The sequence below is a fragment of the Arachis hypogaea genome, chromosome 2, assembly GCF_003086295.3.
Source record: "Arachis hypogaea cultivar Tifrunner chromosome 2, arahy.Tifrunner.gnm2.J5K5, whole genome shotgun sequence".
Classification (NCBI taxonomy): Eukaryota; Viridiplantae; Streptophyta; class Magnoliopsida; order Fabales; family Fabaceae; genus Arachis; species Arachis hypogaea.
The window spans coordinates 88,379,429-88,451,517 of record NC_092037.1 but is presented as its reverse complement, the minus strand read 5'-3'; the positions used below and the strand labels follow the sequence as shown (position 1 = coordinate 88,451,517).

General features: G+C 31.6%; 5 protein-coding genes across 8 annotated transcripts in view; 2 read left to right on the top strand and 3 right to left on the bottom strand.

The window, feature by feature from the left end:
• Nucleotides 1-31,186: 31,186 nt before the first annotated feature.
• Nucleotides 31,187-32,895, bottom strand: LOC112727542 (protein MAIN-LIKE 1-like). Its single transcript, XM_025777338.1, has 3 exons — nt 32,824-32,895; nt 31,383-31,906; nt 31,187-31,265 (listed from the first exon to the last, which is right to left on the bottom strand). Exons 1-3 carry the CDS (start codon nt 32,893-32,895, stop codon nt 31,187-31,189), a joined length of 675 nt encoding a protein of 224 aa, XP_025633123.1.
• A 3,272-nt stretch (nt 32,896-36,167) lies between these two features.
• Nucleotides 36,168-41,265, bottom strand: LOC112749829 (laccase-4). The gene is made up of 6 exons (XM_025798247.3): nt 41,085-41,265; nt 39,930-40,081; nt 38,657-38,901; nt 38,416-38,544; nt 37,251-38,177; nt 36,168-36,645 (listed from the first exon to the last, which is right to left on the bottom strand). Exons 1-6 carry the CDS (start codon nt 41,256-41,258, stop codon nt 36,515-36,517), a joined length of 1,758 nt encoding a protein of 585 aa, XP_025654032.3. The 5' UTR covers nt 41,259-41,265; the 3' UTR covers nt 36,168-36,514.
• A 1,839-nt stretch (nt 41,266-43,104) lies between these two features.
• Nucleotides 43,105-45,706, top strand: LOC112727537 (uncharacterized). The gene is made up of 2 exons (XM_025777330.1): nt 43,105-43,266; nt 45,125-45,706. Exons 1-2 carry the CDS (start codon nt 43,105-43,107, stop codon nt 45,704-45,706), a joined length of 744 nt encoding a protein of 247 aa, XP_025633115.1.
• A 10,089-nt stretch (nt 45,707-55,795) lies between these two features.
• On the bottom strand, nt 55,796-56,305 carry LOC112727531 (uncharacterized). Its single transcript, XM_025777318.1, has 2 exons — nt 56,056-56,305; nt 55,796-55,974 (listed from the first exon to the last, which is right to left on the bottom strand). The coding sequence occupies exons 1-2, from the start codon at nt 56,303-56,305 to the stop codon at nt 55,796-55,798; spliced, it is 429 nt and encodes a 142-aa protein (XP_025633103.1).
• Nucleotides 56,306-67,055: 10,750 nt separating this feature from the next.
• The window catches only part of LOC112749813 (COP9 signalosome complex subunit 2), a 9,552-nt gene continuing 4,518 nt past the window's right edge, over nt 67,056-72,089 (top strand). The window contains exons 1-5 of one of the 4 annotated variants that reach the window (XM_072219615.1): nt 67,073-67,219; nt 68,610-68,736; nt 70,489-70,776; nt 71,175-71,262; nt 71,899-71,991. In XM_072219615.1, coding sequence (XP_072075716.1) covers nt 71,253-71,262; nt 71,899-71,991 — 103 coding nt within the window. In that variant the 5' untranslated portion in view covers nt 67,073-67,219; nt 68,610-68,736; nt 70,489-70,776; nt 71,175-71,252. Of the gene's footprint in view, nt 67,243-68,609; nt 68,737-70,488; nt 70,777-71,174; nt 71,263-71,898; nt 71,992-72,089 lie in introns of all 4 variants that reach the window. The other 3 variants (XM_025798217.3, XM_025798226.3, XM_029292610.2) reach the window with 3 other exon arrangements.

Here is a 72,089-nt window from a genome sequence, read left to right as displayed (position 1 = left end):
TTATTTTACTATAAGTTTTATTGAAGGACTTCAAAAACCTGAAAAAACTTACTTTTCACATGGAATTTCTAAAAAATGCTACCATGGAAATGATTCCCCACATCTTCATCATACTTTTAACCCACAATTAAATTCTATAGTAGATATGCTTGAAGAAATATTACTATCTATAAAATTTCAAAGAAATAAGGAAAAAGAGAATCCCAAAGAAGAAAAATTTCAAAATATAATCAACATAACAGACTTAAAAGTAAAACCACCATTGAAATTATGAATATTGAAGAAAAATTAGAAGAAGTTACAATGCTTTTTAAACAATTAAAAATGGCTCAAGAAAATAATATTATGGAACATGGTTTTCAAATAGAAGAAGAATTAGTAAATTTTGAAAACATAGAAAATGAAGAACACATTCTAGATTATTCAAGTGACGAAGAACCAGCAATTCCAATACAAGTAAAAAATGAAGCTGGAACATCTAAGGATAATCAATCTCAATTTAAATGGGAAACAGGTTTTGATAATTATGCTTTTAAAAAAGGATTTATAAATAAAGATTCAAAATATACAAAAATACCATCAAAATACGTTCCTAAAATCCAGGAAATGGAAGGAGAAGAATGCTCGATTTAGACTGCAAAAAGAACGAAAAAGAAATTTTTGAAAACTGGTTGAATTCATTCTTATTAGAAGCCTTTACTAATCCAAAACTTAGTGAATTGTCTGGAAGAGACATTTGGAATTATATAGGATTTCATACTAAAGGAACTATAAGAGATTATATGACATCAATAGAAAACCAAGTAATAGAAGAATTAGAAACAAAAACAACAGCTTATGATAAGATATTATATATAATGATGATTCTATATAAAGAATTTTTTGGAAAAAATATTATAGATCATAGACAAGAAGTCTATAATAAAGAATATCAAGAAGCAAAAAACCATTTAACTAATATTCAGATATATGATTTATGTAATGTGGAGTCTTATATATGTGAATATAGAATACACTATTACAAATTAAAAGAAGAAGACAAAAATCATTATCTCAGTATGTATATAACAAAACTGTCATATCCTGCTAATGAATTTATAATGGGAAGATTTATAAGAGAAATAAATAGAGGAACAATTGAAAATAATTTTGGTGGAGCAACCTCTGCAATAAGAGAGGAAATAAAAGAATGTTGTATGCAAGAAGCAACTCAAAAAAGATTTGCAAATATAATTAGAATTTGCTGTCAGGATAATGAAGAAATACCTCAAAAATATGGTCTTAATAAAAATTTTCAAAGAAAAAGAAAATATCAATTTAGAAGAAGAAAATACTATCCAAACTGGAGAAAAAAGAGATATTTTAGGAAAGAAAATAACAATAAAAACAAAAGACAAAGAAATAAATATTGTCCGAATAAAAAAGAAAATTGTAAATGTTGGTATTGCCAAGAAGAAGGACACTACGCAAATGAATGCCCAAAAAAGAAGGATAAAAAGGATCTTACTAAACAAATAGAAATTGCTAAGTCTTGTTTCATGGAACCATTAGAAGAATCTGATGATAACTTAGACTATATTTTTGAATATGTCTCAGAAACAGACTCAGAGACTAAGTAATAATGCTACATTTATTACTATAAAAATAACAGAAAAATTTATAAATGCTTTCATAGATTCTGGAGCAACACAATGCTTTGCTAGTTCAAATATAAAACTTGATTGGAAAAAATTAAAGAAACCATTAAAAGTTAGAATAGCTGACAAATCAATACATAAAATTGACCAAAAAGCAGAGATGGTTGAAAGTTTTATTCAAAATTATAGGTTCATTGTTCCATCTATATATATGTTAGATTCTGGAATGGAATTTATCATAGGAAATAACTTTTTAAAGCTATATCATCCATTCATTCAAGAATTAACATATATAGTTTTAAAAGCTCCACACGATTCTTCAATAAATCAAAAATCAAAACGTATAAAAATACCAACTACTACTATAGATAAGATCTTAAAATTTAAAATATTTTCTATACTAGAAACATGTTATTTAAATCTATACTTTCAGATAAACATTCCAAAAAATAATCTTGAAATAAAGATAGAAGAACTTTTGGATGAAATTTGTGCTGAAAATCCTTTAGATATTAAAAATACAAATAACGAATTAGTAAGCATTAAATTAAAAGATCCCACAAAAGAGATAAATGTTCCAAATAAAATTCCTTATTCCGCAAGAGATAGAGAAGAGTTCTCACTAGAATGTAAAGATCCTTTGGAAAAAGGAATTATAAGATTAAGTAAAAGTCCTCATGCGGCTCCAGCTTTTTACGTTGAAAACAATAATGAAATTAAAAGGGGAAAACGAAGAATGGTAATAAACTATAAGAAGATGAATGAAGCAACTATTGGTGATGCTCATAAACTTCCAAGAAAAGACTCTATTTTAGAAAAAATCAAAGGAGCAACTTGGTTTTCATCTCTTGATGCAAAATCAGGATATTGGCAACTTCGTTTAGACGAAGAAACAAAGAAATTAACTGCTTTTACTTGCCCAACAAAAGAATCAACAAGTGTGTTGCTCTATGAATGGAATGTATTACCATTCGGATTAAAACAAGCCCCAGGTATTTATCAAAGATTTATGGAAGAAAATCTAAAGGAATTAAATGAATTTGTTTTAGTGGACATTGATGATATACTAATTTTTACAAAACAGGATAAAGAAGATCATCTTCAAAAATTATTAATAGTTTTAGAAAGATGTAAAGAAAAAGGATTAGTTCTTAGCAAAAAGAAAGCAAGAATAGCAAAACAAGAAATAGAGTTTCTTGGATTAATTTTATCCGCTCAAGGAAAGCTAAAACTTCAACCAAATATTCTAGAAAAAGTAAACTTATTTCCTAATAAAATAGAAGATAGAAAACAATTACAAAGATTTTTAGGGTGTATAAACTATATTTCTGATCAAGGATTCTTAAAAAATATAACAGAATATACTAAAAGCTTATTTCCAAAAATAAGTACTAAAAAAGAATGGAAATGGGATGAAAAAGATAGTATGCAAATTCAAAGAATTAAAGAATTATGTGAAAAACTTCCAGAACTTTATATTCCAGAAGAAAATGACTACTTAATAGTAGAAACAGATGCCTCAGACATAACCTGGTCAGGATGTCTAAAAGCTAAGAAAGCTATAAAAAGCTTAGAACAAGAAAAAGAATCACTAGATTCTAAATATCCCCCAAAGGAATTACTTTGCAGGTATATTTCAGGAACTTTTACTCCAACAGAACAGAGATATACCACTCATGAAAAGGAAACTCTGGCAGCAATTAAATCTCTTAAGAAATGGAAAATTGATTTACTACCCAAAGAATTTACATTAAGGACAGATTCAAGTTACCTAACAGGTTTTATACGATATAATTTAAAAGTTGATTATAATCATGGACGATTGGTAAGATGGCAATTATTTTTGTTACAATATCCAATAAAAATTGAATATATTAAGGGTGACAAAAATGTTATTGCAGATACATTAACAAGAGAATGGAATTCGTCTACAACGCATTAGATCAAGAAATTCAAAAATACGAACAAGAACTTGAAAAGTGCAAGCATTGTCAGCAAATAAAGATACAGATCCAATCCCTCAAGAAGGCCATCGAAGCAATGAAATTAACACAACAACCCAAACCATCAGAGTTCAGCCAGCTAAGCGTGGTGGACAAATCAGGTGAGGAAAAAATTCCAGAAAATAAAACAATTGCTGAAATTATCAAAAAATCCACCCAAGATAAAAAATATTATGTAATTTATAATGGCCCCATGAAAGGAGTATATGATGCCTGGGAAAAAGCAGCACCATTTACACATCAATCAAGGATAATTCATAAAGGAGGATTTTTAACACTGGAAGAAGCAAAAGAATCCTTCAGGGAATATGAAACTCTTCATCCAGAGCAAACCCTAAAAAGAGCAGATAAAGCTCCAATTCAAACCCAGAGAACAGGGATAATAAGAAACATTCCTACAAGGGTTGAAATCAAGGAAAAGAAAAGGGTCTGTAGATCAAATCTCAGAGAAACCCTTAACATAGTCCTGAATTGGATTGAAGAAAAAAGGGCAATCTTGGGATATTATCCTATTGCGAAAGAACAGCTAACAAAGCTGGTTATATTTCCAGAGGCTTCCCCATCTGACACCTATCAGTTTTTCCAGTATGGATTAATTGATACAATTTTAATTTTTAATGATTTGAAAATTATTAGTGAGTTTCCTGCAGGATTCATTGATGCAGTAAAGAGATTTAAAAATATGATTGACAACGTAAATCCAAGGGATATATCCCTAAAATTTACGAATAGTCAACCTATTTTTAATGAAGAAGAAGAATGCTTGGTTCCAGCACATCAAGTAATCTTCATGTCCGTCTTCCCAGGAAATTTTCAACCAATTGATCAAGTTCAAGATTTAACAATCTACAGTCATGAAGGAAGACTAGCCAGCACACTAGCAAGGGTCTTCGAAAGAACTCAAAAGATAACAAGAGAATCTCACACAAGAATCAATTATAAAAGCATAAATACTTTGCTTGTGTCCAGTAAAAGAAATGAAATTGAAGAAAGAGAGATGAGACTCTTAGTAGAATTTGAATCAGCATTCTACAACTTATCTGGACTCTTAGAAAAGCTCCCCGAAGGGATAAAGAGGAATCTCTGCTATTTGATAAAAGACAGAGAAGACCACAAGTGCCAGCTATGTGTCTCAGAAAGCAATAATGAAACGGAATCAACCCACATGATAAAGGAAGAAGACAACGCATCTGAAGGTCACATGATGAAAGAAGAGGACAGCACATCTGAAGCATCTCTCAACATTATTGCATAGTGACGTAAGCGCTTAGGTCATAGAGCACCAACGATGTAGCTGGTGCAAGATAATAAACAATGACGTAAGCAATGACGTCATAAGAAGGGTAAGGATGGGAATTGTCCATCAAACCCAACCATTATAAATAGGTTGCTTAGGCAATTGTAAAAGGCATCAAACAATAGAAAGCAGGAGGCTAAGAGTACTCATATGCTAGGAGAGCAAGGAGGAAGCGGCCGAGGCGATTCTATAGTTTGAAGAAGAATTCCCTTAGGAAAAACCAATTCTAAACTCCCCTCTGGAGTTAGTATCTACAATCTCCCCTCTGGAGATAAAAACATCTTATGTAAAATATTCTAAATAAAGGAAGTTTTTCTCCAGAAAGGTACGCCTTTATCTTAATCTCATAGTTATGAATTATTTAGAAAGTTTAGAATTAACGGAAGAATCTGATTATTATAGATTATCTGCCTTATTAGATAACGAAAAACAGGCTGTTCTAAAAACAGAATTAAATCTCAAATCAAATGAAAATTTTAATAAACAAAATCTTTTAAAAGAAGTTTTTAATAGAAAAAATATAATATACTATGGAAAAATTCAACTTGAAGCCCCTATAAAGATAAAATCTGCTAATGGAGAACTTGAAATAGCTTTGATAAATGATGAAGAATTGAGTAAACAGATTGAGAAAATTAAGGATCAACAAAAAAGATCTAAAATTGGATGGATTCATATTAGTACTATACAAGTCTTAATCAAATCTACATATATGAAAGGAATTAATTCACCAATAAGCTTAGCAATCTGTGACAAAAGAATTACTGATGACCCAATAGATCAAATAATTGGAATTGTTCATGGAAACTTGGCAAACGTAAATGTTAAATTCAATGCCCATCTTGAATATGCTATACCGTTATCAACTGAAAATCTTGGAAGATCTATAAGTTTGGCTTATAAATTTCACAGAAAGAATCTAATGGAACAAGACGATGAACCATTTTCAATTACATATGCAATAAATTATGCTTTAACAAATAGCCATCATAGTATAATATTTAAAAACAGAGAAAGAATTTATGTCGATGAATTATTTCAGAAAATTGTAAAAACAGAAATACCAAAATATAAAGCTATTGAAAACCCAGTTCTTTTACTAAAAGAACCATCAGGAAAATTAGTTTCATCAAATTTTCAAATAAGAGAATCCAAAATTAATAGCCCTTTAAGTTTATCTAAGTTAAAGATTAAAGAAGAAAATTCTGAAATAAAAGAATTAACAAAAAAGGTCGAAAAATTAAATGACACCTTAAACACTAAGTTATGACAATAAATAAAGAGAAAATATATGTAACCTATCAAGATAAAAAACAAGAACTCTTTGAAAGAGAAAATCGGTTGAATTATTTACAGTTTTCTGAAATAAATCAAAGAGCATTTGAAGCTCTAAAAATAATCTATGACAAATTGAAAGGAGAAGTTGAAGAGTTAGAAAAATTAATAGAATCTCTAGAAAATAGTGATGAATCAATGATAGAATTTGCAGAAATTCTAAGATAAATAATGAAGTATACAAAGATTGAAAGACCAGAAAACAAAATAAAAAGACATAGGGCGAAAAAATTAAAAAGTAAAATAAAGGAGTATAAAAGGGAATTAAATAGTCTTCAGTTCGAAATTAATGACCTTATAATAAAAAGGATAGAAATAAGAACAAATATAAACAAGTTGGAGCTAAACTTAAAAAATTTATAAATGCCTGGAACACCATATTATGACTTAAAAGAATTAAAGCTGTTGAAAGAAAAAATGGAGAATGAAGTTGAAAAATTAAAAAGATATTTAGAAACAACAGAAAGAGTAGAAATAAAAGAAGTTTTGGAGGATTTGAAAAATTATATTAAAGAAAAAGGCAAACAGATAAAAGATTTTATATACAATGATCAATGCAAAAAAGAATATTATAAACTAAAACAAGATTGAAAAAAAATATAAAAATGAAATCAGACTTAGTAATAAATGCTCAATATTTATTCGAAGCAAAATATGAAGAGTTAATAATTTTGAAAAAGAAATTACATCTTAAAAATTGGTATCAGAGCCAAGTTAACGATTAAGGGTAACACTTTCTCTTTAAGCAACACTTTTAGTGACACGCTTTTAAAATCAACAAATAACCATAAAAGACAAAAATCTTTAGAAATGCATCTGTACACTAGATGCCCCCATACTATATAATACACATCATGTAGCCATTGATGCTGTCGTAGAATTAAGGAGACGATAGTAGATTGCAATGGCTGAAAAGTCGGAAATTGATCCTCTCCAGTTTTTTTAATACTTAAAGAAATAAACTATAATTTTTTATTATTAATTTTATAAATAAGATCAAAATTAAATATAAAAAAAATAATAAAATATAAAAAATTATAATTAACACTATCTAATTTTTTTTTTACTAAAAAAAGTTTCACTTTCCTAAAAAATCTGATAATTTTAAAATAAGAGTATATTGTGCAAATATAGTAGCAATAATAAACATATAATTACATTTATTTTTTCGATTTGTTTTACTTTCGAGTTGGACCATCAAGTCCATAAAATACTGTATGTATTATTAAAAAAATAAAAATATTTAAAAAATAAAAAAATTAATTTAACATAAAATTATTTTATTTATATTTTTTAATTATAATTAAAATTATTGTATAATATTAAATATAATTAATATGTAATTAGAAATATTATATATATATATATAATTAAAAATATTAAATTAAATACAATAACTTTGACAGTAAAAAAAGCGGCTCTGTGTTCCATAAATGCTTAGATACCAAAATAATTTAATAATGCTTATTTTAGTATTTTCAATTTTTTTTTACTATATTTTTCATCTGAAAAATTCACTAGGCACCTTACAGAAAAAGTTTGACTATCTAAATATATCAAAGGTTGCAAAAGTAGTATACAAACCTCTCTCAACGATTTTTATCTTTTGATAAACCTCTCTTAATTTGAGATTATTGATGTTTTAACTACTAAACCCTCTTAGGCTTCAAGTTATTACCTAATTAATTGCGTTGCCAAAGTTTATTCAACTTCCTCACAGCATTAATATCACGAATTCAACTATTAACTTAGTCTTAGTAATTCAATGTTGATAGCCTCACTCTAATAAATTAAAAAAAATTAGTTAATATCTTAAAAATATACTATTATTATTATTAATAAAAATTTTAAATTTTTTATATTTTATGAAAAAATTAATTAATAACTTAAATGTTGTTATAAAATAAATAAATAAATATAAAATAAAATATAAATAAAAAATTTTAGTATTAATATTTATTAATATTATTACCTCAATATAACTGAGATAATTCACATATATATATATATATATATATATATATATATATATATATATATATTTGTATGTTGCATTGTACATATATATAGAGAGAAATATTTATATTATTGTTGTGTGTCTATTGTTTAAGACTTAACTCTTTATTTATATGTGTATCAAATTTTTTATTTATAAACTCTATTAATGTAACCTATTTTGAGAATTTGAATATTTTTTTTAATTGAGAAACTGAGCTGTCTAAGTTATTAAAGGATAGACATCCATCCTTATCACAACATTCTCCTTTGAATATCCATTTAGGACCGTACCTCGTTAAAATTTTAATAAAGAAAAATTTAATAAAAAAATTTTAGTAAAGGAAAAAGAGTATAATATTCTTTGTGATGGGGACTGACTCGTTAAAAATCTTGTCAAGAAAAATCCAACAGGGAGAAAACCTGACCAAGAAAAAAAGAGTACAGTCTCTCCTTCTTGTCGACATTATTTAATATCTCAAAATCGGTGCATCCCAATCTGATGTACTAATCTTTTAAATGAGGATTTTGGAAGTGACTTTGTAAATAAATCTGCTAGATTATCGCTTGAACGAATATGTTGGACATCAATTGTTCGTTGATTTTGAAGGTCATGAGTGAAGAAAAATTTGGGAGAAATATGCTTTGTTCTATCACCTTTGATGTATCTACCCTTAAGTTGAGCAATGCATGATGTATTATCTTCAAATAGAAAAGTTGGAGCTATTTTATAATCAATCAGTCCATATGATGACATAATATATTGGATCAAACTCTTGAGCCAAAAACACTCACGACTTGCTTCATGTATCGCTAGTATTTCAGCATGATTAGAGAATGTTGCTGCTATCATTTGTTTTATGGACCTCCATGATATAGCTGTATCACCATATGTGAATAGGTATCCTATTTGAGATCTTCTTTTGTGTGGATCAGACAAGTATCTTGCATCTGCATAGCCAACTAATTATGACTTGGATTCATATGGATAAAACAAACTCATATCAACTGTTCCATGAAGATATCGAAAGATTTATTTGATTCTATTCCAATATTTTTCTGATTGGAGAGGAACTATACCTTGCTAGTAAATTCACAGTAAATGATATGTCAGGTCATGTATTCTTAGCAAAATACATTAGTACTCCAATGGCACTAAGATATGGTACTTCAGGACCAAAAATGTCTTCATTTTCTTTTTTAGGACGGAATTGATCATTTTCCACATCCAAAGACCTTACAGTCATTTGGGTACTTAATGAATGTGACTTATCCATATAAAATTTCTTTAATATCTTTTCTGTGTATGTTGTTTGGTGAATAAAGATCTTATTTTTTATATGCTCGATATGCAAGTTGAGGCAAAATTTAGTTTTTCCAATATATTTCATCTCGAACTCTTCTTTTAGAGCTTTTATAATTATTGAAATCTCTTTAGGAGTCCCAATTATATTTAAATCATTAACATACACAGCAATTATAATGAATCCAAATATAGGTTTCTTTATGAAAACACATGGGCAGATGTCAATATTCTTGAATCCGTTTTTGGTAATTACTCAGTAGACGATTATACCACGTTCGTCCAGATTGCTTTAGACCATATAAAGATCTTTACACTTTGACTGAATATAACCACTGTGAATATTTATTGGATGGTTGAAATATCTTTAGTCCTACAGAAATTTTCACATAGATATCACGATCTAATGATCTGTATAAATAGGTTGTCACCACATCCATTAGATGTATATGTAGTTTATGGTATGCAAATAAACTGACCAAATAATGCAATATTATTGTATTTACTACAAGGGAATATGTTTCTTAATAATCTATACCGAACCTTTGTAAAAAACCTTGTGTCACAAGCCGAGTTTTGTAGCGTACAACTTTATTTTTTCATTTCGTTTTTTCACAAATACTCATCTATATCCAACAGGTTTTATATCTTCTGGTGTACGAACTACAGATCTAAAAATTTCATGTTTTGCATCTTGGTCAAGCATTCTTTTGTCGACATTCTTTGACTGTTCTTGGTTCAAGATCCTTACTTTTATGCATGGTGTGTAATGCCACATTATATGCAAATATTTCATTGATAATTGTTTTATTTCAATTCCATTTTTCTCCTGTAAAGATATAATTTATCTAAATCTCATCATTTTCACAATTTTCTGATTTTTTAGGTAATTGAACATCTTCTGGCATTAACATTATATTAGAATTTTGGACACTTTCTAGTGTCTTTTCTATGTCTTTATCTTTTTCAAGAGGAGTACCATTTGTCTCGGTAATATCAAATATCTCTCTTCTTTTCTGAAGATTTTTATTTTTGGATCCAATGGTTTACCACGCTTCTGACATGTACTCGTTCCAGTAACTATCTGTTCAACTGGAACATCAATTCGAATTGAGGCATTTTCAACTGGTATGTAGGATTTAGTTATCCTTTTCCTATAAAAAAATATATCAGGAAATTCATTTGCTTTTCTTAGTAAATGTATAATCTTTTGAACTTCTAGTTCACATTACTCTGATCAAGGATCTAAATACATCAAGAATGATGCATTCATTTTAAGTTCCTTTTCAAGAAATTTATTCTCTCCCCCTAATGTTGAAAAATTTGATTCATCAAAATGACAATTTGCAAATCAGACTTTAAATATATCTCTAGTTTGCATTTCAAGATACCTCACTATAGAAGGAGAATCATATCCAACATATATCCCCAATTTTTTTGGGGTCCCATTTTGGTGCGATAAGATGGAACAATTGGAATATATATCGCACATCCGAATATTCTTAAATAGAAAATATTTGGTTGTTGGCCAAAAGCTAATTGCAAAAGAGAGAATTGATGGTAACTTGTTGGCTTTAAGCGAATAAGTACTGTAGCATGTAAGATGTCATGCCTCCAAGCAAAAGTTGAGAGATTTATTGTTATAAATAAAGATCTAGCAATCAATTGGAACCATTTAATAAGTGACTCTGCTAGACCATTTTGTGTATGAATATGAGCTACTGATTGTTCAACACTTATAACATTGGCCATACAATAAGTATCAAAAGCTTGGAAAGTAAATTCATCAACATTATCAATGTGAATTGTTTTGATTGGATTTTCTGAAAAATGTGCTTTTAATAGAATAATTTCAGTAAGTAATCTTGCAAACGCCAGGTTGCGAGAAGACAATAAGCACACATGTGGCCATCTCAAAGATGCGTCTAATAGAACCATAAAATATCTAAAAGATCCACATGGTAGATGAATAGGTCCACAGATATCGCCTTGAATCCTTTTTAGGAATTCAGGAGACTCAAATCCAATTTTTACTGGTGATAGTCTTAAAATTAGCTTTTCCTGAGAATATACAGCATAATAAAATTCACTAGATTTAAAAATCTTCTAATTCTTTAGTAAATGTCTATGAAAATTTTCAATAATTCTTCGTATTATGGTTGTTACAGGATGACCCAACCAATCATGTCAAATTATGAATTTATTTGGGCTAGTATACTTCTAATTTATAATGGCATATGATTCAATTGCACTAATTTTAGTATAATATAACTCGGATAAAAGTGAGGGTAACTTTTCTAATATAACTTTTTTGTTTAAATCATGAGTTGTGATACATAAGTACTCATAATTTTTCTTATTCATTGACGAATCCATTTTGGTGAATATCTTTGAAACTTAATAAATTTCTTAGAGATTTAGTAGACAATAGTAAATTATTTATTATAATTTTGTTCATTTAAAAAATAAAAATTATAACTCTTCCAAAATTTTCTATCACATTGCATGAGCCAATAATAATATTAATACATTCTTTTTTTAGTACAAGATAAGTAAAATATATATTACTTTTAAGAATAGTATATGAATTTGTATTATCCTCAAAACAAATATTTTCATTATATGTCTCTGTCATTTTTTTAAAGACAAATATAATATATATATTAATTTTCATATGTTGCATCGTACATATAGAAAAAAATATTTTTTATTATTACTATATATCTATTGTTGGAGACTTGGTTTTCTATTTATACACGTAACCAAGTTTCTTATTTTCAAACTTCATTAATATAATCTATTTTAAGAATTTAAACTTTTTTTTTATTGTAAAACTCAACGGCTCAAATTATTAAACAATGAACATCTATCCTTATCACAATAAATAAATAAATATATATATATATATATATTATAATTCATGTTAGCTAAATAATAAATTAAATAAGAACTAACATTGGTCACATTTGTTTTTAAAAAATAAGTTAATATTTTTTAATCAACATTATTTAACTTATTTTTTTAACTATATCTTCTTCTTTTTCTTTTTTGTTAGTTGAAAAAACTATTTTTACATTTTTGTCGGTTGATTGTTGAAAAAAAAAAGTTCATTTCATATTTTATCCTTTTTTAAAAAATATCTTTAATCGATCATCTTAGTTAACTTTTTTTTGTCTTAATTAACTTAAGAAAAATTTATATAATAAAAAAATTTGGAGACCAAATTTGCATAAATAGAATTTTTTAAAATAGATTATATTCGTGTCCTAAATTAATTTTATGTAAATCGCTACCGCCTCCTACGGTTTAGTATTTACATATAAATTGTGCCACCACTATTGTGGATTACGAGCAAAATCTATTATGCATAATCCACAATACCCAACCGCATTTTAGGAGTAAATTAGCAACGTGAAAATCGTCTGATCCTACTATGGTTTATAAAAAAATGATGAAACTTAAACTATTGCTGTCTGTTGTGGTTTACATGTTGCAGCGTTATAAAATCCTAATAGCCAGTGAAAGATTGTTCATTTGAGTGTTTGAGAAAATTTTGGATTGAAAGAAGATTGAAAGAGAATATCACGAGCTGCATATTCTAGTGGGATCATGGCTAAAGAAAATCATTTGTACTGATTGAACAATATTACTCACGTTTTAGTTAATTTTTTTTAACTATAAGACTTGTCGTTGTTGTAAGATATTGGTTGTCGTTATTTAAATATATAAGTCTTTTTTTTTACCTAACCTTTTTGCAGTTTTTTTATATTTCAAAATTTAGATAAATTACACGCATTTATATATTTGAAATCTGATTAGGGCATTTTTATAAATAATTTATGGTTTAGGCTTTTATGTGTTAGAATTTTATTAGTGCGTGCTTATTTTTTTCATAAGATGCAGTCAATTAGGTGTATTTACAGCGTTAGAAGGCAACAAAATATGCCTTTGTATGACTGAATTATACTTTATTTGCATACTGAACACTCATTGATTCTGGGTGGATGAGCCTATAATGAGCGCATTCATTGAGAGGTAATATTCTGAGACGCATACCTTCCACATGCCATTTGCATACAACTCGTATGTTCTCACTTCTGAAAAACTTCTCCGACAATGAAATAGAACCTGCAGATTTTCGTCGGATCCTATCACAAACGCATCATACTTCACATTAGTCGATACAACAGCGATAGAAATCTTTTAAAATAACTTTTTCACCCACTTAGTCTCACACATTCCAAGTCTAAGCTTCTGCAATATATTGATTTTTTAGATCTGACAAGATATTCGATGAACGGATAAAGACATTTCGAAATTCCTTATCAATGAATTTCACACCCTCTCTTTTGTTTTTATAAATTTTTCCGGAGCAATGCACTCAAACTAAGAAACTATTCTCAATAGACATTGTGAATTTGACATTCTACTTCACAATTACATTCAACTGGTATATATAATGCATCTACCTGTTCATAATCTACTATAGGTTATAACTGATTATCACTTTACTAATTTTTTTATTTTAAAGAATTTTAATCCCAAATTATAATTTCATACTTGCATAAATTAAACAATGATATTAGGATTTAATTAGTGCATTATTTAATTATATATTCACATCAAGACACACGTGAGTCTTTGCAGCAATAATGTTAGTACATTATCTTCTTAATACAGCTTCATAAATAACAGTATAACATATATAGATGATGGGTTAGATTAAATAAAACTATTAATTGAAATTTTTTTTATAAAAACAATCAAACATACCAAATTTAAGTTTTTAATGTTAGTTATGTATTTATTAAAATAAAAAAAATTTAAAACTTTTACTAATGATAATTTGATCTTAACATGTATTTTTGGATATATATTTACTAAACTCTTAAAATAATTAATCAATTAAATAAGGTCAGAAAATAACTAATTAATGCCTTGTATTTTTCTGGATCATACTCTCCTTTTGATACTTGAGAAACCGGAAACTATGTGTGTGGTCCGAAAACTATAAATTAAATTTTGATTAAAATATTAAAATTGACTATGAAAGATTATGAAAGATTATAATGTTGAGATTAATTATAAAAAAATTAAAATTAATTTATAATTATAAAAGGTAAAATTAAATAAATAAAATTATCTAAATTTTAAAAAATTATTTAAAATTTTTAAATTATCCTTTTAATTTAACTAATCTCTTACTCTAATTTTATCTCATTTTTAGTTTATAATACATTTCGATACTATATCTAATCTCCTAGTTTTTTTTAAACTTTCCTCTCTCATTCATCCCCATTTTTTTGTCACAGATTTATAGAGGGCGTAGCAGAAAAAGGTATGTACGTAGTTCTGGTTTGGAATCATAATGCACTATTGAACCATTGAGTCCGTCTGTGATGTTACAGGGATCGACGGGGTAGTCAGGGTAGAGGACGATGATTGAACAGTTTCTGGGTATTCGGTGGAAACTCTCCCTTTATCACAACAACAAGACCTACTCGATCTACCTCTACTACCTATCGTCATGTCTGCAAAGAGAATATATTATTAACACTAATCAACATATATACTACACGAATCATTCAATAAAATTTTTCAAAAAAAATTGGACATAACCTCCCCTAAAATTGGACATATATTCACCTTTATAGTTCCCATAAATTTAACTAATTTCACTCTACAGCATTAGTCAACATTCAATTAATTTCATAAGAATTAAATTCAACTAAACAAGGAGCCTTCATGATTCAAATCTAAAGCAATAAGATATGACATGCATAAATCTAATGCAAAAGTAATATTTAAAAATTTAAGTATGAAATAGATTGTACTATTTATTCTTGAGTAAACTACTATTTCTACTCATAAAAGTTGAAAACGCTGACATATTTATCCATAAAATATTAAAATTACCATTTGTACCCATAAAAGATTGACTTTCACAGCAAAATTATCCAAACTCTAAATAATTACATAAAATTTCCAAACTACCCCCTTCTCTTCTCTCATACACCCACCCTCTATCTGCAGCACCTAAACCACTATTATCGTAGCATCATCTCTCTCTCTCTCTCTCTCTCTCTCTCTCTCTCTCTCTCTCTCTCTCTCTCTCTCTCTCTCTCTCTCTCTCTCTCTCTCTCTCTCTCTCTCTCTCTCTCTCTCTCTCTCTCATCTCTTGAACATCAACATAACCTAGCCACTATCCTCTTCAAAATCACAAAAAAAACTTAGATCAAATTGAAGAATAGAACATGCACAGATTCAAAATAAAACCCTAATTTCTTAGAACCTTCACCAAAAATTGATAATTTCTCAGATTTCAGATAACCATTTTCATTGCAAATAATACAAAACACTAATTTGATTTTGGCGACATTGGGAGGAGATAACGAAGACGCATCGCTAGGAGGAAAAGAGAAAAGTGATTCCGAAAGAAAGAAAAGATGAAGATACGACATTTGGAAAAGGAAGGAACTCAACGCTGAAGAAGTTGGGGTTGCAAAAAATAGGGAATTCAAAATTGCTGCTTCTTGAAGTCAGAAACCTCCCGAAGAAGAAGAAGAAGAAGAGGAGGGGAGGAGAAGATGGAGCTCGCGATGGCAAAAGGAGGAACCACCATTAATGCACAAAAGAGAGAGAAGAACGACATAGAAGAGAGAAACATCAACAGAAAAAGAAGAGGAAGGAGAAAAGTGCGAAGAGAGGGGAGAGAAAGAGAGAAAGAACGATTGAAGAAGATGAAGGAGAAGGAAGAGAGAAAGAGAGAGAGAGAGAGAGAGAGGATGGTGCTGCAGTAGTGCTGGTTCATGGCTTAGATGAAGAATTGAAGAGGATGACCACTAAGGGTAGTTTGAGAATTTTATGTAATTATTTAGGGTTTGGATAATTTTACTGCGAAAGTCAAATTTTTATGGGTACGAATGGTAATTTTAATCTTTTATGGATAAATATGTCAGCGTTTTCAATTTTTATGGGTAGAAATGGTAGTTTACTTAGATAAATTAGAGTCAAGTTAACATAATCAAGCACAATAAGATGTGAAATGTATAAAATCAATGCAAAAGTAATATGCAAAACTTTAAGTATGAATTCCATTGAGTGAGTAAGATTGTGTCCTGGACTAATGCAACTTAGCAAACTAAATACCCATTTTGGTCCCTGAGATTTACGCGATTACTCATTTTGGTCCTTGAAATTCAAAATTACCTATACTGGTCCTTCAGATTCAAGTTTAGACACCAATGTAGTCCCTCGATTCTTTTCGGTGATGATTAGGCTAACAGAGTGCTCAGATGACACCCTTCCTACCACATTGGATAATGGGTAAACGATGTCGTTTATCCTTGGCACCCAAACAAGTCAGAAATGTCATCGTTTTGTATATAAAGAGAGAAGAAACGATGGAGACCCAAAATAAAGTATTCGTCTTCTTCTCTACCTCTACTATTCTTCTTTTATAACTTGTTTGGACGCCAAAAGTAAACGATATCGTTTACTCATCATCCAGCGTGGCAAGGAGGGTGCAATCTCAGCACGGAAAGAATTGAGGGACCATATTGGTGCCTGGACTTGAATCTAGAGGACCAACATAAGTAATTTTGAATTTCAGGAACCAAAATAAGTAATCGCGTGAATCTCAAGGACCAAAATGAGGATTTACTCCAACTTAGCAACTACAGAAATATGCCTAACAAATTATTATTTAAACTTGTAATGACCTGTAAAATGCAATTGGATTGGTATAACATTAGATTTGTACAAAATGAAAGTTTAACTATTTATTCTTAATGTCCAACTAGAAATTATAGTTAAAAAAATTTTATTTTAATTTCATAATTTATAGATCAAATAACAAAACAATTCATCAAAAACACATACAGTAAATAATAAATATACTAGTATTATAACCGAATTTGAATGTTTATATTTCGGGTCTTATACTAATTTTTTAATATAAAATAATATTTTTTATGTTATCATTTAAATTTTTTTACTATTAACTAAAAAATAATAATTATTAACTTATATTTTGCTGTTGTTATTCGAATTTTTCTCATGTAAATATATTTTCACGATATTATTCAGTCATTAATGGTACTAGAACTATTGAAAGATTCAAGATATGAAATTATATGAAGCAGAACTAAATAACAAACGCACAAAAATTAATGAACTTTTCATTCAAGAAATTCAAAATTAGCAAATAATGCACACAAAATCAACAGTTAGTAGCATAACTAAATCAATATTTAAAAAGCTTTTCATTTAACAAATTTAAGTCTCCCATTTAATAAATTGACAAATTCAAGTCTCATCATAAATTGATAATCATGCAATTAGTCAATTACATTACATACATAACACTTTACGAGATCAGAGCTTCCAAACACACACAAAATTAGCTAATTATTTTTAGCTAAATTATTCTAAACACACTACAAACTAAATTAACCAAATCAATTTTTTTATGAAAAACAGGTTAAAAACAAAAAAAAATAAGCAAAAAATTAACTAATTTAGACCTGGCAGACGACAATAAAGCTGGATCTGGAGGCGGATGACGAAGCATGCTAGATTAGGGGAAGAAGCTAGCAACTCGAAGGATGGCGAGACGTCAGCGGTGAGAAGAAGGACGACTGCAATGGAGGCTAGAATTTTTAATGGCAGCTGCAATAGAGACGTCGAAAATTTAGTGCAAGGAGATGAGGAAGGCGGCGCAGGAAGGGCAGACGGCGGTGGGGCTGACAGCGCGGTAGGGAGAGGAGGCGACTAGAGAGAGAAAAGCAGAAGAGAGGTTAGAGAGATAGAGAGAGTAGATTTCAAATTGAAGGGGGAGATGGTTCGCACTTTAAATTTTAGGGCTCATTACCGATGGATAAATCCAACGATAACTCATTGCATGTCACCAAAATACAGTGTTTCACTAAAATAGGTTTACTGGCGGATTGTTCCAACGGTAAATCCCGCACTAAATTTTGCGCCTATTTTTTCTGTTTTTCCTCCAAGTATTACCGGCGAATTTATCGTCGGAAACAAAAATCTGCCCGTAACAATTTGACCAAACGAATTCTACATCAAAACCATCGATAAATCCGTTAATAAATTCGTCGATGAAACCAATACTAATGTACAATGTTAAATCTAATGATATTCAACATTTTTCTGATAGTGTGAATTATTTTCTTTTGGTAATTACAATTATTGACTACCATAACTACTACGTCGGTAACACATTATTAATTTAAATAATTTTATCGATAATCAAGATATTGAAAAGTCTTCGACGAATATTAACTCAAATGAAGTAGTTAAAAAATGACAACGTTATTAGGATATTGAAAAGTCTTCAACGAATATTAGCTCAGATGAAGTAGTTAAAAAAGGACAACATTAAAATTTTTAAGATGCATAAATAATTAGCTTCACTAATGTTGAGACTGATAATTTTTAACCTTAAATATCATGAAAATGACAATATTATTAATAAAGGTCTATAAAAGGTTATACAAAAGAAAGGTAAAGAAAGACTAAAACCACACGGGATAGACTTTTAAGAAAGAAAATATTAATTAAAATTCTCGCTAGCTACTAATTTAAGTATAGGGAATGCTAGGTAAATAATGATTATTTTAAACAATATAAATAACTACCAATTAAATAAAAATATACTACATCTTTAAATTATTTATCTAAATCTTAATATTAAAATAATTATTCGTACACTTAATAAAATGAACATCTAATATATCTATTATTTATATTATTTAATATTTTTATTGTCTACTTATATTTTTTCTTCCATTATTAAAGTGTTTTTTGGAGGTACTTCCAATATCCCGTGTTTCTAGAATACCGGTGTATACTTCCCGGCTTGGAGAAGACGAGGTGTCCTCATCCGCTCTAGATCAAGATATACTTGGGACGGCTCCACAACACAAGAACAATAATATTTTGTGTTTTTACCATACACATCACATTTTGGTAAAAATATTATAAACTCCATAATTTAGTAGCAGTTGCATTGCCTATTCATGCATTGTTCAGTGTTGAGTGGCTCTCCATGTTGCCGACAATAATTTCTATTAACGGATCCGAGCTTTTATCATTATTTGGCCCTAAGCATCATTGAAAAGCATAAGCAACGGTTGAGAGAAATTAAACTAAAGTGTCTTTCTTTTTCTTTTCGTTTCTTTGTTTTTCTCTTCTTAGCTTGTTGCTAGCTTCTTGGTTTGATAGAACTTGGAAGAGACACAAATGCTTCTATCAACAGTTCCCTCTCAAGCATGATGGAATATTATTTGGATCTATATGTGAAGAAATAATGTTTCATGGTGTGTAAAAAGGAAAAAAAAAAAAAAAGAAACGGAACGTTTTCTTAAATATTTTGTGCTCGTTGCAATGAATTTAAGTCAAAGGCATATTCGGGTGGCATAAATTTGTTAGGGGGTATACATAAATTGGGTGAAATCAGGTTCATCTTGATCTAGATCCGATTTTAAATAATGATCGGGTCTATTTTTAAAATTTTTATCCAATTTTAAACTTAGTAAAATCATATTATTTTTGGGTCACATTAAAATTGGGTCTAAATTGATAAAGTTCGAAACTTGATAAATTTTATGTCAAAAAATTATGATGCATTTATTTATAAAAAAATATACTTATTACCAAAAAGTTGATGTCCATAATTGAACTTGAATTTGTTCATAAATTCTAATTTTGTGTCTCTTTAATCTATTTTTTAATCCAACTAAGTGTGATTAAAAATAAAGCAATAAACTTATAATTAATATAACATAATATTAAAATTAATTTAAAACATATATACTTTTTTTAGTCTTATTACAGTGTACATGAAACCGGATAAAACTGGGTTCGCCTTAACCTGAATCCGACATTAAATAATAATCGGGTCCAATTTTAATACTCTTATTCAATCTGAACCGATAAAATTACATTAAATTAGCTCATATTTAAATTTGAATTGGACTTTTAGATCGAACCGGACCATATACACTCTTAAATCCAATGCAGTGATAAATGGGAGGTTATGTGATATGTTCATAAAGGTTAATTTAATTTGTTCGGCTAAAAAATTATTTAGTAGCGCTAAAAATAAAGATAATAATTTTTAAAATTATTTTATTTAATATAATATTTATAATTTTGATATATATAATATTTTTTTTTGGTGACTTGTATTTTTTCTAGTGATTATATATATATATATATTTATAATTATATATTTATCATCTCTAATATTATTTAATTATTTTAATGATAGTTAAAAAATATAAAATAACATAATTTTAAACTATTCAGAGCTCATTTTTTATTTTTTCAAACAATATTGAAAATCAGTAAGGTCTACATTAACGAGTGATAAGAAGACGTCGACTAAAATCCGATCTATTTAATTTTGGGTTATAAAAAGAATTACAGTAAACTAATGGAATCTGTTAGTTTGTTTTGGATTATGTAAGTAACTTCTTATAATATTATGCAATGAACATCATATTTATATTTAATAAATTTTATGATATTTTATATTTAATTCTTATTTGATACTTCAATTACATGAATGATATAGTTAAAATTTAAGGTAAAATGTTGATGTCAAAGCGGTGGAATTATTATTTAAGATAACACATTCAATTTTAGAGAGGAAGTAAGTAAAACAATATAAAATAAAAAATATTACATTTAATTTAAAATCTTACGCTGTTAAATTAATAAATTTTTTATCTTATAAATTTTTTATTTTTTTGTTTTTTTTTAATATAAGATTAATTCTTACGCTACTCATATTTACTACTTAACAATAATATGGGTCAACACACTTAGGCTATGTTCAGTGATGGATCGAAAAAATTTTAAGAGTGAGAACAAAAATATATATATTAAAACAAATTTTATTAAATATTATTAATTATATAGAAATATAAAAATTAAAAAGAGTTAATAAACACTTTCATTTATAAAATACTATTCATTATATATAATTTATAAAAAGTTATTTTTTATTTTGTAAAACTTGAAATTAAAATATTTTAATTAAATTATAGATACTTTATTATCCTAACTAAATTTTTACACATATTTAATAATAAAAAATTGAATTAATTAACACATTAGTGCCTAATAATACACTAGTATTTATAATTTAAAACTAAAATTATATATAAATACTAGAAAAATTAAATTTGTATATGAAAAGTATGTTTATATAAAATAACAGAAACATAATTCACAATTCTTTCTTTCTTTCTTTTTAAAATAATTAAATTTATTATATATTTTTTAATTTAATTTTGATATAATATTAGATAAAAAATTTTATGTATCTGTTTAATTATGTATTGTAATTAAAATATTTTTTATTACTATTTCTAAAAATAAAAAATATATTCTAAATTAGTAAATTAATCAATTCATTTTAAAATTTTATACGCAACATAGATAGATACATATAATAGAATAAAAGATAAAAAGTAAGTAATAAAAATGAATAAATCAAGAATAAAATAAAATATATAAAGTCACAAAAAAATGAAATATTAGATTAATACCTAAACTATAATTATTTGAATTAAAATTTGTAATTGAAAATATAAAAAAAACAATGAAATTAGAAGATACATAGAGTCATGGAGAGCTATATAAAAAAATAAAAAATTTAAAATTTATGTTTTGATGGAGAGAAGATGACTACTAGATAAGAAATAGGAAAAAAAGTTGAAAATATCAAAATAAGAAGAGGGTTTAAGAGAATAAAGAAGTGATGACACAAGAATTAAATTTGATTAGGTTAAATAATAATCAAAATGATAGAGAAATAAAAAAGTGAATTTAAAACTTTAACTAGTGAAATTTAATTCATTTATAGTGGGATCATTTAAAATTTGAAGTGAGAATATATTATATATAACCATATTTAAAAAAAATAAAAACACCGTGGGGACAAATGTCCCCTCATTGTTGCTATTAGGTCCGTCTCTAGTTATGTTTGTTTAAGAGAAAATAAAAAAGAAAGAAAACAAAAGAAAAAAATTAGAAGAAAAATTATTATTTTTTATTATTTGATTGAGAAGAAAAAAAAAATTAAAAGAAAAAAATAGACAGAATCCATCAATTTTTTTTCCAATATCGAAAGAAAAAGAGAGAAAAAACTAATTATATTTCTCTACTTCTAATACTATTTCTTTTTTTTTAATATATTTTATAATATAAAAATAAAATTATTTTTTATAATATTTTTTTTTTATCTAAACACAACTAAAAATAATAAAAATCGACTCGATTTTTTTTATTTTTGTCTTTTCTACTCCTTTTCTTTTTATTTTTTTCTTTCCAATTAAATATAGTCTTATGGACTTATGCTGAATAAAAAAATACAATAACTCGGACTATAATTCTAGCTATATATTATTCTATGTTATTTTTATTAGTGAATTAATCAATTACTCAATTATAATGGAGCATTAGGTGGGTCATTCTTTCATATTTTATGGAGTAAAATTTTGTGTTTTACAGAGTGATCTCAATCATTCATTTAAATTGTTTCAATAAAGTAGAAAAGAGAGTAAATAATAAGAATTTTTATGGATAGATACGGCAAAAAAAAATAAGGTAAAGTATATTTTTTATTTTTGAAGTTTGATAAAAGTTTTAAAAATATCTTTAAGTTTTATGTTGTTTCAATTTTGTCCTAAAAGTTTTTCATTTGCATAAATATATTTTTGACGGCTAATTTTTCAAAAAAGTTAAGACTAATTCAACAACAAATTCATAAAAACAACCCTCAACACAAGCAAATCAAGTATAATTTTTATATATTATTGTTAGATTGGCCTTAAATTTTTTAAAAATTTAGCCATTGAAAATATATTTGATGCAAATAAAAAATTTCTGGAATAAAGTTGAAACAAAATAAAATTTAAAGATATTTTTAAAATTTTTGTCAAACTCCAGAGATACCCAAAAAAATTAATTTACACCATATACCATAAAATAAATAAGAATTTTTCCTTATGCGGTACATGCTTTGAATTATTATTACTTAAAAAGATATGATCTATCTAAAATCTATATCAGTGGTTTATAAAAGGATAGCAATTTGATAAGTTTAGCAAATATTCTCTAAACAAAATGAGAAATTTTTGCAGCATTGGATACAAGTTACAAAGAGTTGGAAGCTGCATTTTACTCCATTTCTGGCTGAATTTCATCCAAAATTAGAGAAAAGAAAAGAAGAATAAGCGGTGTGCATAGGACACAAAGGCCCACTTTTCTGCTGTCAACTTTTATTTGTAGCTCCTTTGGTCGCAATAGTTTACAACATCTGTGGTTCCAGCTCACATTTCCCATAAAATGTTACGACATGTACACAAAAATAGAGGGCATAAATATTCAAATTAGTCATTTCAAATTATTCAGTATATTTGTCCCTATTTAGACATTTAAATTTTTAACTTGATCTCTTCAAGTATAAAATAATAAATAAGTTTTCTGCCGTGATCAACTTTTCTTTTTATATTTGTGCATTAACTATTTATAGTACATTGTGTATAAAAAGATCAAATTTGTTTTAGAATTGAAATTATTTAATATTATACAAGATCAAATTGATATAAAAACCTTATTAAAAAGATGGGTGTAAAGTATTTTTTATCTCTAACGTTTTTAAAAATTTATAAAATTATCCTTAACATTTAATTTTATTTTATTTTATTCTTAATATTTAAAATAATTTTAATTTTATTTTTATTATAAAATTTTTAACCGTCAACAGTTAGTTAACATTTGTTTTTCTAATTTTAACCCTCTTCATAATAATACTTAATTTGGTCTTTCAATTTATACGCAAATTTTAATTTATTCTCTAAAATTTTAATTGTCTTTATTTAGTCTTCAAATTTTATAAATGTGATTTACGTTAATATCTAAACTAATTTTTGACGCACAAACGTTAATAGAATGTTGACATGGACAACCAAATGCCACATTGGACTGTATAAAACGACTATATTTTTATTTTCGCAATCCAAAAGTCCAAAAAATATCATAAGTAGTATTTATTGAAATTTTTTTTCCAAAAACAAGTCATCCGACGTTATTTTTGAACTATTTAAACACCAAAATCATAACAACATCGTTTTATAAGTTTCAGTATGACATTTGGTTATCCATGTTAATGTTTCATTAACGTTTTTGTGCCAAAAATTGTCAAGAGACTAATATAAGTCACGTTTACAAAATTTGTTCACTAAAAAAACAATTAAAACTTCATGAACTAAATTAAAATTTGCGTGCAAGTTAAGAGATCAAATTAAATATTAACTCGTCATCTAATCTTAATCCTAACTTATCACTCCAAATCTAATCCCTCAAACCCTTCACCTCACCACCACTATTACCACTATCATCATTATCACTACTCTTGCATCCCTCGTCTTAACAACAATACACTTCACCCAAATTAACCCCAACCACCACCCACCTCATCTTTACCCACAACAGTAGCAATTTTTCTTCGTTAAAAAAACCCCATGATCTTCACAAGTCTCTCCCCACCTTCATCTTTGCTTTATGTTTGCCATCCTTTTTGAGCTCTACATACCTCTCTCCGATGATGATGGGATGACTATGACGGTGAGTGATGGAAGTCGAAAGAGAAGAGGTGCGGTGGTAGTGAAAAGGAATAAGTGAAAATGGGTAAAAAGAAAGAGAGTGGGAATGAGGTGTTATTCTAATGATGATGATGGTGGCAGTGATAGTGAGACAGTGAAAAATTGTAGAGGTTGAATTTGAAATGATGAATTAGAATTAGAGTTAGATTTATGAGTGTTGAAATTGAAAAAAAATTATTTAATTGTTAACTGTTAAAATTTTTATAATAAGAATAAAATTAAAATTATTTTAAATGTTTAAGAATAAAATTAAATCAAATTAAACGTTAAAAATAATTTTAAAAATTTTATAAAATATTAAAATAAAAAATATATTTCATCCTAAAAAGATTAATTTAAATGAAGTCAAAGATTTTATAAAATTTAGGATCATATACTCGCACGCACTTATTATGAATTCTTGCTTCAGTGAGGAGATTTAACCCAATTTTAACTCTTGGTGTAACATATTAAAAAATATCAAAATATGATATTTCAACCAAGGTTGGTTTTGAAAAATTGAATTGATTATTGAATTAATAATGTTAAAAATTCAAAAATTTAACTAAAATTGAATCAAATATAATAAAATAATATATTTATATATAAATTAAAATATATAATTTTAAAATAAAAAATAATATTTTATAATTTATTATTTTAAATTAATTAATTACTAAAAAACCACATTAATTCATAAGGTTCTCTACCAAATAATTTTTATCTTGAATCAATTTTTTTTTTTTTTGGTAAACTATCTTGAATCAAATTATTTTGATGATTGATGTTCTGTTAATCGAATCGAACAATCTGATTCTCATAACCATAATTTCAACCAATGTCTCGGTGGCATAACATAAATTTATAAAAGAATTTATACTTTATGTGATAAAAATGGGCCTAACAGGTCAATTGACTCATTTCAGACATGTGTGGCTATTTGACTTTAAAAAACATCTATGGTGGCCCATTTGAAGGAGGACAAGAATAGGGTTTATCATCTAAGCTGGGTTGTGTTAAAAGGGTCTTCTAGAGTGTGTGAGTGGGTAAAGTATGTGTGTGTCTGACACCAAGAAAAAAAACCACATTTTCAAAGAGAATTAACACACTTAGCCTGATAAAAATTTGAATCAAATCAAGTAAGAATGCAAGTTCAGGCTCTTCCTGTGAGGTCTTTCTTAATTGATACCTTAAATGAAGTAACAAAGTAACTGTTGGTATAAAAAAAAGGGCAAAAAACCATTATAAGCCAATGCTATGTAGAATTAACGTATATAAGCCAAACAGAAAATGGTTTCAGTAATGCGCCAGGTCATATATTAATATAATTCGAACCAATGTGGTTCAAACTGCATGTGGTAGTAATTCGAACCGGATGAGTTCGAATTACAAGTTGGTGGTTGTTAATAAATCGAACCAAGTTGGTTCGAACCATGAATGCACGTAATTCGAACCTACGTGGTTTGAATTATAGAGAGAGCATCCGGCCTTAGTAATTCAAACTAGGCTGGTTCGAATTAGACAAACCATAATTCGAACCAGGCCGGTTCGAATTAGTGGGAGAGAGAGCTCTATATAACCGGTCTAAACGTGAGTTGGTCTCATTAGAGTGAGTAAGATGGCTAGTGAGGAGAGTTTTGTTATTTTGGTTCACCATAGAGGATCCATTAAGAGGAAAACTCGTTCCGGAGTGAAGTTCACAGATAAAGATCCTCTCTGTATTGTTGTTACTCCTAGGACGAGCTATGATGACCTTGTTAGATCTGTACTGACGAAGCTCGGGCTGGAAGATTCGAAGAGGGTTAAGAAGTTTTTCTATCGCATTCCAATCACGGTGCTCCAGGATACCATGAAGTATGATTGTTTCACGATTAGTAGTGATGAGGACTTGCAAGTAATGTTTCTTTGTCGGCGGCAGTTTCCGAGGTCAGGACCCCAGAGTTGTTGGCAAAGCTGGTTGATATGGTATCCAGCTCAGGGGGTTCGAACGGAATACCACCACTTTAGCCACGCCAGCCGGTTCTAGTTCCTGGCCAGCTGTTGCTTCTTCCTCCGTCCCTGTTCACCAGCCAGTGGTCCATGCTGTCGCCTCCCCGTCTTTTGCTGTTGATCTCAATGGCAGCGTAGGTGACGACGTAGGTTCAAGGGAAAATCTGCCGGATGATTTACTCGGCGTTGCACCGCTTGGCGTTGGAGACGGAGTGTTGGGTGATGCAGATGAGGATGACGTCGAGCCAGATATGATTGACGATGACAGCGGCGATGATATTGGAGCGAGTGAGCCTGCATTGACGGTAGGTGGTTCTAGCACTGGCACACAGCAGTATCCACCACATTTTTCCTCCTTGGACTTGGATGCCATGAGGAAGGAGGGGGTTTCTGGGCACTCTGTTGGATTCGGAGTTAGAGATGCGGAAGGGACTGCTGGTCTGACAGAGTTCCAGGTTGGTCAGCAATTTCAGGATAACGATGAGGCCCTTTTAAGTGTGAAGACTTACAGCATCCAGCGAGGGGTACAGTACAAGGTAGTGGAGTCTGATTATCGCAGGTATGTGGGCAAGTGTTCAGAGTTTGGGAATGGGTGCACATGGTTGATTCGACTGAGTCTCCGGCAGCGCAAGGGCATTTGGGAGGTCAAACGGTACAATGGACCTCACACCTGTCTTGCCACCTCCATCTCTAGTGACCACAGGAGTTTGGATTATCATGTGATATCGGCGTTCATTATGCCAATGGTTAGGGCTGATGCATCCGTAAGCATAAAGGTGCTCCTGAACGCCACGGCAGCACACTTTGGGTTTAGGCCGACTTACAGGAGGGTCTGGATGGCAAAGCAGAAGGCAATTGCCCTCATCTACGGTGACTGGGATGAGTCATACAACGAACTACCTAGGTGGGTGTTGGGTGTCTAGCTGACGATGCCTGGTAATGTTGCAGTCCTAAGGACGAGCCCCGTTCGAGTTGGAGGACAGGTGGACGAGTCTCAAGCGTATTTTCACAGACTTTTCTGGACTTTTTCTCCGTGCATCGAGGCATTCTGTCATTGCAAGCCGCTAGTCAGCATTGACGGCACACATCTGTATGGGAAGTATGGGGAACGTTGCTCATCGCGATTGCACAGGACGGGAACTCCAACATTCTACCTGTTGCATTCGTATTAGTTGAAGGTGAGAATGCAGAGTCCTGGACATTCTTTCTCTCGCACCTTCGACAGCACGTGACACCACAGCCGAGTCTGCTGGTTATATCAGACAGGCATAATGGCATCAAGGCTGCGCTTGAGGCTCCTGACGGAGGTTGGTTACCTCCATCTGCGTACCGTGCATTCTGCATTCGACACGTAGCGGCTAATTTTGCCCTGACCTACAAGGGCAAAGACGCACGGAGGCTTCTAGTTAATGCGGCGTATGCGAAGACTGAGGTTGAATTTGATTACTGGTTTGATATTCTGCAGTCTGAACACCCGGCGATGTGCGAGTGGGCGAACCGGATTGATTATTCCTTATGGACTCAGCATCGTGATGAGGGGTGGAGATTTGGTCACATGACGATGAATATCTCCGAGTGTGTGAACTCAATCCTCAAGGGTGTCAGAAATCTTCCTGTAGCCTCCCTGGTGAAGGCAACATATGGTAGGCTTGCGGAACTATTTGTTCACAAGGGGAGAGAGGCTGAGGCCCAGATGGAAACCGGACAACAATTCAGTCAGCATTTGGTGAAGTCTATTGAGGCCAACTTGAAGACGGCCAGGTGCTTCACGGTGACTTTGTATGACCGGGATAACTCCGAGTTCACCGTAGCAGAGACCACTCCGACTGGTTCTTTCTCGTTGGGTACTTACAGAGTATCACTTGCTATTCAGACATGTGACTTCGGGTACTTCCAGGCGCTTCATTTCCCGTGTCAGCACGCACTTGCATGCTGTGCCTACTTACGGGTTACCTGGACCTCTTACGTTCATAGCGTCTATCAGATTAGTTCGGTATTCAGCGTGTATCGGATGGGATTCACACGTCCGATCCCGGAGGGCTTCTGGCCACCTTACGACGGGCCCACGGTGATTCCGGACCCTGACAAGAGGCGTGTGAGAGAGGGTCGTCCTAGATCCACTAGGATACGGACGAACATGGACGAGGCAGATCCGAACCGGCCGAAGAGGTGCGGCCTCTGTCGCCAACCCGGACACACACGACGTAGTTGCCCACAGGTTGGAGGATCGTCTCACACAGGGGGCCATTAGTTGGCATCTTGTTAGTGTTAGTAGTTACCATATTTAACTTTTCCTATTAGATGTTATGTTTGAGCTCTTATGTAATTGGTTGATCTTTCTACATTGTACTGTGATTGTTTCATATAGTAATGAATATGTTGTGTTTCACTTTCAGTATTGCTACAAGTCCCATAAATACAAAATTTAATAAGTAAATGTAAACATTAAACTGTTACATGATTCATTGATTATAAATAGTCACAATCCCACTAAATAAACAGCAGTTTTCAAAGTACAATTCGATGAACAAACAATAAAGGAAAAGTACTCTAAAATAACAACAAAAGTACAATGTCTGACATACATGAATAAACCCTCAGGGACAAAATACATGATACATGACTCATCTAAACAGATGCGATCCCGTACCGCAACGACGGGGTACCCGTGCCCACTGACCTCTGCGGATAAAAGGCTCCTCATCCTCGATCTCATCCCCGTCCTCATCCGGGCCAGGCTGTCCAAGTGGCGTAAAATGGGAGGCTGCCGCAGATGGCCCGGCTGCCTCCCAAACTAAAATGATCACCAATGGATGCCGTAGGAGGCTCGTTCAGATCAACGTCTAAGGGTGCCTGAGTGCCTGACGTCTCACCACGCCTCCGGGCCTGCACGTCCTCCTGCATGATGGCAGTAATGTCCGCTAGAAACTGTGGACCCCCAAAGTCCGCATCAAGCGTATCTGAGCCAAGGAAATCTGACCACTGTGATTCCGGAATAACCCAAGGGGTACCCTCCTGCTGAGGCTGGTCATGGGCGGGTACACCGACGAAGTAATCCCCAAGAGACACTCCTCCAAGTCCAGTGTCACCAGGCTCAGTCCCATCACCCATACCTGACCCATACCACTCTCCTCCATGTCCGCCATCGTGGGTACTAACACCACCAACTGCAAAAAGCCCCTGCACCATCCCCACCCACCGGACCATGCTGATCGTCGTCATCGTCGTCGGCACCACACCCTCTCCGTCTCCCTCCCTGGCCTCGTCGTCCGCCTCTAGCCGCACCAGCATGGTCATCATCGTCTAAAGCCGCATCAAGCCACCTCCACTCACGCTGGCTCCGTCGTGTGCCCACACGAGCTCTCCTCTCAACCCTGCGCTTGTCAAGCACGTCCTCAGGACGATCCATGTTAGGAACTCGCCCAGCACCTCGCTGTGAGGCCTCAACTGGAATAGGAACGGCTCTCGGATCCCCCAACTGCATATCCAGAGACAAGAACCTCTTTCTATGCTGACTCCACCACTCCAGAAACAAATGCGATGGTCCAGGGTCGGCAACAACATCAAACCTCAGCACCGTGTCCGCACGCGACTCCCAATACAGATGCCACTTCCGAAGCTTGTACGGAAACCAACGATCGCCGCCTCTGCCGTCCTTTGACATCAGAAAGACGATGTTCAGCACGGGACTCGGAGGGGGCTGCACCGTTCCGAACTGCGGAAGAACCCTATCTATCTGATGCCACTCTATGACGGCAAAGTAGATTAGCGTCGTCACTGACCGCCACAACGCCATATGCCGAGGCTCCAAAACCTCTGGATGCACAACCTGAAGTACGTCGGGAGTGGTGTACGGCATCCAGATAAACTGCACGGAAAACTCTCCATTGTCAGGCCAACTCATAAAGTTTGGTTAAATAAAGAAACTTATTAAGTAGCGTACTCACCTCCCCGTGCTACAACCGGTCTATCCTCAGCCTCCACATCTCTACTCTAAGACCCTTCTCGCTACCAGAAGGGTTGTATCCTGACCACCTGCATCATGCATGTGTCTTATGGCAACTTAATTGTGTGTTTAGGGTTTCTAATACATTATTAATGAACATGCAGTTATTTATATTAAAATGAAATAGAGAAGGCTGAGTAAAGTACCTCGAAGCCAATGGCCAGTTGAACGTCTCATATCCAGAAGGTCTAAACCGAGGAAATCGCCATAAGATCCAAGACTGAAGTAGCTGAAGTGGGCCCGCTAACTTGACCACATGTCTGTTCGCCACTCGGCACATGCACCGGTGCAACCATGCCAGGGCTGCAGAACCCCAGCTATAGGTACCCATCTCCTCCAGCCTGGCTACGTAGGGAAGCCATCTGATGTGTATGCGATTGCCAGACTTGTCCCCAAACAGCTGCGTACCCAACAACATCATGATGTACGCACGGGCATATCGCCGCATAGTCTCGTCATCTGCTCCATCAGGGCACTCACCAAAAGTCTCCTGAAACCAGCTGCAGTTCACTGCGTACTTCTGAACCTGGCTGGGAGGAGGTACCACTCCAAGCAGCTCCTGAAACCACACCCAGGCTGGACGGCCACCCTGGATGTATAAATGAAACTTTGATAGGCAGCCGCTCACGTAACGTCCATCCACTGGCAACCCTAACTGGTATGCCACGTCCTGAAGTGTGATCGTGCACTCTCCGAATGGCATATGGAAGGTGTGCGTCTCCGGACGCCATCGCTCGACAAATGCACTGACAAGGGCCTCGTCTAAGCGGAACCATCTATCGTTCAGCCTTGCAAGATGGTATAGACCTGCCATCTGCAAGTACGGAACGTATCTGTCATCTAGTCGCATGCCCTGCTGCCGCCGCATGCTCTTGATGCATTGCTGGGGCTGCACATGACATTCACCGCATTGTTATAACCGGATTCATAACCAATGACAAACATAACAAAATCGATAAATCTCCAACAAAACATCATACTAAATAAGACCGCATAAAAAACGATGAAGGAGAACCACATGCAAAACAACTACCATAGATCACGCAACTAAACCACTACAATAAAATAGCTTAACTAGAACCGCTAACATAAAACAGCATAAGTAAAACCATTAACATAAAACAGCATAAGTGAAACCATTAACATAAAACAACTAACACAAAACAACTAACACAAACCACTAACATAAAACAGCTAACATAAACAACCAACATAAAACAGCTAACATAAAACAACTAACACAAAACAACTAACACAAACCACTAACATAAAACAGCTAACATAAACCACCAACTTAAAAACAGCTAACATAAAACAACTAACACAAACCACTAACATAAAACAACTAACATTAAACCACCAACTAAACCGCCAACTAAACCACCAACATAAAACAACCAACATAAAACCACCAACATAAAACAACCAACATAAAGAACCAACATAAACCGCTACCATAAACCACTAATAGAAACCACATACATAAACCACCAACTAAAGCACCGTCTAACATGAACCGCCACCAAAACCACATGCAAAACCACTAACTCACAAATACCACTACCACGAAGTTATATCTGTACTAACCTCCTCGTTAATGACCCCGGCTATATGAGCGACTCCGTCCAACCGATATAACCGTGCCGGATTGTCCCCCATTCAGCAGAGTATTCCGTTCAGGTCTTCCTCGGAGAGAATCTGGGTCGTTTTCTCTGGGATTTGGTGGGGTAGGGGAAGGGAAGAATGGTTCGAATGAGGCTGATTCGAACCCCTTATATAGCTGATTCAAGAGTAATTCGAACTAGGTTAGTTCGAATTACCTCTCTTTAAATCGAACAGGGTTGGTTCGAATTACATGCAACGCATTCTAAGGTGTAGTTCGAACTAGATTGGTTCGAATTATGTGCATTATGAGTTCGAACCACCTTGGTTCGAATTATGCTCAAGCAATTCTGTCCCTATTTCGAACTAAGTTGGTTCGATTTATTAGGTTATGTAGTTCGAACCACTCTGGTTCGAATTATATATAAATATCCCTTGGCTTATTGCTGAAACGATTTTCGTTTTGGCTTATTTACGTAGCTTGATTCTGGTGCTGGCTTATTATAGTATTTTGCCCTAAAAAAAAATTGGTCTTTTTCGATTGTCAGTAATATCAACCATCCAAACAGTGTTTCGACTTCAAAAACAGAATTAGGCAAGTTGGAGCCAATGAAAGGAGGTACAAAATGTCAAAATCAGAAGAAAATTGGTGATCCCATCCAAGTATCAAAAGTTTAAACTTGCCTTCAAGCTGAAAATGGTAATGGTAATCAGTGGCTAAGAGAAGGGAGGTTGAATCTTAGCTTCCTTTTTGCTGAAACTTCGAGATATATTTTTACTTTTGTCTCGTAACTGGTTGAGAGACATTTTAATTTTGTCTTGTAACGAGTTAAGAGACATTTTTTATTTTTTCTCCTGAGTAACAGAAACAGAAGCGAGGCAGAGAAGAAGAAATAACACCAGATATATCCTGGTTCAGCTACAAAGTACAACGTAGCCTACATCCAGTCTCCATCACAATAATGATGAAATTTCACTATCTTTTGCAAAATTACAGACATCAATTCTTCCCTAGGATCTACCCAATCCTATCTGGGACAAATCCACATTCTAAAATCAATCTGAACTTGACTAGACCTCAATCTAGCTTTCAACAGCCAAGTGCTAACCCAACTTGTAAGGGAACAAGTCCAGATTCTATCACAACCTAAACTTGACTAGGACTCACCCTAACTTTCAACTGCAAAGTGCTAACCCAACTTATAAGAAGATCCCCTCAAGATCCTGACAACAAAATAGAAATGCATTCAAAGAATTTCTGAGATAACTATGATTTTTTTTTCTTTAACTCTCTGTCTTTTTTCACTCATTTACTTTTTCTTACAAAATCTTACATTTTGCATTTTACCAATGAAAGATAGACAGAATAAACTAAGAAAAAGAAATATTCAATGATAGCCATGAAGGAGAAGAATAAATAGTTCAAAGAGCTATGAAAATCCAAACGTGTGCTCTCACTTCTTAATCTCAACCCTTGGCCGTTCACCCATAATATAGAATGGTGAAGCTTCCAAGGTTGAAACCGGTTCAACCAATACAACAACTTCTTCTCCTACCTTAGAGTAGCAACGGCTTCAACTGAGGAGAGAGGGAGATAGCCCGAATCTTTTGCATGCATCTCTCTCATCCTTTTTCATCCATCTTCTTCAATTTTGGCCATTGATCTTGACTTTGGCCCCAAGAATTGATTCTAAGCGTTGATGAACGTTTGACCCAGACTGGCTTCATGCTTTCCATTTTTACTTCTTTCAGCTAGAGACTCTAAGCCTTTCTTCTTCACAAAAGTGGGAATAAACTTTCTGTTGTGCCTTCAAAATTGATTCGCTTCTTGACCGAAGCTTTTTTTTTCTTTTCTTGGCAACAAAATCTTTTGGCGCTTCTTCACAAATTTTGTCTTCTGTGAAAAAAATCTTTCTTAACCTTTTTTTATAGGCTTTTCTCTGTAGCTTTTATTTTTCTTCTATCTTCTTCTTTGAGTGATTGATTTGACCGAAGTAAGAGAGAGATGAGAGACAAGAGAGAAGGAAGGAAGCTTTTGGTGGAAGCATTAAATGGAATTAAACCAAATTGAATTTCCACTTCCATTAAATGGACTCTTGGATTTTTTCCTTTAATTCATCAAGCTTTTTTTTTTGTCAGTGGATTGGACAACCCCCAATCCTAGATACCCCAATGGATTGGACAACCACCAATCCTAGGTACACAACACACCCATATACTCCTCACATATTTATCACATTTTTTTCCACAAATACACCCTCTAGAGTTTGAACTCTAGACCTTAGTGATGGGGAGGAGGTGAAGTGCCACTGAGCTAAGGCTTTTCGGCATTCATCAAACTTGATTCTTGGACTACTTAACTTATTGGACTTGATTCCATTTATTTGGCTCATTGATATTGTGATCACCGTATGGTCTCTAGGAAGCTTTGGGTCAAGTCTTTCTTTTCTTTAGTTTCAAGGTTCATCCACTAATGCTTGAATCAATTTTGTATAAGGTTGGATGGGTTTTAAGCATTTGTTCTTTGGGCTTATTTATTTTCTTTCTTTTTCATAGTTTGTCATTCATCAGATGATATGAGTACTTTGTTTAAATCATATTGGGCTAGACGTAATATGGACTTATTTTTCATATTTTTTGGACCAATGTGAATTAATTAATTTCTGCACACTAAACAAAACACATCACACAATCAACTGGATAATAGCACAATAATATTTAGTCATCATCTTAATCATAATTTAGTTCTCTAAACTCAACAAATGAAAACATGGAACAAAAATTTAGGAACCAAGGGAGACATAGTTGTCAAAATTTTGAGATAAAGGTTTTTCATTGTCAAAGCAAGATCATGGCCAAAAAAAAAGAGGAAGTGAGACGACATGCTCTGAAGTCAGTTAAATTCAAGGTCTATAAATAATAGAAATTCAGAAGTAAGAGACTTCACAAAAAGGATACTAGATCATCACCAAAACTCAAAATTTTCAGTCTTTACGACTTAATGGAAGAACATGGAGTGCAAGTGCATGTGAGTGTTAGAAGTTAATCTTTAATTTGTTTCTTTTGCTTTTTATTGCATCTATTGTTGTTTACTTTATTTTTCGTTTTATTATCATTTGTTTTAATCATCTTTTTATTTATTTTACTCTTTTGACGTTTGTCATAAATTTACTATTAATAATATCAAGATAAATTGTCTCGACACCAATTAAATAATTATCGAGACGATTTTATTTTTTTTTCAAAATAGTTGTATATGCTCTACGATACTTAAAACTTTGATACAATCTTATTTCAAAATCTTCTGTCGAAGTCAACCAAAAAACAAGTGAAACAGTATCAAATCCATTTTGTATTTCAAATTCCAGTATTTCCAAATAAACAACAAAAGCGAACATTTATTGGTTTCATACATATATGAAGCTAAGTGCCTCTAAAAAATGTGTCTAAGCAAAACTAAAAATAACCGGTCCACAAATTCTCCTATTTTACTTTATAAGAAAAAAAAAAAACAAATTGAACCGCCTCACTTATTAAATAGCCCCTTCTTTCCGATCATTGTCTTTTTTTTGCCTGGCTTCTCTGTATCCTTCCAACACTTCAATTTGAATTGGAAGTCCTTCCCCCCTCTTATGCATATAATTATTTGATTTGATTTGATGGATATATTGTGTGTCTAACATTTTGGAAGATCTTTTGGTGGTGGTATCACTGATTGTTTAGGACCTTTCCCATTTTCCACCAAAAATGCCATCTTTAGTCCCCATGTTGTGTGCACTTCCAGATGGCAATGCATGAACCAAACCCCTGTAAAATACAAACATTATTATCAACACATTCAACATTATTCATCCTATAACCCAAAAAAGGTTTTTGGTGCACCTTACCTTAGGAAACATAATGTCAAATTCTTTAATAAATTTTGTATTAAAATTTGTATGAAAATTTCCTTTTAAAATTATACTACCTAGGCTGATTCTTTGAATGAGTTTATTAGAAAAGTAAAGATGAAGAAATTTTAGCATTAATTGGGAAACTTCTAACCACTTAAGTTGGTATTAACCAGCTATTTTTAATTATCTATATGTAATTTTATATATAATTTCATAATCATATTAAACATATAAAAAAAATTAGCTATTAAATCATTAAACTGTAAAATATATATTTATAATATAAAATACATATTAAAAATGAATTAAACAATATATATTTATATAAAATACATAATGACCCATTTTTAGCGTCAAAATAATTTTTTTTTATAATTTCAATTAGAATTTTACGTCAAACTCACTCTGATTTATTCCTTTTATAAGCATACTCAAACAGAATTATAAAGATATCGAAAGAGACCAACTTATTTGAAAAATTAGCATTATAAATGATGAAATTAAGAAATTTTTTTTTACCTGGATTATCAGCTCTGAATCTAATAGCAACCCAGCCTCCAGTTGGTACTCCAACAGTGTTTCTTTCAACCGGATCAACAAGGTTGAAGCTCTTTGGATCCGTTTTGTTATTATAATTCCCAACTCCCCGACCAATAATATAGAAATTGAATCCATGAAGATGAACCGGGTGGCTCTCAGGTGCAATGATCCCAGTATCTTGCAGCACAAGCTGAACCGTATCATTGTACTTCACCTTGTATAGCTTGGTACCAACTGTGGTCTGCAAATTCTTTGGTCCGGCACCGGTAAAGTTAAAAACATTCGGCGGATTTCCGGGGAAATCCGTCGTAAAAACACCCTTAATATTGAAGTAATGCGCTTGAAGCAAGGCCGTAGTTGGCATATTAAACGTCACATTATTAATGGACGCAACTGCCCTGCTTCCATTCCCGGCTTTACAAGTCGGGCATGGATTAATTCCTAAACCAACGGTAAAGAAAAGCGAATGGTCAATTGTGTGCGGTACATTGACAGGGTATCTGTTGGAGTTAAGAGCTTTAAGAGAATCAAGGAAGTTATTGGCTATTTTTGTCGCGTTTTTGGGGGGAGGAGTTGTGAGTACTGTAGGGGTATTTTGGAGAATTCCAGTGTAGTGAAGTGTTGCCGTGGCGGTTAAGTTGTCAACTGCAATTGGTGCCTCCATGAATGGAGAGACTGCAACTAAATATTTGCCAGATTTTTGGTCAGCTTCTAGAAGGACATTGGTGGTTTGACCTGGAGCTATGAGAATGGTGTCAATTTTGAAGGGCTTGACATATGTGGCATCAACTTCAACCACGGTGAGCTTGTGGCCTGCGATTTTGAAGAAGAGTTCCTCATTGAGTGCAGCGTTGATGATTCTCAGAAGGTAGGTCTTGCCACTTTCCACAGGTAGGTTGTATACTTCTGCTTGTGTTTACATCAAATGACAAACGTAGAGTTTATTATCTTTTATTTTACCAAAATATTTGGTAACCAAATAAAAAATCAGCTAAAAAAATCATAAATATTAAATAAGAACAATTAATGAATCTTAAATAAGATAAATTTTGACTGTTTTTTTTTTTTTTTGTCACCTTAGTATTAGCGTTTTTCTAAGGGATTATTTTGTCTCATAATTTAAGAATTTGTAAACAAAAATTACCTTGTGTAGAACAATTGGTAACTGTCCCTGGAAGGCCGTTAATGGTATGAGCATCTGAGACATTTGGTGCCAAACCTGATTTAAGAGCTTCATTGATAACTGCTTCGGTATCTGATTTCCACCATTCTCCTACAATTTTTTTTTTGTCACCATAGTAAAAATGAATTAAATAATAACATTTTGTGAATAGGGGAATATAATAAATGAAAATTTGAAGAGTGTTAGTGTAATTGTGGTGCACCTAATACAAGAACCAATTCATCATCAGGCTTAGGGAAAGGATAATGGACACCCCTCTTGGGCAAGATAACCAAGGCTCCATGAAGAGTGGACCTTAGCCAATTAACATGTGCATGCCAAAGAAGTGTTCCTCTTTGTCCTGTTATGGTGAAGTTGTAAACAAAGCTGTTTCCTGGTTGAATTGGGCACTGTGTCACATATGCAGGCCCATCAGCCCAACCAGTTCTCAATTGTCTAATCCCATGCCTGCTCAAAATTTTTAAAATTAGCATTTCATTATAAACATTTGTTTGGTAATTATCTATGGATGAAAATTCAGAAATAATAAAAAAAGGTTAGAGTTACAAAAACAAGGAAAAATTTTAAAGATAAAATTATACATACAATATTTTTGTTTTTATTTTTTTTCTCTATTTCAATATTTATGCAGAAATTTTTCAATTTTTTCTCTACAATTCTTGCATTAAAAAAAAAAGGAATTACATTATTGGATCAAATATCAAGACTTGTCACCATATTCTATTGTATTGGTCTCTTATTTTTTTTTTTTTTGAGGTTTATTAATTTATTATTATTTTGAAATTAAATTGGATCCAATATTTTTTGTTTAGATTTCTTCAATATTTTTAAATATGATAAAGACATTTATTTAAACAAATAAGTCAACTAATTATTTGACCACTAAATTGGTTAAATTGGACCAAATATTTTTGTATTGGTCTTTAGACAGTTTTTGGGTTCTATTACTAGAAACCCAATTAATTTTGTTAAAATATACTTTTTATCTTTATCGTTTTTTATTTGTTTTAAAATGATCTTTAAATATTTTTAATTTTGTCCCTATTAATATTTTAGATAAAATTAGCATACAGGGATAATTTTAATATAAATAAAAAATATTAAAAATAAAATTGAATATAATTAAACATTAAAAAAATTTTAAAAAAATCACTAACATTAAAAACAAAAAATATTCTTTATTCATTTTCGAGTTATTTAACAACCTAGTATTTTTCACTATATCCTACATTCCTACTATAACAATTATCTTGACATATTTATTTGTAAAATTTAGCTATTTTGTATTCTAAAAATGGAGCATAATAGAAAATTTTAAATTTTAGTTATTTAATTCATTAAAAATATAAAAAATGATCTTTCCATATTTTTTATTAATAAATTTTCTGATAATATTCTTAAATATAAGATTTAAGATTCGTATTAACAAAACCCGTAACAGATCACATGAAATGAAATTATAGTATGACACTAACCAATGGATTGTAACATTGTGGTTGACTCTGTTGACCACTTTGACCAGCACATTATCACCTTCTCTAGCGTAAAGAGTGGGGCCAGGGAACTTCCCATTAACGGTGACAATTGATTTGCTTGAACATAGTCTAGTGAAGTTCTTAGTCTCCACCTGCATCGAAATCGTTACCAAAATTAGTTCATTTTGACTCTAAGATTTTTATGGAAATTATTATATTGCATGTTGTTGGAAAGAAGTGACTTATTAACCATCTTTAGGTGTGTACCTTCATTGAACTAGAGTTCTAAAAGTACTCATTATGGTATGCTTTAAAGTAACCTCTCCTTCAGTTCCGCTAATGATTAAATTTAGGTGTGTAATAGGCCAAATTTTTACACAAGCTAAATATTTAAAAAACATATTTAAATAAACTACTATTTTAATTTATAAAAGTTTAAAATATTAATAAATTTGTCATGAATAAAAAAAATTAATTTTATATTTATAAAAAAATAAAAAAATATTATTTTTATTCATAAAATTTTAAAATATAAATAAAATTAATGCTTAGGTATATAAAAACTATTTTTCATAGATATAAAATTAGTTTCGTTTATTTGTGGTTGAAAATAACTCCCATGAAAAGATGTCAAAAAAATTTAACAAATTCCATGCATTATTTGTATATATATAGTTCATTTGTATAAGCTTCTTATATTAATTAAAGAGAAATATTTTATGATTTTATTTTGTCTTGCATATTGAATTGATTGACATTCTATAACTAGAGATAAAATGTCGGACTCATATAAAACGAGTCTCATAACATATATAAATAATGAAAGCATGCATGTTATCTTCATGAAATAATGGTAAATACAAATAACACGAAGTAAGCCAAAAAAATATGTAATAATACACGTACGTATGAATTTTGCTGGGGACATTTTACTTGTGAATGTTTTCGTAGTAAAAATGCAATTGCAAATAATATTTCTGATTTTATGGTGCGAAATTATCTGCCAAATTTGTTGCAAATTTTAAAATTTGTCACAAAAATTTTACATATTTTCTATAAATAATAAATTTGAAATAAAATTCACTGCTAAAAAATTTATAGATAAAAAATTCGTAGATAATTCTACAACATGAATAATTTGTTATCTTCACTTACGTGGAATGTGTAGTGCCTCACTTTGCATTCAACCAAAGCTGGGAGAATCAAAGCTACAAAAAGCAACACTTTAATCCAAGAAGAAGAACCCATTTCACTCAGTTTCTTCTTTTGATTTTCTTTTCTAATTTGTTGTAGTAATACAAACACTGTTCTTTGTAGTGTTGCATTCATAAATGACATTCCAATGCAAACTTATATAGGCATGAATGAAATGAAAACAAGCCATTGCTATGACGTCGTTTTAGCTTGGTTAGGTAAGTGATGGATGCATCCTTGGAAATTAAGACTTAGATCGATGATGTTATGAAAAGGACTAAGATGTAACCATGCTATCTCATTATATCTTGCATGTCACATAAAGTTGTGAGCTGTGAGGATAGTGGGAATTGAATCCCATGTATTTTGGAGTTCAAGCTATTAATTAACAAATTAAAAGCTTTGATTTCCTTAATTAGTAATTAATTAATTGGTCATATATATATGTTGCTATAATTTGGTTGGTTGTGTTCTATGACTATTAAACCTCTCTCGCTCTAACTCCCACTAATTAGTGATAACTTCATAACCAAATGAAGTTTAATTAGAAGGAAAGTTTTAAAGCCTACTTATTCATCATTTTGTTGTTGAAACAGCCTTTCACCTGCGGCTAGAAACAATTCGCACGTTATTTGGTTTTTTACAGTATCCTCCAGTTTGGCAGGTCAATTACTAATTTATCGCAGATCAGAACTCTATTTAAAGGTTTATCATTAGCCAATGGGTTGTTGTATGTACAAGTCGGGATTCAAATTTCTGACACTTACTTAAGCAGACTAATAAACTTATTGCATTAATTTATTTTTATTTTTATTTTTATTTTTATATTTCTACTTTTACTTACACAATGAATTAAAGAGGGCTATATAGCATGTTTTCATATGAAAAATAGTAGGTGAAATATTACCAGAATGGTATGTGGTGTTCTAAATTGGGATTTTTTGTCACTTAAGCAAGTTTCTTAGCTTGCTCAACTTCTATATAAGATCTTTTACCTTATTCTTATCATTTTCTCCTATTTAGCATATTAGAATCACAATAAGAACGGGAAAAGAAAGGGGGGATGAATATATATGAAAATTGAATATTATTATACATACATCCAAAAATAGATTGTTTGAAGAAACACAAATAATTAATCACAACACGTCACTCCTTCCATGTGAATATTATAAAAATGTTTGTATTTTATAATGTTATAAATGTATTTGTTATTAATGCCATAAATTATAATCGTATTTTAAGATTTAATTAGATAGAATCAGTTATAAATATAACATAGACGAGTTAATTAGGAGTTGAATTTTTAGTTATAAATAGTTCTTTTGTGATTTTTAAAGATCACAACGGTTTTGTTAGGTAGACAACAGAGAATCTGAATAACGTGAACAATAAGTTAAGAATTTGGTCCAATGAAGTTAAAAAAAATACTCCAAAGAAATTATCCAACCAAAAAATCTCATTTAATAATTCAAAATTTTAACCATTCATTATGTCCTAATTTACCAAAACACCAGCTATTCGTTATTCAACCAGTCCCCATCATTACTGCCGCTGGTTCGCCAACAAGGATCCTTATCGGCATTGCTCTCCTCCATACCGAAAACGAACGGCGTCATCGGACTCCTCCTCGCTGTCACTACTTAACTTGCCACGCACCGTTATCAGCATCACTCACCCATAGTGAAAATAACCATCCACTTAAAGATAAAAATAATCATTTGCATACCTAGTGAATTGAACATCTAGCATATTTTAATTGTATATAACTAAACTCAATCCAATCAAATAACCATCTACATAAGAATTAAAATAATCATCCGCATACCTACTAAAATGACCATCCTAAACTAGTCATAATGAAATATCGGAACTTAAACTCGGGAAGGTGGCGAACGAAGGGACGAAACTCATCAGAGCCCCTGGTGGGGAGAGTGGCACCATCGTAGAGTTCCTAAATTTCGGGATCAACCTTAGGAGAATGGAAGCTGATGAGGAGGTTGAGCATGTAGATTCTGAGGCCATAGGAGATGATGTAGAAGCCTTGAATCAAGTATATGCACAGAACGTAGATAAAAGCGATGATCAAGGAACCAATCCAGCGGCAGAGCATATACGGCGTGGTCTTGTTGAGGAAACGTTGGTACTGCTGCGACACTGTGATTTTCCATCGCGATATGGTGCCATCTGGTGAGAAATATAGCCGGCGGAGGTGGAAGAGATCAACGCCGGTGAGGGTGCAAAACAGTGTCACTTCCCGGATTGGAAGAGATTGACGCCATTGAGAGGGTGATGGGGAGTACAAAACGTATAATATGTGAATGTGTAACCGTACGTAGTGTTTTAGGTGTTAATCCTTATGTTTTTAAATTTTAAAATTTAATAATATTTATTTAATTAATTAAGAATCTAATTTTTCTTTTTTTAAACCGTTGTTCACTATATACATTGTTCTCCTATACTTTTTCATATCCTAATTATTAATAAAATTATTTTTTATTTTCTTTACTCTCTTCCCTCTTCTCTCTTCTATAAAATTATAATCCTTATTTTCATAACAGAAAATATTTCTATGTATTTTAAAAGATATAATAGTATCAATAGAAAATAAAAATAGAGAGGCCAAACAATCCAATTATTGAGGTGTGGCAGTGGCCAAAGTAAGAACAATGACATTTCTCACAACATAGTTTATTAACCTCTATAAATCCTTCACATAACAATGCTAAGGTATATTGTTAAACCACGAAAAAAAAGTAGTACAATAGAATCACGAAAAGATGCAGCAAAGACCTCACCAAGAAAAGAAACAACGACCACAGCATTATAGAGAGGAGAAGCAACGCCTATAAGAGTGAAAGTGAAGCATCGAAAGAGACTTTTTTTGGGAAAGCAGGAGAAGGTGTAGAAATGATAACACTACTCGAATTCGCATGTATTCACCCTATCCCTACTCGCTTGATGCCGGTAATTACATGTCCAGTGTAGGTGGGATCTTGGGTGGTGCATAACGAGATCGAATTTGGATAATACTTATTATCCGTGGCTTGGAATAGGACGAATTCAATGTGAGTTATTATATTATTGTAGGGTGGGATGAGGTCAGGTAGGACAAAAATTCGCTCATGTTAAAAATATATAATCATTTTTGTTGCTTTCTCTTATTAGTTTAATTTTTTGGGATGAGTAGTATCACAACATGATACTAGAGCTCTGTATTCAAAAAGTCTAGAATTCAATTGTTAATGAATTCTAAAAATAAAAAAAAAATATATAAGACAAATAAAAGAAGAAAAAAATCTTACTTAAAAAAATCTTAAAAATATAATTATTCATGTTAACACTTCTTATTAATTTAATATCGTGATATGATATCGTCACATTGACTCATTGTCACTTCTAAGAAGATGGTTAGAAATGTGTGTGAGAAATATGAGATTAAAGAGAAATTGCTTTTTTTTTAAACTTATTTGACAATTTGTTATAATATATATTAATTGATGATATTGTCACTATATTATTGATTCTTTAGCATCATTCAATTTATTAATATGTGTTCTTCTTTATTTTAAATATCTGTTAAAAAAATTAATATATTAAAATAAGATTAACTAATTATTTTTTAATAACACTCGTAAGTTAATTCTAATAATATTATTACATATATTTATTTATTTTAATAATATTATATTATTAGAGAATAAAGTCTTTTTGATTAATGATAAACTCTGGGTTACTGTTTGTTAAATTAAATAGATAGAATATAGTTAATTATGACTTGTTATTATAAGTTAATTGAGTAATATTATTAGTGATATTGGTTATTGTATATATGAACATCAAATTAATGTTAATGACTCACTTTTCATTTCTTTCAATATGGTATCAAATGAATAGTCACTTCTACTACTTCTCTTTCTTTCTTTCCTCTTACTTTCTAGAAAAATTTCTATTTTCAAGAAAATTTTTTTTGCTCTTGTACTTCTCTTCCACGATTCTAGCGTGATTCCTTCATCATCATGGACGATCTTGCGAATCCATATTTTCTCCACCAAGTTGATGGTCTTGGACTCGTTCTTGTCTCACAATCCATAACCGGTGATAACTATGATTCTTGGAGCTGTTCCCTAGAGCTCGCTCTTTCCGTCAAGAACAAACTTGGCTTTGTTGATGGTTCATTGCCTCATCCGAGTGCTGATAATCCTCAGCAAGTTACTCTCTGGACACGCAGCGACAATGTGGTACTCTCTCACATTTTTAATTCGCTTTCCAAGGATATTGTTGGTAGTGTTATGAGGTCGCGAGTAGTTTCAGAGGTTTGGCAAGACCTTCGTGAGTGCTTTCAACAGCGTAATGGTCCACGAATTTTCCAACTTCGACGCAATCTTATGGCACTATCTCAAGGCTCTGACTCGATAAGTGTTTACTTTACCAAATTGAAGTCTATTTGGGATGAATTGAGTGCATATCGTCCTATTGTTCAATGTCGTTGTGGTGGCCTTCGATCTTTGCAAAATTTTTATGATAGTGAATATACAATGTCGTTCTTAATGGAACTCAATGAACACTTCTCTGCAATTTGAGGTCAATTGTTGCTCATGGAGCCTCTCCCTCCTATCAACCGGGTTCTTTCATCAATCCTCCAAGAAAAAAAAAACAGAAGGAGCTTTGTGTCAAACCCCTTGCCTATGATCCTCTTGCTTTTGCTGCTAAGGCTGAATTTAAGCCAAAATCAACCAAGAAAGATCGTGAAAGACCTTTGTGCTCTCATTGCGGGATTCTCGGATATACTATTGATCGTTGCTTTCGTATTCACGGCTTTCCTCCAGGATATGGAAAATTCAAAAACAAAGGTCCTGTTAAAAGTGTTGTAAATCTTGCTTCAACCAATACAAATGCACCTCATCTATCACTAACAATTTCTGATCCACCAATGACGCAGGCACATTACCAACATCTATTGAGTTTTTTATCCTCTCAGGTTGCCCAAGCCAATGCTCCTACCCCTATACAAATTGATGCACATGCTTCTGGCACTATAGGTATCACTCTCTCTGCACTAATGGGTTTATAATTGTCTAATGGTTGTTGGATATTGGACTCTGAAGCATCTAATCACATTTGCATTTATTTGTTCATGTTTCATGATTACAAATCCATGTCAAATTCCTTTGTCACATTACCAGATAATTCTCACATACCCATTATGGGCATAGGTTCTATAAGAGTGACACCTCAATTAGTCATTCATAGAGTGTTTTATGTTCCTGTCTTTGCACTCAACTTACCGTCAGCTAGTGCTTTAGTTACACCTTCAACTTTTAATGTTATATTTTCATCTCATTATGCTTTAATTCAAGACAAGAAGTCTCTGAAGATGATTGGGAGGGTTGGGTTGGAGAAAGGACTTTATGTCTTCTATCCTACTCAGGAGGTTACCTCTAATGACAACACAAATTTTTTTTCTGATAATCATTGTAGTCTAGTGTCACCTTACATATGGCATTCCCGTTTAGGTCATTTGTCATCCAATGTACTTGGTGTTATACTAAATAAATCAAAAGTTCCTTGTAAATCTTCTCCTTTGATGCAACTACATAACTGCTCCATTTGTCCTTTGGCTAAGCAAAGTAAATTGCCTTATATTTCTAACAATCATTTTGCAACTAAACCATTTGATATAGTGCATTGTGATGTGTAGGGTCCTTTTCAGACAATTTCTTGTGCAGGATTTAGATATTTCATAACCATTGTGGATGATCATAGTAGATTCACATGGCTCTCTTTCCTCCGTTCTAAGTTCGAGGCCACAACAAAGTTACAACAATTTTTTAAGATAGTTGAAACACAATTCTCCACCACAATTAAATGTTTGAGATCTGATAATGCTAGGGAACTTGCATTAACTGATTTTTTGCTTTCCAAAAATACTCTTCATCAATTTTTCTGTGTTGAGACTTCACAACAGAATTCTATTGTCAAAAGAAAATATCGACACTTGCTGAATGTGGAGAGGGCCTTACATTTCCAGTCTCGTGTCCCTCTTTTCTTTTCGACAGAATGTGTATCTACTACAACCTATATCATCAATCGAACGCCTGCCAAAAATTTGGAGTTTAAATCTCCATTTGAAAGGCTTTATTCTACACCACCAGACTACACAAGGCTAAGGGTATTTGGTTATCTTTGCTTTGCATCTACACTTTAACCTGGCAGACACAAGTTTAGTCCTAGAGCGACTGCCGGTGTGTTTTTGGGTTATCCTCGTGACTACAAAGGCTATAAGGTTTATGACCTACAAAAGAAGTCTATCTTTGTCTCTAGAAATGTGATCTTTCATGAAAGTATATTTTCCTTTTCTTTTGATGAACATAATTTTGCTTCAATTGACCCCTTCTCTAACCTTGTTTTGACAAAGCCTCTGTCTGACAGCAACATCGCACCATACACTCTTCCACCAATTGTTGATATCCCTCAGGTTCAACCGATACCTGTAGAGCATTCTCCATTGGCTCAGCATGAACCTAGTCTACCCTTTGTACCTAAAAGATCAATTAGGCCACATAAAGCACCTTCTTACCTGCAACAATACCATTGCAATCATGTCACTTCCTCCACTACTCAATATCCAATAGTTGCATCTTTGAGTTATCAAAAATTGACTGTCAATTACAGAAGTTACATATGAATGTGAATTCTATTTTTGAGCCTAAGTTCTACCACTAAGCCGTACCTATTCCTGAATGGCGAGAAGCTATAAAAGTTGAGTTGGATGCTATGGAGGCTAATAAAACATAGAGTTTGGTACCCCTTCCTCCAAACAAACACACAATTGGGTGTCGATGGGTCTATAAAGTCAAGTATCTAGCTGATGGCTCAGTAGATAAGTATAAGGCACGACTAGTTGCAAAGGGTTATACCCAATAAGCTGGCCAGGATTTCATTGAGACCTTTTCCTCTGTTGCCAAAGTTTTCTCTATCTGAGTACTCTTAGCTCTTGCTACCATGAACAATTGGCATCTATTCCAATTGGATATCAATAATGCATTTTTGAATAGGAATCTTGATGAAGAAATATACATGGATGTACCTTTGGGGTATGCCAAGAAGGGGCTGGAGAATCCGTTGTTTGCAGGTTGAACAAGTCAATATATGGATTAAGGTAAGTCTCCCGACAGTGGTTCACCACTTTTTCTACAGCACTTATTTCTGCAGGCTTCACACAGTCGCAATATGATCATTCCTTTTTCGCAAAGGGTTCCAGGACTGCTTTTGTTGTTCTATTAGTATACGTTGATGACATTATACTTGTTGGTCCCAATGCAAGTATCTTGGAGGAAACAAAGCTTCAAATCAAGGATAAATTTAAGTTGAAGGATATGGGACCATTAAAGTACTTCCTCGGCCTTGAGATTGCACGCTTAAAGGAAGGTATCTTTTTCTCCCAACGAAAATACACACTTTTTCTCCTTGAAGACATTGGCACCTTGGTCTCTAAACCAGTAAAAGTTTCCATGGACATTGCTATGAAACTCAACAGTGAGGAGGGCGAGTTATTGCCAGATATTACTCAATATTGAAAGTTGATTGGAAAGCCTAACATTGTCTCGACCAGACATCACATATGCTGTAAATAAACTTAGCCAATTCGTGTCTAAGCCTCGAGTACCTCATCTTCAAGTAGCACATCATCTATTACATTACCTCAAAGACAGACCAGGACAGGGTCTGTACTTTGCAGCATCATCCCCTTTGTTGTTAAGAGTTTATGCTGATGCTGATTGGACTTCATGTGTGGATATTAGGAGGTCAATTACAGGTTATTGTGTGTTTTTTAGAGACTTTTTAGTGTCTTGGAAGTCTGTCAAGCAAAGTACAGTTTTGAGATCGTCAGCAGAATCAGAATATAGAACATTAGCAGCTGTAGCTAGTGAAGTAACTTGGATGAGAGAACTTCTCAAAGACTTTCACATAAACATAGGGCCTTCAACAGTGTACTGTAACAGTCAGACAGCGATTTATATTACATCTAATTTCACTTTTCATGAGCGCACAAAGTACATAGAAGTGGATTGCCACTTTGTTAGACAAAAGGTATAAGAAGGAATAATAAAACTTGTTCATGTGAGGACACAACATCAATTAGCAGACATATTAACAAAGCCTTTACCAAAAATAAAATTTCATGAATTATTGTCTAAAATAGGAGTTAGAAACATCTATTTTTTATCTTGAGGGGAATATTAAAGAATAAAATCTTTTTGGTTAATGATAAATTTTGGATTAGTGTTTGTTAAATTAAAAAAAATTAGATAGATAGAATATAGTTAGTTATAACTTGTTATTGTAAATCAATTGAGTAATGTAACGGATGATACATGTTATTATATATATGAACATCAAATTAATGTTAATCTCACTTTTCATTTCTTTTAATATATATTGATACAAAATATCAATTATCAATTAGCCATCGTATATAAATATATATTAAAATTCATGAAATAGTTTAATTATGCTGCTTAAAAATATTTGTTTATTTTGACATAACGTGTTTGATTATTATACATATAAGTTTTTGATTATCGTTATTGTGATTTATTATTTTGTTAATTAGAAGGATATGTGAAATAATATATATAAATATACGAGATATTTTTGTATTTATTCAAGGGAAATTTTGTAATATTTTAAACATGATCAAAATTAATTTATTAATTTTTTTAATTTTTAATGTTTACTTTTGTCCAGCCAAAAAAAAAAATACTTACATGTATTTAGTACAGAGAATGAAGTATATTCTCTCTCCGTTTATTATTATATGTCCTTGAATTTTAGGTTATATTTTTTATTTCACAATATCTGTTATTCTTCCATTTTTTGTTATATTTATTTATTGAATATAATTATATCCTAAATTTATGTGTTAAAAATTATTATATTATTTTCTATTTTCCTGTTTTTTTCTCGGTTAATCATTAATTAAAAATTCATTAATAATATTATCTTTAAATTATACATTATTTAAATAAAATGACATAATAAAGAAACGAAATGAGTATATTTTTTACTCAAACAATAAATCAGTTTCTATTTCAACGTAATTTCTGCAAAGTTATTGGCAAGAACTCAAGCAGCAAGCTATTGATGATATATAGGTGTATTGATTGAAGGGCTTGTAATAATTACATAGTAAAAAGGATGTATTGAATATGACAATTGACAAATAAGTGTGTATAAATTTTCCCATGCATGCAACATTCATGAACTGTTACTAATAAAATATACGGTGAATGCTGACATATTATTGTTATGATGATAGTACGTATAGAATTTTAGTGCATTTAAAAAAGTATAACTACAATTAAAATTAAAACATTTATTATTTAATAGAATGATTCTTCACATACAAGTTATTTATACATACAAGTTTATACAAGTTATTTATATTGTATTGTTTAAAAATTTTTTGTATATGTATATTGATAAATTTTGTATAATTCAAAATTCTTCATCTTCTTTCTTGCATTATAAAATTGAATTTTATTGAATTAGGGTTAACTTGTCTAAACTTATATACTAAAAAGACTTATATGTGTAGCAGGTCTCTATTTAATAATATCTTTAATTTGAAAATAAAAAGATAAAAATGTTCATAAATAATAAAAAAGATAACTTTAATTTAATTATATTTTTATATATTGTCAAAATTTTATAATCATTATGTTTAGGGAATAAATATTATTACTCCTGTTTTGTTAATGCCACCTTTTTTTTTTCAAATTTATGAAAACATGTAATGCAAAAAATTTAGATTTAATTACTCCGTTGATTTCTTGTCGATACCAAAAAAATTATATTTAAAGTAATAGTATAAAAAAAAAGAATAAATTAACATTTTCTTTGTATCTATTATAATAATAGTCACCATAAAATTTATGAAAAATATTCTCAATTTTGGGACTATTAATTGAAAGTTCAGTGATTGAATTATTCATAAATGTACAGTACCAAACCTTCGCCTTTGTCTGAACTTAGTTATACTCCGCCATTCCAAATGAATTTTGTTTTGATTAATTTAGTATTCTCTCAGTTTGAACATAAGAATTTTGCTAATAAATGTTCAAAAAAATTAGTTTGGGTAAGAAAATATTTTCAATTAATGTTCTAAAAACACTTGCTACTTGTTATAGCAAGTTCTTTAAAATAATTTTCTAAAACTAAAAATAAATACATTTAGAAAAAATATTCTTAAATAAAATTAAAGAGTATGTATACGTAATTTATGTTTATTAAATGAAACATGTAATTAAAAAAAATTATGTCATCTTGGCACGTTAAAATTAATAGTTATTTTAGAACATTATTTTTAAAAATAAAATTGAATAAATATTTTAAAAAGATGAAAGTAATTAAAGAATTAATACACTTATCGAAACAAGAATAATTAATCAAATATATTAATTTTTAATTGATACATCAATTAAATCAACACAATATTCATTTTGTAATGGTAAAAATAATACTAGTAATATTATTGCAGACAGCTAGCTAGAAACTGAATACAAATATTCATCACACACCTACATACCAATTAATCAACGGGTTATGAAGATTTATTATTTAATATTTATTTATTTATTATAAAGTGCATTAAATAAAATCAAAAGTAATAAATTTTGAAAATTTTTTATTAATATTTTTTTTTGTTATCAAATATTTTTTTATTCAAATTAGACATATTCTTAATTTTGGGTTGATAATGATGATTAGCTAGCCAATTGAATGCTCACAACTAAATTCTCGTTGTCTAATCATCATAAAGATAAAAGATTAGACACACATAAAAATTCAAATTAAAACTTTCGAGTTGTATAAATAATTAATTAATGGTAGCGAGAATGCTTAGCACACAAAATAGAGTATGGTTGAGAAATGGCTTTCATTGATTCTGGTGATTGTAGCAACTCATATAGAAGGTGCACATCATGATTTCTTTGAAAGCCAAGATTAAACCAACGTTGGGTAAGTAACAACTCTCTTAGCTTGTCACCTTCCTTAATTATTTCTAAGTAGTTTCTATCTCCCTTTTTATTAATTTATCTTCCAACAAATGTATGTCTTTCTAGATGTCTTTGGTGGGTATAACAGACCTACACACATGGAAGTAGTGACTTTTGCTAATAAGATATTGATCGATAATACCAACGTTGAAAAAAAACCATGGTGTGTGTAAGTGTTAGCTTTTGGTCCACTATGTTATGGATGATGCCACATCGTGCAGTTTATTAAATTGATTGATTGATGGCTAGGTGACTATATAGTTGGTTTTTTTTATAATCTTTACAAACTGGGATAGATTAAAGGTAAAGCATAAATCAATTCAATGAGTTTGATAATCAGCAGCAAATAGAGAAGGACGTTTTTCCTTTTTCCAATTTTTTTTTCTAATTTAAAATCCGTACTATTGTTTGTCACTTGCTTTCAACTGGTGATATAAAAAGAAAGGTGTTGACCACACCAAAACCAAAAGCGTATGATTAAAATGCGCTCGTAAGAAAAATTTTGATTTTTTTTCTAATATAAAATAAAAAAATAATTAATTTTTAAAATAAGATATTTTCATTCTTTTTTTAAAATACGATTTTTTTTTTAAATTAGAGCAAGTTCGTCGCACTCTCGATGAACTCTATAATAAGTTTGGCAGACTATATAAAGTTGGTACGACCATTTTCATTTGTCCCTTTTTTTTCCCAATCTCTCCTCTAAATTTACTTTGTTTCTCTTTTCTTTCTTTCGACGTCCGTGAAGTTCATTATCCATGACATTCTCAATTTTAAGTCAGTAGATAATATATTAATTAGAGTTACCCTTTTTAAGTTAGTTAGAGTTACTGTTTACATGTTAGGTTAAGTTACTAGTTAGAGGTTGCATGTTAGTTAGAGTTACAGATTTACTATTACATGTTAGTTAAATTTTTATGTTATTATTTTTAAGCACAGCTGCTATTTAATGTTTATAACATGTTAATTAGTATAAGTTGTTAGTCAATTCTTAGTTAGTTTAGTGAGAATAATTAATTTATGTTGTGAATTACAAGGTAACTAGTGTATATTCCCGTACACTGTACGGGATAATTAATAAAAATATATAATTTTTTTATTAAAAGAGATTAAACAAAAAATATATATAATAATTATTATTATGAATATTTACAAAGTTATAATTAAAATCAAAGTTTAATTATTTTGAATGTTAAAAATATTAAAAATAATTAGCATAAGTTGTTAGTCAATTCTTAGTTAGTTTAGTCAGAATAATTAATTTAAGTTGTGAATTATAAGGTAATTAGTGGAATAATTAATTAGGCTAAGTTAGATTAAAAGGAAACATGATTAGTAAAATTTAGCGTTCAATTAGTTATTAATTAGGGTTGTTTAGGGTGATAGTTGATGACGTTATATAATTGGGTTAAATTTAAATTAGTAAGTTTATAAATTGGTTAAGAACTAAGGTAGATAATTATAGATTTAAATATGTTTTTTAAGAATTTAGTTAATGTAAAAGGAACTGAGTTCAGTATATGTGATTTTATTTTACTAGAGTGTGATTAGATGGAGCAGCAGTTATTGAGCTATGAGCAGTGGCGGAATTTGAAACAAAATTTTAGGGGGTCAAATAGAAGATAATTGTCAAAATATTTTGATATGGACCCCATTTAAGATAAGCTCGTCTAACTTCATCTCTCTGATTTGGGTGATATTGCCAAATTTAAAGTCGTTTTTCATGGTCTCGTTCCAAAAAAGTAAAGTTAAACTCATCAGATGTAACTTTTTGAACTTTTGAAGGTTGTATCTCACTTTCTTTGTTATTCATTAAAGTAAAAGAACTATCTACAGGTGTTGATATTGTAAAAGTTATATGTTTTCCTTCTTAAATATTAGACTTCCTCTTAAAAAATGCATCAATTATTTAATTTTTCATTATTATTTTATATAAAAATTTGAATATATATCATGTAGAATATGTAAAGAAGAAGTTAGAAGGACAAATATTAAAATTTATAATATTTATTGAATTTTTTTATCAATTTATACAAATACAATAATATTAATACTTATTGAATATTCTATTATTTTTTATTATATAAAAAATTAAATTAAATAAATAATAAAATATAGAATAATATTAAATTAAATAAATAAAAAATATCTAATTTTTTATATTTAAACTTAAATGTAAAGAGAGTGTTACTTATTGAACTTATTGGATACTTTAAGTCATAGTAAAGTATTTAATCCAATTGAATTATTTTTTATCCTTTGAAAAAGTACTACTAATTTTTTTATAAAAAATTTGGAGGATCATGGCCCCCCTAGTCTGAACTAAGCTCCGCTACTTGCTACGAGGATATGATGTACAGATTGAATTAGGCTGAGTATATTGCTGGCAGGCTTGATCGAGTGGTATAATTTTTCAATGTTGTTTATTTTATTGTAATTAATAAACAGTGAACTTTTTTTTATGTGTTCACCATCCCTTTTTTTTATTTTTTGCTTCCGTTTGGTAGGCACCTCGGATCTTGCGCACCAGGCGGAATTTGATAACACGGCCATTGGAGTAGATTAGGTCATATCTCAGACGAGCCGGGTTTGAGTATGTGACCTATATGGTTGAGTTTGAGGACGACTGGCCACTTGCCTTTGTGTTGATAGAGAGGTGGAGGCCTGAGTCCCACACGTTTCATCTACTATGCGGGGAGATGACTATCACCCTGCACGATATGGCCTATCAGTTGGGACTTAGGATTGACGATGATCATGTGAGTGGATGCATATGTAGTTGGGAGTAGCACCATCAGGGACGACCATTAAGAAGTTATGTCAGCATCTTTTAGGTGTTGTTCCCGGCCTAGATGACAGAGAGTCACAGACCAAGTAGACTGTGAAGTTCACTTGGTTCCACAAAACGGTATGCAGAGAGTTGGAACAGAACGCCACAGAGGAGCACCTGTTGAGGTACACGAGAGGGTACATCATGCAGTTGATTGGGGGTATCCTATTTCCAGATGCATCTAACTCTCAGGTGCACATCACGTAGCTCCCCATATCGTGTCACGGAGCATGATCAGCACAATTTAAGTGGGTGCGTCAGCTTACTGCTTTCTTGGGCCTATCACCATATTCTACTACTACAGCCCGATGGCTTTGATACTCATATGTTTCCGCTGATCGAGAGGTATTATAAAAACTTGTAAAAATTCTTCATTAAATTATTAATTAGTTAATGAAATTGAGTGATAATGTGGAATTGTGGTTGGCATTGTAGGTGGGTTTAGTACCGGCCGGACAATGCTAGAGGCGAGGGCAGGTTTAGGCATAGGCGTACCCTGAACGGGATTGGGATGCTGAATGTAAGTGATAAATATTTAAGTATTACAAATTTGTTTTAATTAAATACCTATTGCATTTGAAATTTGAATGCCGTCATTAATTTGTGTTTTGTGAACAGGTTGAGTGGACACCGTATGCAGACCCACAGCTGATTGGTCTAGTTCCACCGGCGATAGTTGAAGTTGAAGCACATACGAAAGAAAGAACGACCACGCCTCTTTCGTCTCACCCTCAACAACGGCAAATGAAATAGCAAAATGTTTGCGTTGCCGTCTTGATCTATGCCATCGGTAAGGTTCCACCGTATTTACCATATAAGTGGGTGCTTTCAATGGAAATAAGTGCCTTGCAATTTTTGAAAGCCTTAACATAAGGTGGAAACATCCGAAAAACCCTATAAAACATGATTGTGTCGGCAGAACCAGGCCAAGGCTGTGTCACTAGTTGCACCCAAGTACCTAAAGACACATTTTTAGTTAGCTTATTGTTACATGGCTGAATTGTTTAATAGTGAATAACCATAATGAAATAAATCTTACCAGGCAAGTACATCCGCATAGCGAATAACCAACGAGAAAGTTCATTGTATGACTCATCCCAATCGCCATATATTCTAGCAATGACTTTCTGTTTTGCAAGCCAAACCTTTCTGCAGGACGCCTTATAACCAAAATGATTCTCTACACCTCCTTGTAGAACCCTGATGCTGATTGTTGGATCGGCTTTGACCATCGTGAAAATGTGTTGAGCAATCACCTTTGAATCCAACCTACGATGATCTTGCCCCATCGATGTCTGTATGCAAGTATGAGGACCAGTGTATCTCCTAACCTCCCACTTTTGTTGCTTTCGGCGATATGATATGAGTATGCTCTAATTACAACTGGGTCCGAACTGGATACACTATGCATTATACCTCAACTGGTCACTCCACTATTTTGTACTATGTAGCCCTCCTGATGTTGTACCACTTAACTGACAACATGACTTCTTCCTTGTTCATAAATTATTGTCCAACCTCGAACTCGTTGCTTGGATCCTCTTTGGGGCCTCCCTGGGTAAACGACCAATCCGAAATCATTGCATCGAGATTCAACCTGGTGAAATGATCCGGTTGGTCATATGGTCGAGAAATGGCAGGCTATGTCAGAGCAACTTGTGTGTCATCATAGTAGTTCATTTCTTCTTCCTCGTTAGCATCATCGAAAATTTTGGGTGATTCTTCATCAGCATCGTCTTCGTCATCAGATCCCTGATAGCAGAACCTCATGACTTTCAACATTGTCATCCATCAAGTCACCATTATGAACTTCAACATTAGACCCCTCTTGACTACCTTCAGGTGGCATATATAGATCCATCATCTTCCTTCTGGTAGTTTTTCTAATAGCTCCACTCAACGGACTATCATCGACAGTATCTGTAGATGATCCTCGGCTGCCCAACTCAACGAGGAACACGAATAATTTTAATAGATGAATATTTATCCATCGGTTGTGTGACGACATTATAAGCCATACGTCCTCGTCGTCACGTAAACGATACCTAATTCAGAACAACAGAAATATTTATCACAACCATGGTCTAATAAATATACTAGCAACAAAGACAAAACAATTGTAATATACCTTTTATAAAATAAACTGCCATCTACTTCAGTCGGATATCTGTAGTAAATTTTTTTCACCCTTTTTTTCCTCTTGCTGCCCGACGGAATGCAATATCAGATTTTTCAATGCTGTTAAACTGTTGACTTCTGGTGTCATATAGGTAATTATCGGTTGCCCCAATCTAAAAATGATAGAACATTCTTCATCATACACTATTTCACCATTGTAATGAATGGATAACAATGAATTTCTTGACATTGTACAGAAAAAATGTCAACAATGAGAACGAAAATGAACAATGAAATTGTAGTTCTTTGCCCCGCTCTCCAATAGGCATGCTTTTATTTTAGAAACCCAACATAGAGTTTGCCAGAAGTGCAGCGAACTTGTCCTAATTACAAAAAAAATCGTATTTTGAAAAATAAAGTTGAAATATCTTGTTTTAGAAATTAATTAATTTTTTATTTTATATTAAAAAAATCTAAAATTCATTTAGTAAATATCTATAGAGAAGATAATAAATATAAAGATTATTTTACGCATAAAAGTTCAAGTTAAAAGGGACATTCTTACTCCAACTAATTTATATTTAAGTTTTTTGGGTTATTAGTCCCGTTTTAATACAAAAAATATATAAAAATAATATAATTAAATAAGTAAAGAATGTTTAATGCTTCAAAATGAAATAAAAATTATTCCAGAAATTTTCACAAAAAATAAGGATAGGTGTGTGTTTAATTAGTAGTTAGATACAAAATTTACATATAGTTTTACATTTTATATTCACTGTCAGAGATTAAGTAGATGATATCTGCATCTAGAAGTCTAGTAACTTTTCTTTTCACCACATCAAGAATTGTCGGATTAAGTATTCTTTGTGGTTGTCTCACTGGCCGAGCTCCGTCTTCAAGGAAAATGTGATTCATACAAGTCTGTGGGTTAATCCCCACAATGTCTGCCAAACTCCAACCGATGGCTCTCCGATGTTCGTTCAAATCTCAAGGAGCTTCTTCTCCTCTTGTGTAGAGAGCTCGTTCACAATGATGACTGAAAACTTGTTGTTATCCTCAAAGAAAGCATATTTAAGATGAGGTGGCAAATGCTTCAACTCATCACTCAACTCATGTTGTGGTTCTTTGTCTTCATAATCATGAGAGGATGGTGAGGCATTCTCATCAATCTCCTCATGCTCTCCCACACCTTGAATCTTGTCAAGGCCCACTTTTCTTTGAGTATCTTTTGTACTTCCACTACCACTTCGTCGATAATATTACACTGAAAGATGGAGTGCTCCTTTGGTGGATGCGTTATCGCTTCATCCAAATTGAACTTAATGGTCTTGTCACCCACCTCGAATGAATAAATTCCAATGAAGGTATCCAATTTGAATTTTGAAGTCTTGATAAAGGGTCTACCAGGTAAAATGGACGAGGGATTTCCATTATCCATTGGAGACATAACAAGAATGTAGAAATCAACAGGAATACCAAATCGACACAAGCACATCTTCCGTTATCCTAACTACGGTAATAACACTCTTGTCGGCCAAAATAAACCTTGCGACCGACCTCTTCAATAATAGAGATAGCTTCAATCATGCAAACACGGAGAGAGGCATAATACTTATGCACGCACCCAAATCACACATACAGTCATAGAATGCAACACCACCAATCTAGCAAGAAACCAAACACGGTCCCAGATCACTACAGTTCTCTTGGATAGAATTCATTAAAGAAGATATAGAACTATCCAAAGAAAAAGTCTCAAGCTCACCTATTATTTCCTTGTCTATGCACAAGTCTTTCAGAAACTTAGTATACTTAGGGACTTGTTAAATGGCATCAAAAAGAGGGATTATTACCTCCACCTTTTTCAAGATTTACATCATGTTAGGATCAAACTTCAGAGCCTTCTTGGCCTTCTTGATCATAGTAGAAAAGGGAATGGGAATGGGTTCGTCCCTCACAATCTTCCTCTTGGGCTCTTTAGGCTTCAAATCTTTCTTTTCTTGCCTTGGCACTTCCTCCTCACTCGTGTCTTCTTCCTCAACAACTACTTTCTCTGTGTGAGCATCCTCCATGGTCTTAGGAGCAACTTCCTCTAATATGATACCAGACCTTAGGGTGACGACATTGAGGCCGTCCTTTGGGTTAGGAAGAGGTTGAAAGGAAAGAATATTGGAACTAGATGGTTGGGAGGTAATTATGTTGTTGTTAGAAAGGGTGTAAAGACATTTTAGATAAAGTATCAGCTATCAAAGCCATTTGGTCATAGAGGATTCTGTGATTTTCCTCTTATTTTTTCACTATAGACCGGAGTTCCTTTTATTCTTGAAAGAAGGGACGAAGAGAGCCTTTAGTAGGGGTTTGACTTAAAGAACAAGAGGGTTGGTTGGTGGGATCTTGTTGTCTTTAGTGAGGTGGTTGGTATTTTTGGTTGTGAGATTGGTTTTGGTGTTGGAATGGTGGATTGTGGTGGACTTGGTTGTTTTAGTAAGGATGGTTGTTGAAGGGCGATTGATGAGAAGATTGGTAGCCTTGTTGGTGTTGAGAGGGGAGGTTGGATGGCCCTTGCTTCCATTATTGATTATAGTTATTCTGCCATCTTGGATTGTAGTTATTCCCATGAGAATAAGAACCTTGGTTTTGAGGGTGGTAGGTGGAACGGTTGTTGTAAGGATTGGCCACCATAAGAGTGCAGTCTCCTTGAATTTGAGGGCATTAGTCGGTGTAGTGTGAGGTACAAGAGCACACACCACACGCTCTAGGAGGTTCTTTAATTTGCAAAATTTGAGGTGAATCTTGGATAGATTGCATGGATGGAGAAGATTGTTGGCTTTGATGGATTTGCTTGAGAAGATTAGTCATCTCTCCAAGTGTCTTAGTCAACGCCGAATCGGACTGAGATACTTCCGTCACATTCTTAGGATGATTGTTCCTCACTCTAGTATGTTGGGTGGCTTCCACAACATCATTGATCAACCTCTATACCTCATCCGCCATCTTGTATTTCACAAGAGATCTACCACTAGAAGCATCAAGAAGTCTCTTGTCTTGTGGACAAAGGCCTCCACAAAAATATCTAATAAGTAACAGGTCATCCATCCTATGATGAGGACAAGAGTCTAGTAGTTTCTTGAATCGAGTCCAATACTCATAAAGTGATTCTTGGTCCTTTTGCATAATACCAGAGATTTTCTTTCAAATGTAGTCAATCCTTTTCAGAGGAAAGAATGTATCTAAGAATTCCTTTCTCAGCAAGTCCTAATCAGTCACCACTGCATCAAATTGAGCATAAAATCATTCTTTTACTTGTCCCTCAAAAGAGAAGGGAAAAGCAAAGACCATGATGGCCGCTTCATCAGACCCATGCCTCTTGGCAATATAGCATGCCACTTGAAAGTTTCTCAGATGTCTTATGGGGTCTTGGCTCGACAACCCATGGTACTTAGGCAACAGATTAATCAGATTATTTTTCAGCTCAAAATTTGCATCTAAGTCAGGGTACTATGCCTGAAGCGGTTAAAGGACAATATCTGGTGCTTCTTGTTCATGCAAGGTAATCTTTCAAGGTTCAGCCATGTTGTTATCACCTACAATGTTCAAGGGTATGTTAGCGGTTCCAACAGAAAAATAAGATGTCCCTTCGTTGAATGAAGAGTCCAAATCATTATTGGATTGGACTAGTGTATCGGAATGTTCCTCAAAAGGGGCCGATGCACTAGCCGTATAATCCAACCGACGCTTAGCTTTGCGAATGTGAAGTAAGGTTCTTTCAATTTTAGAATCAAATGCGGCTAAGCTATGATCTGGTTGTGACCTAGTCATTCAACTTGAAAACCATAAGTTCATATATTATAAAACACAAAGCAAAAGCAAATATATTATGTACATTATCTACATATTTTCAACAACCAACAATAAAGCATACATTGTAACGATCTCTGGCAATGGTGCCAAAAACTTGACGAGCCTCTAATGACCAGTTTAGAATTTTCAACAAATCAAAACTCAAGCTCATCGCAAGTATAACTTCAAACCAGTACTAGTGCTATCAAAGTTAGTCTAGTTGTCACAAGTTCAACACAATTCAAAAAATAGCCGAGAGTATTACTCCCGAGTCGTCCTTCCTAAGATGTGCAATTATGTGAATCAAAGTTGGTTGGGGTAACCGGAGTTGATAAGCATAAACAAGAAATTAAACTACAAAGCTAAATATGCGAGAAACTTAAACTGCAATAAACTAAAGCAAGGATGATGGAATTATCAACTAAGCAATTATAGAGTTAACAAGGCATGACATGAATTAAAATCTATTCTAAAAATACTAATTAAAATAACTACAAATAATTAAAACAGAAAATGATCAAAGAAGTTTTTTGGGTTTAATATAAGTGTAAAAGGCTCTTGGCTAAGATATGGGAAAAATGGCTCATCATTCTTGTCTAACAATCATATAATGATAATTGTGAGGAATCAATCCCATTAAGTCTACCTTTATGCTTGAGGTGTAATACCATCACTATCAGAATGTCACACTTTCGGCTGCGCCACTTTGATAGTAAGAAGTATTACGACTACTTCATATACTTAATACTAAAATATGAGCCTTTGACTTGAAAACATATCGCTGATTTCTTTGAAAACTGAGAAAAAATAATTTATCTTGAAAACAAACAAGCATATACCATTATACATAACTTATTACTCAAGTAGCCTATACATATTATATACATAGTAACTCATACAACTCCTATCCCTCTTACAAAATTATAATATTAACGGCGAGGGAAGAATAATAATAACTAAACTAAAACATCCATATCGCATAAGCTAAACTCAACTACTCTTCATAAGCTTCTTCATCCGTTTCTTGAAAAGAGAAGTCTGTAGGGAGGTGAGAACCTAACCACATGGTCTTACCACAGATTTTTAGAATTTGTTATAAGAAGATATTTAGTAGGAAAATTGTTTTTCAAACTCGGTGATTAAGTATCCATAAATCCCAAAACTCCATTTTTCCTATAAAAGAAATGAAAAGTTTCTAACAGTTTGAATGACCAATCTGTTCCTAACATAGGTTCATTAAGTCTATGCTGAACTAACTTGATTTTTCATACTTTACTAATACTTCAATCAGAAACCAATCGCAGCCTTCAACTCAGCGACTCAAACAATTCAACAACCAAATCATCATCTCATCATCAATATCCAAACTCAAAGGTACCACAGCAGAAACAAACACAGGCAAAACATACAAGGAAAACAGAGGTATAGATAGCAGTTACAACAAATAGCTTAGATAGCAGTTAATAACAGTTAAGAAACTAGGCAAACCCAAACAAATTCAAACTCAAGCAACGCATACAAGTGCATATGATGAATGCCTATCATATGGCTGATGATATCATCTATCGGTTATATAGCCAACCCGACACGTACTGATAGCTAACCATGGACTGAAACACCCATGCAGAGTAAGTGGGTTTGAGCTACAACCCCCTTGCTACTACCCGCTTAACCCAGAGCCAGTGGAATAACCACTACTGCGGCTACTACCCAGGCGAGTGTTTAAAAAGCTCAACTTGGAGCATGTGGAATAATCCACTACTACTGCTACTACCCTGGCGTCACAAACACAAACTTGGAGCAAGTGGGACGAACCACAATCCTTGCTACTGCCTAGGATCTCAAACATACATTCATTCAGTTTAAGTCAATCATCATTATTATCAAATCTCAAACATAGACCTGGAGCAAGCGGAACGAACCACCATCCTTGCTACTACATAGGTATCTCAATCAAATACAAATCTCATTTTCACATTCATTCTCATTGTCATTCAATTATTCAAAAATCAGTCTTCATTCTCATACTCATTCTTATCATACCACTTATTACTTTTTTCAATAATTCAAATTCAAAATATAACTCATTCGTTTCTAAATAAATCAAACTCCAAAACGTAACCCTTTTCTTAACAACAACAAAAATCAACTTATAAAATCCTTAAAAATCTAAATCTTTTTAAATAACCATTTCAAATAAAATCTCCCATGTTCACATATTTTTTGAGTCTCTACCTATTTGATAGTTGATAATTTTTATTAACATTTAAATTTTACTTATTATATATATAATTTGTTACAAATTTTTTTGTATTCATGAGTTACAATGATTTCTTAAGTATTTTGTGAGTTGAATGATACTTAATTATTTATTTTATCAACCTAAATGAGTATTTATTTCTTATTTATTTCTTTTAAAATAAAATCTTAAAATTCTATCTTTTAAAACCAATTTATACTACATCAGACAAACTTTTATAATTTGTACCATCTTAAATAAAATATTTATATTAAAAAATTATTTGATTCAATATTGTTTAGATTAAAATTATTTTAAAAAAATGTCTGTTAAAATCCATTTCATTGATTTTTTTATTTTTTAGATGAATTAGACATTATTATATGCATTAATATGTTACTTAATTATTGTAAACTTAGATCTAATTAGGGGTGCCCGCAAATCGGATCGGATCGGATATGGTCGAAAATTTGATCCGATCTGCACAATTTTCATCGGATCGAATTGGATATGATATCCGCGCTTTTTGGTGCCAGATCGGATCGGATATCGGATCAGATATCAGATATATCCACATAATTAAACCATCTCTTTTTAATCATAATTTTATGTGAAAAATTCAATAAAAATATTTCTTTCACACTTTTAATAACATCATACGCATAATAACATTCATAAATTAAACTAATTTCTATATTTATTTATATGTATATATATATCAGTTGTTTAGTTAATAATTTTTTATTTTTAGAATATATTTATTTTTTTAAATAATTCTAAATACTTCTTTATATATATATATATATATATATATATATATATATATATATATATATTAAAGGTATGTAAAATATATTTAAATCGTATATATTAATTATTTTTTTATTATAATTGAGCCTACAATTATTCATTAATTTTTTTATTTTTTATTATTAATGTCAACGTATGCGTAATTTTTCTAAATTATAATAATTTCTTTATTTATCTATACATATATATTAATTTTGTTAAATAATTCTAAATATTTGTTTTTTTATATAAATATATATTAATTGTATATATAAAAATTTAAGTCACATATATTAATTATTTTTTTGTTATGATTATATATATATATATATATATATGATTATTTTTTATTCTACAATCGAGTAATAATTTTTTATTTTTTATATCTATGCATATTTCCTAATTCCTTTTTATATGCATGATTAACAATTTTTTTTAAATGGTGATATTTTAATTTTTTCTTTCACGTATTTTTATATATTAGCAAGAAAGTAAAACCCGTATTGTGACTCTTTTTCCTTTTTTATGCCTTAATCTTAATGAATCAATCTTGTGTCCACACAATATAATTAAACTTTTAATCATTCTAATTTATTGATGAATTACGTTTCTCTTAATAATTACATTACCAATCTGAAATACAAAAAAAGGTGATACATAGATCCAAAAAAGAAAAAAAATTAAAAAAAATTCATATTAAAAAGTTTAAAAATAACATATCCAAAAAGAATAGTCATAATATATAAATTGAGACAATAATTTAAATTTCTCTAAAACTAATTTAATCAATTACTAATATAAGAACTAAATTATTTAAATAATATTTAATCTATTCTAATCCTTAGATACATATATATTAGAATCATTCTCGTAACAACCAACCGAAATAACATCATAAGATCGAATACTTAGAATCTGTACAGATTCAGACTATCTTCTTGTTAAAGTTGTCAAATTAAATTGACTTTTATTCTCCTCAACGGTATTGCATTAATGCATTAGAAGGCCGGTAGTTTCTGAAAAAATTCACAATATGTTATAAAATTATTTTTAATACAAAAAGCTTAAGAGAAAAAAAATTTAAATGTAGTACCAGTCTTTGAATTGCATCTTCAAGGTTGGCACAAATTTTTCAAAACCAAACCTAAATTGAGGAAATTCAATCTCATTATATGCTCCACTACTTCAAATATTTTCGGACAAACGTAGAAAACGTGGAGGGGATGTGACTTGAACTTGACCTGCAAAACTCCTTAGAAACAATTGCCTAATCAAAAAAGAATAACAGATTAAAAAAAAATGCTTTGATTTTTAGATTTAGACTCATTAACCACAAAGAAACACTATATATAGCCTTTAGTAGTACAAAAATAATTATAAAAATTAATTATTGCAATATCAATTTACCACTATGAACGTTAGTATCATATTTATAGCAATTAGAATTATAAATTTATGTTTAATTTTTTATATAATTATAATTAAGATATTTTTAAATTAGTATAATTATGCATTATTTATTTAATGCTCATTGTAATATAATTCTAATAAAGATATTTTTTAAAATAAATTTAAAAGAGAGAATAGTGCTTTTATTTTGAAAAGAAAATAATTTCATGAGGAATTAATACCTTACTTTTATTAGTTGGGGAAAAATCTAATTCTAGTATATTAAGTAGATTATTTTATATAATTATAATCAATATATTTTCCTAAATTAGTATAATTATGCATTATTTATTAAATGCTAATTGTAATATAATTATAATAAAGATATTTTTCTAAAAATAATTTTAGAAGAGAGAATAGTACTTTCTAAAAATAATGATATTTTTCTAAATTAGTATAATCATGCATTATTCATTAAATGCTAATTGTAATATAATTATAATAAAGATATTTTTCTAAAAATAATTTAGAAGAGAGAATAGTACTTTCATTACATGAGAATAATAATTTCTAAAAATAAATATATTTTCCTAAATTAGTATAATTATACATTATTACTTAAATACTAATTATAGTATAATTATAATAAAGATATTTTTATAAAATAAACTTAGAAGAGAAAATAGTGTATTCATTTTAGCAGAAAAATGGATTAATGAGGAATCGACACCTCACTCTCATTAACCAGGGAAAAACCCAGTTTTAGTATATTAAGTATAAAGTATATATATAAGGGGTGGCAAGCGAGGAAGCTCGCCCCGCCCCGCCCCGCCTAGTGAGGCGGTCCCAGAATCCCAGCCCGCCGGGCCAATGCCGCCAAATATTTTTTTTTACTTTTAACTATTAAATAATATATATAAAGGCATAAAAAAAATTTCTTTTTTTTTTTGCTTTTAACTATTATAATTTTTAAAAGTATAAAAAACTTATAATTTTTATATTCACAAACATTAAAGTCTTTGTAATTATAAATATCTAATAAACATAATTATAAACCAAGTTTTCATTCAAAACATAATTATAAATATTGTTCTCAAAGCAAAATAAACATAATCCAAAACATAATTATAAATATTGTCTCTAAAACAAAATAAACATAATCCAAAACACTCAATTTTCATTTTCATTCTCTTGTAAATTGGGTTGGGAGAAGTTGAATTTTGGTAAAAAAAATTGTAAAAATACCCCTTTGCTAAAAAAATACTAAGCCCGGCGGGAAAGCCCGTCCCGTCCCCACCAAAGCCCGCGGTTTAAGTGGTGCAGGTTAAACGGGAAATGAATCCTCTCCATTTTTTTAAAAACTTGAGAGAATAAAGTGTGATCTCTCACATTTAATTTTACAAGTGGGACCAAAATTAAATAGGAAAGACAGAGCAATGAAGGGTGAGATTCTCCACTCGATACTATCCAGTTTTTTTTCCACCGGAGAGGATCCACTCCCGGTTAAACGGGCTTTTGCTATTGGGCGATCCCAATTTTCCAACCCAACCTGCCTTTTCGGCGAATTATGCGGGCCGGCCCAACGGATTTAGGCCCGTTTGCCACCCTAATATATATATATATATATATATATATATATATATATATATATATATATATATATATATGGCAAGGAAAGAAAACAGTAACTAAAGTAATGGATTGAGACCCAAGCACGCGTTTCAGTCCAATACAGACTCAAGTAGCACAGAACCCCGTTCAGTTTCCCAGCTGCAGGAGCCTCGTTTGAGCCAAGCTGCGATAGCGCACAGACGAGGCAGCACAGGTATCAAACAACCGTGAATCGCTGTATATCTCTATGGAACTTAAATCTGTTTCTTTTTTCTCACTTCTCTCCCTCTCTGTGTCTTGCACTTCATGGCCTTGCTTCTGTGCGTTTCGCATTTGGTGTAGAACTGTTTCCCCAAATTTGTTCCTTTTCGTCAAATTTTGCGTTGATGATGCCCTAGATTCTAATACCGTGCACTGTGAATGATGCTTTTCCTATATCACAAGGTCCTTCTATTTTCCAAAAGTTAAAAATAAAAGTTGTGTTAACCAAGTTGGTTTGGTGTAGTGGTTAGTCCTTCTATTTTCCAATTCCGCCTTGCGAATGCAGCAATCCATTGGCCAACGACAAACTCTTAACCCTTAATGGAGTTCAGTTCTGTGGTGGAGTAGTCCTTAGCCTGTCGGACTAGGATACTGTGTGAAAAACCAAAAAAAAAATAAAAGTTGTTATTTCTTTAATGTTAGATTAGGGAAAAATTGAGATTCTGGGGTTTTTATTTCCCCGTTAGGGTTTTGCCCCGCTGATCGGGTCCCTTTTTGAGTTGCTATTTATGTTTAGCTTCTAGTTCTTAATCATGTTGGGTGCTCAAATTTTATATCTTTTTTTGTTCATGATGTGTGGAAGTGTATGCAAAGGGGAACTAACAGTAAAGGGTGTGGGGGGAGTTTGCATTAGAGAAACGAGTCAAATAAAGTTTGATCTTTTGTGGTGCAAAATGATTTTGGGTGGCATATGCCATTCCAGTTTTGAGTTCAGTTGGTTTTTCTCTGTGAATTTTGTTTTGGTTATTTATTTGAGATTGTTGATTCACTTGAATCTTGAAGTGAGTGGTGTGTTTACATCCACAAATCTTTCTACTGCAGATTCAAGCATAGTTTATTGATTGAGTTTGTGCAATCATAAGTTGTGAAAATGATCCGAGGCTCTGTGCTTACAACTTATATGATTAATATATGATTCTTTGCTGTATTTTATTTGGTTCTTGCTTCATATGATGTGCCAAAACTTTGTTATCTGTCCGTTGGAAACTTAAAATGAACTCATCTCAATTTTCCCATTCTTAGCTTGGAAAAAGACAACTATGTTGGAGTTGATCAAAATCTTTGTACTAATGGGTTCATCGTCCATTCTATTGGACAGTTGTGGAGAAGAAGACATTTATTGTTATGACATCTTTTAGTGGTTTCTTTTGTTTAAAAATTTTTGTTATGGGCTTTATGGTGGATTGAAAGTGAAAGAAATGAAACTCTTAGGTTGATGTAGCTAAGTAGCGCATTCAGCTGTTAAAATGTTGTTTTATGCTGTATGCTAGTTTATGCAAAAAAAATGTAACTTTTACCTCTTTTTTTTTTTCTTTTTTTCCCCTCTCATTCTCATGGTGCAGGAGTTTTTGCTTTGTTTTGATAGCATCCTCTACTGTGTGAGCTACAAATTTGAGAATTAATTGTTTGAGAAGGGTCATTACTACTCAGTGATAATAATAAAATACAGTCAGTTGTTCTGCACTGATGGTAAGTGTTTCTTTACCTATATGTCTACTTCCGTGTTCATATTGGTTGTGTCATTTGCCAATGTATGTGAACAGATTTAGCATTGTTATTTGATTATGTTTTTGGTGTTTAATATTCTTATATTGTTGCATGATAAGTTTAATAAATCTAACTATTTCATGATATGCTCCTAAGTATTTTAATGAATAACAATTAAATAAATAAATGACAATACATTAATGAAAAATTTACAGCTAACATGTTGCTTAATAGATTCAGCCATAAGAGTAATATCATTTAGATAATACAAACTGCCTTCAATAGACATTTTTTTTTTACCAAATTCCTAAATTTCTACCAAAATTTTCTCTCTTCTCTTTTCCATGGTGAAAGCATTTTCTATTTTACTAAAGTAAAACCACTATCATCACTTATATAAGATGGTATTCAAGTGTGAAAATCGTGGTTGTAGTCCACAGTTTATTTGAAACCGATCCAAGCCAAAATCGTAGTTCATATTCATGATTTACCAAATACCTTCTCATAGATGGAGGATTCACACTCTGTTATTTATTTGTATATTTGTTCATAGTTTTTATCTATGATTTAAGGTCTGTTAATTGTTGTTATATTTGTCATTGAAAATTTTGTTTTGTTTTTAAAATTTTAATTTATTTTGATTCAAAATCTTAAAATAATGTATACTTAAATATCAACCAAAAAAAAAAAGACTTCACACCATATAAATCTTAATAATCACATAAAGATTAATATCATCATACCAAACACCTTCAAAAACAAAATAAAATAAATAAATAAAATTTAACATTCATCTTGTTATATCTTTTCTCAAGGTATGATGTTTTTATATCAATTATAAGTACTACAATAACTGCAACTATCGTCCTAAATTTTATTATCAATGGGCTCAAAAACTTTTGATCTTATACAATTACTCTAACATTATCAACTTAATAAATTTAAAATTTAGTTAATTATAATTCTTAATTCTCCCAAATAGTTAAATATTTTTATTTAAAATGTAATTTCTGTACCCTAAACACTTATGGAAATACCACTATTCAAAAACACACAGCCTTTACCATTTCCAAGCGTAAAATAAAAATAGGATGAATTATAATTTTATTAATAACAAAATTAAATGATTTAGATACAGAAAATATTAATGAATTGTATATATTCTCTAATAATTACAAAAAGTGAACCATTTTTATTTATATTTTTAAGTTAATAATTCATATACGTTAATATATAAAACGTTAGTGGAAAAACAATGTTCTTGATAAAGAAAAGTGATTTGGTTAAAATATTCATTTTACAAAGGGTCAGGAAAAAGATTTATAGTGACTGAACTTACGATCTATACATTAAATTATTTCAATTTAATCTCTTAAATTTTGTCAATTTTTTATTTTTAAATTAATATCACTAAATTATTAACAAAAAGAGTTTAATTTCATACACTGATAGTTTAAAAAGTTTTACACAGTCGTGCAATCGCATCTGTCTTTTGGATGAACATTCATGCGGGCAATGAAACTTGTATTTACTTTGATGAAGTGGTGTTACGTGATTGGATGCACGTGTAAAATTACTTTATACTGACAATGCATCAAAATTAAATTCTAACAAAAATATTAAACATCCAAAATCAGTAAATTAGTGATACAAACCCCAGAATACCCCTACCTGTATGTACAGCACCCCACTCTGTTCACTCCCTACTCCAAAATCCCTAGTCTTCTCCCGCAGACCCCGGTCAGTCTCTCACTCTGTCAAACACCACAACGGCTGCCCATTTCTTTGTCCAGCATCACTCCTATCTCTTCACTGCGGCTGCTGCTACGTCTTCTCTCTCCACCGTTGCCATTGCTATGTAATGTCTCTCCACCGAGGCTGCAACCTGTGACCTCGTCGCCGATCTACTCTCCTCTGCTGTTATGTGCCTCTCTCCGTCATTGTTGTGCTCTTTGCTCACCCAATCTCGATAATTTCCTCTGTACTCTCTCTCGCCGCCAATCAGATCTCTCCATCGGTCAGGTCTCTTCTAGTTGTGTGTGCTTCTTGATATCTTGTTTTCTGATTAATTGATTGTTGAATATTGATGAGTTTATCTGTTAAGAATATGGATTAGTTCAATTTTTAAATTTCTATTTTATTAGATTACTGCTGGTTTAACTTCTTTATAAGGTGAAAATCCAGTGTGTGAACAAGCTTGATTAAATTCAGCTGGAGCTCATTAATCTTTTTGATCAGTTCTGTCCAAATAGAGAGTTAATTTGCTTGTGTATGATTAAACCTTGTTACTTTGTGAAAGCAATGCATTAATTTACAGCCTTAATTTACTTCTGTTTTGCTTGCCATTTAGGTTCACTAATCCATCTTCATTAAACACAATGTAATAAGTGCCTCACTGCCTTGCATGTAATTGTTTGCAGTTCTTGATTTATCTCGGAGTTCCACTGACTCACTGATTCCAACCATCAAAACCCTATCTTGGATCCATACCCTACAACATGGCTTCCGGTAATCACCTCCTCCTACTTATTTTTCTAATCTGTTTTTTCAATTTTAATAAGCTTGGATTTTTATTTTTTATTTTAGTGCATTGAAAACCCTATCTGAACTAAGCAATGAAGCACTTTCTTGTAATTGTTGAATGTGTGCGTTTTTTCAGCGTGTCTATGACGATGCTATTTTTTTTACCAGTTTCTGCAAATGTCAAAATTCATGAAAAAATCGTGAAGCTGAGTAATGCCTATCAAATGTGGATTTTCACAATCATTGTTTTTGTACTGTAATAATACTGTTGCTTATATGATATAATTGTTTATTTGGAACTTCATCTGCATCCAGTGAATGCTTTTAATCCTGTTAAGTTAGTCCCAAGCTAGCTGACTTAAAAGAAAGAAAATTCCTTTTTGAATCTTTGTGGCATGGTTTGAAATTCCAACTGTAGAAGGAATGACAATTCAACAGGGTTGTTAAATACTTAATTTCGTGTTATTTGCACTATAAATTTTGCCACTTATGCTTCTTTGAAGTATTCATATTTTACAACATTGAATGTCCTATGCTTTTAACGTTGAAATATATATAATTATAATAGTTGATTAACTTTTTCTGATTTAGTTACACGCGCATTATGTTTTTATAATGTAGATGCTGATATGGAGGACTATGGATTTGAGTACTCTGATGAGGAGCAAGAGGAGCAAGATGTTGATATTGAGAATCAATATTACAATTCGAAAGGTATTTATCGCACCTATGCTTACGTTCACTTCTTTTCAATGTAATGAGTTTGGATAGGTTATTTTTATTTTTCGGTTACATACTAGTTTGCTCAAATT

Coding starts and splice junctions, on each gene's coding strand:
- LOC112727542 (XM_025777338.1), bottom strand. CDS start 32,895: ATGGGGGACAATCCGGCACGGTTATATCGGTTGGACGGAGTCGCTCAT. Junction 31,907..32,823: donor CCGGGGTCATTAACGAGGAG/GTTAGTACAGAT, acceptor ATCACACTTCAG/GACGTGGCATACCAGTTAGG. Junction 31,266..31,382: donor AACTGGCCATTGGCTTCGAG/GTACTTTACTCA, acceptor TGCATGATGCAG/GTGGTCAGGATACAACCCTT.
- LOC112749829 (XM_025798247.3), bottom strand. CDS start 41,258: ATGAATGCAACACTACAAAGAACAGTGTTTGTATTACTACAACAAATT. Junction 38,902..39,929: donor CACAATGTTACAATCCATTG/GTTAGTGTCATA, acceptor AATTTTGAGCAG/GCATGGGATTAGACAATTGA. Junction 38,178..38,415: donor TACCAATTGTTCTACACAAG/GTAATTTTTGTT, acceptor AAACACAAGCAG/AAGTATACAACCTACCTGTG.
- LOC112727537 (XM_025777330.1), top strand. CDS start 43,105: ATGGAAGCTGATGAGGAGGTTGAGCATGTAGATTCTGAGGCCATAGGA. Junction 43,267..45,124: donor GTCTTGTTGAGGAAACGTTG/GTACTGCTGCGA, acceptor CCACGATTCTAG/CGTGATTCCTTCATCATCAT.
- LOC112727531 (XM_025777318.1), bottom strand. CDS start 56,305: ATGGGGCAAGATCATCGTAGGTTGGATTCAAAGGTGATTGCTCAACAC. Junction 55,975..56,055: donor TATGCGGATGTACTTGCCTG/GTAAGATTTATT, acceptor ATGTGTCTTTAG/GTACTTGGGTGCAACTAGTG.